Source organism: Calidris pugnax, unplaced genomic scaffold (genome assembly GCF_001431845.1).
Source record: "Calidris pugnax isolate Ruff unplaced genomic scaffold, ASM143184v1 scaffold95, whole genome shotgun sequence".
Lineage (NCBI taxonomy): Eukaryota > Metazoa > Chordata > Aves > Charadriiformes > Scolopacidae > Calidris > Calidris pugnax.
This window is the reverse complement of record NW_015090885.1, coordinates 10,166,110-10,238,032: the sequence shown is the minus strand read 5'-3', so window position 1 is coordinate 10,238,032 and position 71,923 is coordinate 10,166,110. Positions and strand designations below refer to the sequence as shown.

Genomic DNA, 71,923 nt, shown 5'->3' with positions numbered 1-71,923 from the left:
TCCCCAGCAGCTGGTATGTCCATCAACCTTCAGACATCGCTGGTGGAAAGGACTGCTAAACAATGTTGTTTTTCTATAGGGATGGACAGCAGGCTCCTCTAAGGTCGGAGCAGTGAGCCACATGGAATGCACAACCAGGACACTCTGTCTCTGTACTGGTGGTCCTGCAGCAGCAGCTGCTCCTCACCCAAAGCACTTATTGAAGCCAGCAGCCTGGCTTCTGCGTGTGCCTCTGGGCCCCCACCATGGTCATGGGTTCTCAGAGGTGGGACAGCACTCTGTAAGGCAACTTTTCCTGTGTCTGTGAAGTGATCAGGAACTGAAGGGCATTAGGAATGGCTGGAAGAAGTGAATAGTTCAGCACAGATTACTGAAATTGGGGACATGGTGGCCTGTTCGTAGGTAAAGGACTGTGACAGTGAGAAGACGCTCAATTCTACCCATCCTTGGAGGGGAGGTTAAAACATAATGGGTTTCCCTGGGCTAAAAGTAAGAAAAAAACTTCTGAGTGCTGAAAGATGGTGAATATTTGGAACAGATCTCCTGTGGACCCAGTGGCATTTCAGCTGCTAGTGGTTGTCAAAGAGTGTGTGGGGTACGAGTCTGTCAAATATGACACAGATATGATGGGAGCTCCCCTTCTTGTGGGGCAGCGGGTCAGGCTGCCTCTTAATTCTCTTCCCTGTCCTGCTTTCTATGCATGGAAGCACAAGCCAGAGGGACCAAAAAGGCTGGGATTTGTGCATGCTGGTCTTCCAAAAAGCTGACAACAAAAACACAGAGTAGAAGTTGGGTTGTGGTTTTGACATATGTAGGAAGGGAGAAAATCCAAAGGAAGTTAGCAATCCTTTATGACTGAAAAGGATAAGAGTCAAGAATTACTTGTTGAAAAGAAGATATTAAATTATATTTTAAATAATATCTTACACAGTTATATCATCTTTACAGTTGTGTGTTGTGGAATTGGTTGCTTTTTTTTTTTTTTGTAGTATTCTTTTAGCCATTTGGGGGTAAGCTCTTTCGTTAATGGAAATGACTGTCTGCATTTCTTTTAGAACCTTGTCTGTGCCTTAGTTTATCTTGCCAGAGGAAACTGGCAGATATTAATTCTTGGGTTTTTTCTTGTCTATATGATAATTCAGACAAGATTTTAACAATTTCAGTACAATAACCCCCTCTCAGGAAAGCTTTCATTGCACTAAAACATACTCTGAAGTGCTAATCTCTGAACCTTCCAGAGTTCATTATTTGGACAGATAAAAATTGAGTTTAAAGTGACCTATAAGGTCTTCTTACCGAGATGTAACCTAGTTAAAATGTTCTCAAATTGAGTTATGCAGACTGCATACCATGTATTGATTAAAAAAATCTTAATGGAGTCATATAATAAGACTCTTGACATGGTTGTTTTTTTTCTCTCTCCTTGATGGAGTCAGTTTTTAACAGAAAATTCAGCATTTTGCTTTGTAAAGCTGTCACCAGCTTGATCGCTTCTCAGTCAGATAAAGCTTTGACCTCTGGGCCACTTCTTTGTTTGAGGAAACACAACTGCAGAATTAACTAGTCCTGTGCCACTTATGAATGAGTTTCTCATACTAAGGCTGCTTTTGATTGTCTCCTGAAAGACTGGTGGTGTGGCCTTAATTCAAGATGCATCCTTTACATTTTTAAAACAGAAATTTTTGTGTTGCTTTCAAATGTCCTTTTTGCCATGGTTTATAATTCTTGATTCAGTTCTTTTTCAAACTAGAATGAAATCAAACAAAGGAGCAGTTGAGTATATTGAGGAGACACCTTCAGCTATGACCCATGCTTTCTGGAAGATGGGCAAGGAGTTAGGCAAATTAAAGTCAAGAGCTTCTCTGTCCTGTTGGATAAGGAGGAGAGCCCCAGCTTTACCACTGCCTTGTCTGGTCCCCTCTATGCCTTTGCTCTGTAAAATCTTTGTGGATTTGGGACTTCTACTGCCATAGCGTACTGTAGGCCTTTGTGTCCCTGGGCAGCTGTCATGGTTTAACCCCAGCTAGCAACTAAGCGTTACACAGATGCCCACTCACTCCCCCATGGCAAGATGGGGGAGAGAATCAAAAGAATAAAAGTGAGAGAACTCGTGGTTTGAGATAAAGGCAGTTTAATAAGTAAAGCAAAAGCTGCATGCACGAACAAAGCAAAAGAAGTAATTAATTCACTGCTTCCCATCAGCAGGCAGGTGTTCAGCCATCTCCAGGAAAGCTGGGCTCTATCACATGTAATGGTTACTTGGGAAGGCAAAATACCATCACTCCAAATGCCACCACCTTCTTTCTTCTTCCACCAGCTTTCTACACTGAGCATGACATCGTATGGTATGGAATATCCCTTTGGTCAGTTGGGGTCAGCTGTCCCAGCCTTGTCTCCTCCCAACTTTTTGTCCACTCCTAGCTTATTTGCTGGCAGCATGAGGAGCAGAAAAGGCCTTGACTGCTTAGCAACCAACCAAAACCATCAGTGTTTTAGTGTCACTATTCTCATTCCAAGTCCAAAACACAGCTCTATGCCACCAACCAGTAAGACAGTCAATTCTATCCCAGCTGAAACCATGACAGCTGTTCAGTGACCTCTACTGGAGGAGCAAGAAGAACTCTGATGCCTCAGCACCAATTAATTGCCAAAATATGTGGTAAAAGAGAAACAAAGGGGAAGTGAAGTCTGTACTCCTCTGAAAGGACAGTGTTTTAAGTCTTACTGTGGACCTTAGAGAGGAATTTGAATGTGCCCAAGAATGATGAGTCTTTGAAATCTATATCTGACCTCCTCCAGTGGATTCTTTTTTTAAGAAGGTAGTTTCAATAGTGATATTAGTTTTCTGATGCTCTGTGGCTCATCTACAAAACCGGCTCATCTGTGCTGATTGAGGAAGAAGGGAATAGGTTGTTTGAGTTTATTTTTTTAAATGTTGAAAATCTCATAAAAAAGCTTTTTTGCTAAGCAGATCATAGTGACTTAATTGAGACAACAACTTGGTTTCAGTAAAAATAAAATATTAAAATTCAGTTGTCCCTTTTTTTAAGATATTTTGCAGCAAATCTGAAGTTGACAGTATTTGTTCAATTCATTGTAATGATTAGAAATGCTTCATCCATTCAGAAGCCTTCACGATACCTCTAGGGACTGCTAAGCTTTAATACAAGCTGTTTTTCTCTTTATCTCTGATTTTTCTCTCACATGATTTCCCCTTTTCTTTTCTCTAAATATCTAGTTTTTGTTGCTATAGCGTTATTTTTTTGACTTGAAAAGGTAACAGCAAAGCAATGGTGTTTCAAATCTATTATCTGAATTTCTAGTGTCCAATTCTTACATAGAACTAAGCTATTTCTTGCTAAAATTATGTTGCAGGTTTGCTGCTGAACAAGCTTAATCAATCAATAGTTCCTGTTTGATAGAGTAAATAAATGATGTTGTGGTATGTGATAATCTCTGAGTTTTCCCATCACCTAACAGAAGGCTCAAACCGAGGTGGGAGTGTGGAAATGGAAGAATTGACAGGCCCAGACAAATGAACAATTAAGTTGGTGTACTGAGGTCTGTGGCGAGGCAATAGAATAAGGTAGAATACGTGCCTGGAATATCAAAACCTTACATGCTAGTTTAAAGTGTCCCAGGAGAGCTGCTGGACAGATATCGTATGAAAAGCGAGCAATACTCTCATTACAGCAGATTAAGTTTCTTATCAGTGACTTAAAACTTGAAAATGTGGGAAAACGAGCCCAGAACTGTCTGAAAACAGGAACAGATGCATATATTGCTAATGAAAAAATTTGTTTATTTTCAGGAAAGGCATTTTGAAGCAACCTCCGGTCAAAGTGGAAGAGGCCTGACATCTTGCGAGGAGCAAAGTGTGGGAGTTTTCAGCAGGAGGTCCTTTGATCCTGAGTTGCAGCCTGGCTGGTGGTGCTGATAAGTCGTACAAGTTTTACAAGTCACAGATTTCAAATGTCACCATTATCTAGCCGTATCTGCAGTGTCATGAGTGGCAAAATGGCCATGAGAAGTGGATATACGCAAGCTATCTCTCACCTCTGTTTCACAGCCATACTGTAAAATTTTTGCATCTATTAGTTCTTATTTAAGAAATTTCTCACTTCAGGAAAAAGCAGATACATATAGTAGACTGCTCTGCACCTCCTGTTTGGACAGAAGAGTTGCATCAGCAAATGCCTGAACAGCTGTCAAAGTACTGCTAAAGAAATGGACCCCTGTGAGGATCTGATTTCATTTTTGGGGTAAGTTAACATGTTTGCTTTGGGATGACTTTTTTCTCTTCTGGATTTATTTCTCCCCTTAATGCCAATAAACTACAAACTGGTTGATAGAAAAGAAACTGGATTGTGGGTCGTAAATAGGACTTTTGACTAAATACCAGTTGTAGGATCTATGCTGCTGCTGAGTGAGCCAGAAAGCACATCTTGACTGTATGATTTTATTTCTATTTTCATAGAAGCAGCAGTTAAAAAAAAATCATTATCACTTGCGTCTGAGCTGATTGTGTTTGATTTGGAAGTCACTGGGATGCAATAAACAGGAAACCCCAGGGTGCCATTTTACTAAGACAGTTTTCAGAGAGGAACCACAGTTTCTGCTGCAAAGCACTGTTGATTTACATGGATTTTCTTGTCACATGTTTTGGCAAAATGTATCAGCTTGTGCTTCTTAGCATCAACAAATAATACTTGACTTGCAAACGAGCTCCTTGGCAAGTACCCAGTCACAGGAGGCTTGGAGACTTGACAGAATAAAAAAGACTTTCATTTCACCAAATTGTGAACTGGCGCTATCCCTGCTGTGGTCATCTGCAGCTGCTCTCCAATCTTTGCTCTTGATTCTCTGATATTGAAGCTATTCAGCCTGTTAGCTTTTTCCAATTTCCAACCAATGAAAATTAAACATTTATTTTTTCAATTTCCCTGTAAATGCCTTAAAGGGTTCTCAAGCTCATTTGTGCTCTCGTGTTTGAAATTCATCTCTTCTACCATGTGACATTGGTATCTTTTCCCTGACTATGTAGGCCTTTCAAAATGTTCACCTTTTAGAGAGAGAGAAAAAAAAAAAAAAAAGCAGCTTACTTTGTATTTTTCCTGTACAGCCTTCTTGTTCATAATGAGCTTAAATATAAGGAACATAAAACCATCTGGAAATAAAATTATGCGCTAGGTTCACTAAAAAAAGTAATTACATTATAATCAAACTGTCACTTTATGAAATAGTGGGAGATGAAATACACCATAAGCTGACAAAAGAAGAGGACGGCTTGCTCTTTTAAATATCATCCATGGCACAAAGCAGGGAAGAAAGTCTGAATTACATACAGTGTAACCAGTAAAGCTCTGGGAGCCAGGCAGGGGGTGCACAGCACTAGGACGAGTGAGACAGATATGCTTTCTCCTGGTGGAATGGGGGAACCTTCAGGTGTATGCAGCCCAACACAAGTGCAGGCTGCTGCTGTCGGTAGACTGACAGCCCACGGGTGCTTGGATTAGGAAATATGCTGGATTTATGCGTTCTGTTTCGCACTCTGTTCTGGTTTTGCCCCACCAAGCTGTCAGTCTGCATTCAGCAAAGGCTGACTAGCATCTCGGGTTAAACGTGCAAGTGAACTCAGAAAATCTGAATGTATAAAGGGGTGTCATTGTTCATGTCTTGCTGTTCCTTGTGGCCCCTTCAACATGCATTGCCTGAGCAGGAATGGAAATGGCTTGGTTTGAGGGGAAATTCATGGTCCTGTGTAGCCACGGAGTAGATGGCAGCATTCAGGTGGGAGAGGTTTTAGTTCTTCATGCCTTTGTCATGTGACCTGTAGATGAATAAAGTCCGTTTTCCCTAATTTCTTTGAGATTTCAGTCCATTCCATACTTTCCCTACTTTGTCAACAGTGGATCCTTTACTCAGGCAGTCCTGGCAGTCACCCTTGCTCTGATGCTTGAGAGCAGCCTGGTGGCAAGTGGTGGTCATGAATTGGGACAAGGAGAGGGAGAAGAGCTGCTAATGTAACTTTGGATGCCAGCCTTGCCTTTCCAGCAGGGGCCAGGGAAGGAGCAGGTGGGTGGCTACAAGTTTATTCTCATGGATGGACCAAAGCTTGTGGAAGACTGGCACCCAGGAGAAACACTCTTGCTGCCAATAATGCATCTAATGAAGGAGAAATTAGTTTTCATATAGGGGCTTTATTCTGGTAACTGAAAAAAAGCTTCAGAAATATGAACGAATAGAACTTCATGGTTTTGTAGTCCAATTTTGTTTCTATTCTAGAAGTAGAAATGGTGACATACCAGGAGGTCCATGCTGTGGAAGTGGCACAGCTGATACCTTTATTCAGTGTCTTGCTTTTCTCTTTTCATGCTATGAATACAGTGACAGAGCAGCACAGCATGCTGTGCTGGCCGTGCACGGTGTAATTTTCTATGTGCAGTGGATAAGACCCACTTTGTGTATTCATGCCACATATCTATCTGGCAGGGTACTGTGAGCCTCAGGAAAACAGAAGCTGGGGGAGCCTGCTGGAGACTTCCCAACACCACAGCTTGCTTTTTCAAATTTAAATCTCTAATTTGTTTAAGTACAATTAATTTTATTTTTCTAAGAAAGAGATTTCAGTTCCAAGAACATGAACGTGAAATGAAGCTTCATCAAAAAGTAGTAATAATAAAACCTTGTCCAAATGCCTATGTAACTGTGTACTCTGTTTTGACAGAAATATCTTTTGACTGAAACAGCTTTTAACAGTAGCTCTCTCCCCAGACAAAAGTAACAATTTTAAAGCTACTGTTTTTAACTTCTGCCACCAAATCTCAGCACAAGCAACCGCACCCATGGACTGCCAACAGTGGACTACTGATGATCTGTAAGTTGTGTATGGAAGGCCTTGTGGGCTTAAATTTAGCATTAACCTCATTTCATGTTATGCTGCTATGGCTGGCAATAGACTTGGTTAAAATGCCACAGTTTTCTTCTCACTAAATTCATGCTCCTATAGCCACCTTTATCATGCAAAAAATGTAAAATGTCTTGAATTGCAAAAAAAACCCCAAAACTCAAATCAAAGCAAAAAAAAAATTCTCATGACAGAAGATGCAAGTAAGGTTTTCTTGGCTTTCATTGTGCAGGTACTTTCATGAGGCCATTGTGGCCTGTTTGGTGTAACAAGGTTATTTGAAATAGAAACTGCTCCAATCCCAGTGTCTTGGGTAGTCTCACTTTCCACATTGTTGTTCTGCTGCAAGGACAAGGGCAGGGATACTGCTTCATCTCCATGCTCATCTTGCTGCACATAGCAAGACTCACTCTCAAAGTCCCGAAGACACAGCAGATCCTTGGGTGGAATTTGTGCTCCCTAGTGGATTTGAACCTTTAGAAAGGAGGAGGAGAAGTAGCATGCACCACTTGTATTCACTTCCTTTGGGACCCACTGCCTGGTTGGTTCTTTCTGGCTATCTCAAATTGACCTTGAGTTGCAACAGATGCTGGAAAAAGGGCTTCTTTTTTTTTTTTTTTTTTTTTTTATACTTACTCTCTGCTTTTGACTGAGCCTAAACTGATCATTGCTAGAGTCCCATAAACGGCTACATCTTTTTGCAATTAAATCCCCTTTGCCCTGTGAAGATCATAGCAATGCAATAATTTAGCTCAGATAGATGTGACACCGTAAGCCTAGATACTCTGTTTCACCTGTCTGCAGCAGCTGCTGCCTAGTAGCCTAAACACTATGCACGACAAAGAAGAAAATGTAAATTTTACCTTCAATGCGATAAGTTTGGGGTTTTTTGGTAAGTGAATTCAGGAGATGTATAAAGACAAAATGACCCAGCTGGGCCTGGAGCAATATTCTCAGGATGTATCACAGTTATAGATGATAGGAGATGACATAGCTGAAAATAAGGGTGGCAAAATGGCACTACTAGGTTAATGATGCTGCATGTATCTAGGGAGTCTACACACAAGTTATGAATTCTGGCTTGACTCAATGATCTTTTTAGGTCTTCACAATTTTTTAGTATTGCTTCTCTGCAGGGGCCAGGACACAAAGTTTCTGGCATGGCTTGACACTGAGGTATAAACCCAAAATGTACTAACAGGGCAGGATTATTTTCTAGTCGCTAGACACAACTTTTGTTGGAAGTGCTATAGTTCCTTCAACTGTCATCAAAGGTCTACGCTTTTCCCTAGTTACCAGGCCTGCGTGCACTAATTTTTTTGAAAGCTGAAACTCACATCCTCATTTCTGAAATGGCTAAGCATCTCCATTTCTTCAAAACATGTTGCTCTCCCTTTCTCTGTCCACCCCAATGCCGAGATGCCATACTTTATGGGGAGTATGACTCCGAAATTGTTTTATTGTTCATTCTCCTTACAAGAACCCATATGAAGAGTGGTGACTCAAGTAGCTTCTTTCTGTTTTTTTCTTCTTCAAGCATGCTGAGACTGAGGGAAATTAATATCACACTTCTTCGAAACCTGTCCTTGTGGCTGACGCAAACCCTCCCAAAAGCATGTCAAAACAACTTGCTTAAGCGTGGCAATTCACTAAAAAGTAATGATGTTGGAAAACAGGACAAAATAATATGAAGACTTGTAGGAAAAGAGGTTTGGCTGTCTGTAGTCTCAAGATTTTAAATAGAATATCAGCTCAGAGGTGTATGATAAGTTCTGATTGTAGAGAAATCATAGAAGGAGCTTTTAGGAACCAATCTCTGATGAATTTAAAAAACCCACCTATGCAGTGTCTTTTCTCTGTCTGAAAGAAAGAAGCCTTCCATGTGATCATTGCTCTTCAAACAAAGGCAGCAAAGTTTGTTGACCTGGATGAAAAAAATCACTGGTCTTAATACAATACTGGAATGAAATATACTCTAAAATCCAACTTGTATGAGCCTAAGACAGTTGGTTCAAATGAAAAGCTACTGATCTACTTGCTTATTTTTCTGCTGTAATTTATCCTCATCTTTATAAAACATATTATTACATTTTCTTTTACTCTGTAGACGAAAGCTGGAATTGCTAATAGTCAGGATTTTTGCTGTCTCATTAGAAAATGCTCATGGCTTCATTAAAAACAATGTGAAGTCTTTACTATCCTGACCTGACTTAAAATGGATGTGTAGTGCAAAACAAGCACAATGGGAAGAGCTCATCCATTCTCACTTAATGTATTTGATGAAGAAGGACTCCCCTCCCCTATTATAATACTTAATAATAGGTTCAGCTAGGAAGTGGAGGCTTTAAAAAATCCAGCTTTTTTTTCTTCATGGCTCCAAACTTCCTTGGTCCTATTGGCTGGCATTGGCACAGAGTTCTTTGTAATGTAAATTCCATCTTGCCTTAGAAATAAGTAGAGACCTGACCTCAACAACATTTAGCCTAATTTCTTATTTTGTTAGCCTGGAGTTCAGCGCATGTCTTCAGCTCTATTCAGAAGCCAGTGCTTATCCCGTCCTTACCATTATTCTGATGCAAACTGAAGTTTGCTGTCTCCGCAGCCATACCTGACCAAGGTGTGGGCATCTGCCTTTAGTTATCTGTATCAATGCAAAGGCAAGAAATAGGCTCAAAATCTGAGACGTATATGTTACAGCTATGTGGGTTTGTGGTGGTTTTTCTTTTAGATTTCCTCTCCTTCCAGTACTATTAATTTAGTCGATGAACCTCACTGTGCAGTCTTTCCAAACTAACAGCTTACCTCCATGCATGATATCTGCTTGTTACAAGCACAATTTGCCCCTGCATACCCCACCAGATCATTTCATGCACAACTATTCCAGAAGGGAAATTGTGATAAATAGAAAGTCAGAGAATATTCAGAAATCAAAAATAAACAGAGCTTACCCAGAGGCACAGAGTCCCAAGGGATATTTATATGTACGGAACATAAATCTAGTAAGTTGTACCCGCTAAGGCACATGGATGTCAAGGCTGAGGAGGAGTGACTTGCTGGACCATTAATAACATAAGCAAATTACACCCAGACATGAAACTGCAAATAGAGTCAGAGCTCTGCCCTTAAAAAGGTTTTGCATATTAACACCATAACTTTGAAATTAATTTTTCCTCCTTTAGTATTCTCATATATATTGCAAGTAAAGTTGCCATGATACCCATTGAACTATCGTTCATGTCAATGCTCTTCGGCAGTCATGCTGTGAAGAGGTTGATGAAAAAAGAGAGGTCATTTTATGTGACGCTGGTGTACCAGATGAGTGTTGCTCTGATCGTGTCCAAAGGAAAAGTGTGTGGCTTGATTTTATGGAAGCTGCCAGCAGACCTTATTGAAAAAAATACAGTATTCTGAAAGATAGCCTCATCTTTCTCATGATCTACCTAATTAAAAAGCTAATTGAAAATCAGCTCAGAATGAGCTTTCTCCCTGCAGACATGATCTTTGCTCAGGCTTCAAGTGATGCTTTTGAAGTATCAAAACATGTAGACAGTTGTCGTGGACAGAGTCTGAAAGCAGACAGCACCCATTTTAAGCCTCTCCAGGATGCATTTGAGAATGAAAGCCTGGACTGATTCAGCCTTTATTTGTCCTACAGACAACTGGGAAACTTAGAGCAGTTTATGGGCTTTCCATCACTGAGACAGATCTGAGAGTCATTGGCATGGAAATTAAATTTCAGGTTACAATAATGAGGAATATATCATGAAGACATGATAAGCACCCAGTAAAATGCATGAGCTTTTTAATGGGCCTCTGTAGGAAAGATACTGTCTGAGGCGAGCTATAATGTCCTTCAGGCTCTGCACCACTGAAGGTTTATGTAGCTGCCCAAGAGAGATTAGATGGTAGAGCCACCAAGTATTTTTATGAAAAACCAGTGACAGAAGATAACCAGTAATGGAAGCACAGTGTTACTGCTGTTGCACACATTCTCTAACAGCTCAGGTGAAAACCAACCGAAGCTAGATTGGGCTGCTTCCTGAAAATCTCCTCAAGCTAGCAGCCTGAAGTCCCCCAATATTTCCCATTAGCAACGTAGCTTTTCATTCCCAGCTGCACCTATGTGCAGGTGAGAGCCTGTTTCAGAGCTGAATAAGTGATTGGGTGTAGGGTGTGGTTGACCAAAATATCCTTCTCTCTTAAAATGTATTGTCTGTCCAGTAGGGCCATGTATTTTTTCTCCCTCACCTGTTAATCTCACAAATTGCTTTATTTGTATTAACCCCAAAATGATGCTGCCATTGTTATGCATATTGTTAATTTCCTGGTCCGCTAAAGCCAGTCGAGAGCTTTCAGACGGGTCTGTGTCCCCAGCTGTAGACATCAGACTCACTCTGTGGCTCCTCTTGCCTCTTTCCAGCCTGGCCTGACATATCCTCAGAGACCAGGTGATGCAGCAACACTGCAGCCTCTCCCTCCCTTTGGTTCAGGCTCTGAGCCCTCCGTGATTGACCCCACTTCAGGCAGGAGGCTGGGCTGGAGACCTCCGGGGTCTCCTCCAGGCTATGTTGTCCTGTGGCTCTGTGTCAGACCCCACAGGCAGTTGGCTTGAAGCCAGGTTGGCTTTGAAATTGGCTTTTTTGCTTGCCATAGTTTTAGCACGCTGACTTTCTGGGATATCACTGGCCAGAATAACCAGCTCTATCGGGCTCGGTAGGTAAGCTGGAGCGATCCTGTCCTGAAGGAAAGTAGAGGGGAAAGAGGAACTCGGATTTGTCTGTGGGGAGCTGAAGGATGAAGAGGTGAAGCCGGTTGCCCAGGTACACACAGCTTGCGGGAGCTGAGAACAGAGTTGGAGTATTTGGAGTCTGAAAAGTATCTCTGTGTTGCTTTTCATAGCTGCACAGAAAACCAGATGTATTTTTTTCAGGAATACCAGCTGCCTTGGCTTGCTTGTGGCAGGACAAACTGTTTTCTGAAGCATGTAAGATAAGATCATGATTTGCAGATGAACTTAATGACTGAGCTTGTTATTTGTTAGTTACCTTATTTAACATTTTTTAGAGGTACCGTCATAATGTCTATGGAGCGGACAGATGCGTAACAGGCAATCTGACTTATGCAAATTAGAAGTGGGGAAATGGGCTTAGGTAATGGGGATGTCATAAATATTTCTGAGCTATGAAGTGGTGTGTTATCAGAAAGGTCAGGAGCAGGATGCAATGATTGCTCACAACCTCGTATTCATCATGAGGCCCCTCTCTGGATCCCTTTGTGTTGGTCCTTTTGTACCTTTGAAAAATACCTTTGAAAATATCTGATAAGCAGATAGCTGGAAATGGAGTCTAGAGAGGGTCATACCATGAGTTAAATTAACTCTACCAGAGGTGGATAATTCCGGTGCTAATTCTTCCCTGTGTATTAGTGTTAAAGCATCAGATACGGTGTATATTCAGATGCATTTCTCCAAAGGGAAATGAGGCCAATGAGTGATTGTTGCATCATATAATCAAATAATTGTTTTTCAGCCTGCTGTAGATTACTATTGGTGGCAAGAATTGCCAGGAGGCACTCATACAGGGAAAGGATCAGTGTGTGCCTAAGAGCCACCACAACAAAACCAAGCTCTTACCCCAGAGCGGGGTATAAATGGAGCAAGCGTGAGGGGAGACCATGCCAGCAGCCTGGCAATAACTCAAAGCTGCCTTAACATTGGAGCTCTCTTTGCTGGATTTTTGGGTTAGCTTTCCTGGGCTGCTGCTCTGAGACCACACTCCGCCTCTCTCAGAAAGCCTGCGGGGAGGGTTGCGTTCCCTTCACCTACGAGCTGCGTGTTCAGGTTTGCTATCATGAACGTGGGAAAGGCGATGGCTGTAAGAACCCATTTGTTAAAGGAGTAATTCTCACTTTAGTTGTCCCTGTACGCAAGGAATTCAGATAGGGGAGGCAGAGGGCAGAGATTCTGGCCGCAGTTCACAAGAAAGAAGGTGGGTCAGTAGAGCGCGTGGGTACGTATGCTTACACACATTTGTGTCTCGGGAATGTGTCCGGCATCTCAGTGCATTCCATTTGGATGCCCATAACTCCTATCACAGATATCCAGTGCTGGATGGTTATCAGACAAGTATCTTAGGTTAAATATGCATTTCTAATGTTTATGCCACCAACAGAGAGTGTAGAACTGTGGAAAAAATACAATGGTTACACACATTTAGAAATGGAAAAGGTATATGGTGATTAACGGGCAATCACGTATCTTTTGCTGCAGTGTGCTAATTAGTAAAATCTTTGTTAGCCTCTGGAAATCCTTAGATGTAACAATATCTGTTCATTTCTTCTGAATTTTCCTTGGCTGACTTTTCCCAATTATTTGACAGTGGGGAGTACTCAGGGAACATCAACTTAATCAAGTAAGTTAAAACAGCATGTGGATGGGCAGACATACAAATAGTTCTGTATTTAAGAAATCATTTTTCAGATAAAATTATTGAATTAATTAACTGTAATTGCTGAATAACTTTGTTGCATTTATGTTTTACAGTTTATCTTGCTCCGTTAAATTTCATCATAGTCAGTAAGTGGTCTCCCAGGTTTCAGTGAGGGGTATAACATCGGTAATTATTAACTTTGTCTCCATGGGAACAAAATCACTTCAGGAACATTGAAGTTTATTTTAGGGTTAAGAAAGGTAACAGTATTCAGCTCTACAGGGATCATCTTGTTCCGTGTCAGTTATTAAACAATTAGGAAAGTGTGGACCGTCTTTGAAAGGAGCTCTTCTTTGAGCTTCTAGACAAAAAGCTGATTATGAAGATCTGCTGCCTAACATTTAGCAGCTGATTCATTGTCAGTGATGGATTTTAGGCTATGGAGATGTTATTTATAAGTTTCAAATAACAGGAAAGAGTCCCATTCCAGGAAAGTTTCTATTTGTGATTTTTGTCATTACCTTATTGGTGATGGCTTGCTATTGACTATGATTTATCGTACGTAGATGTTGATGGTATGGAGGATGTGAAATAGAGTACCCTTCTGTGAAGTTCTGGTTCAACAAACCTGTCACTTCACATTTCTCAGTTCTGTTTTGCTATAAACTGTGATGCAGCTTTCACAGTCAGTCTGACTTGTCTGACTAATAGAATGTTTAGCATAAGAGTTGTAGCATATGCACAATTTTCATCTGAACCAGATGGAGAAACCATCCAGAGGAGTATAGTATGTACAATCCTATTGTGCTTGGTTGTTGCAGACACAGAGTGCTTAAAAAAGCACATCAAAACAAAACCAAAATTGAAAATCTGCTATTGTATTAGAGTCTTTGTGTAAGGCTAATGGCTGTGTGTGGACACAAATCTCTTGAACAGGATGGTTGGTTGCAGTCTGGAAGGCAACAGGACTCTCCATCACAAGGGCAAGTATCAGGATTGTATCTATTGTTAGGGATTATCTTAAACTACATACAAAGCACCTAATTGATGAAGAGACAGTGAGCATTTCTGCATCTGCAGGATCTATTTCTACTGTTTCCAAGTGTCCCACCTATGCAGAACCTGGTCAATTCTGCAGCAGGAACTACCTGGAGAGTCCCTGGGACAGCCAGATCCCCATCTAGGATGCTCCTCAGCACACTGAAACATGGAGATAGCTCTACCCATAGCAGGGATCTACCTGGGGGAATCTACCGTTTTCCAAATTCCCTCCTGAACAACTCCTGAGAACGTTAGTCACATGTTTTGCTGTGATGGTGACTAGGAATTCAGTCACACCATGCTTCACATCCATCTTTTTTCTTATAACTCCACTGATTCTTCTGTGCAGAGACTAACCAGGCATCTGCTAAAATCCTCAAACCCAAGGAATTAGGGACATAAATGCACTGGATGTACCAACAGGCACATACTTGATTACACTACAATTATGATTATAGAACAAACTTGAGTTTCTTCCTCACATCTCACAAATAAATTAAATGTAATAGCTCTTGCCACACAACACACATAACTAATTTACAAGGTGTATTTCCATACTTGCTGGTGCCTCAGGAAATGGTACATGCTTGCCTCCAAGCTCACACATCAGGAACTCCTTATTTTCTGTCATCACTAACTGAAATAAGTTATTTACTTCACCAAACTGAAGCTCAGTATATCTACACGCAAAATATTGTTGCCTGCTCAAAGCACTGCTCTCATACCCTCTGTAAATTGAAAAGACAGCTTCTTCGTAAGCTGTGGGTTGAATTTCAATATGAATTAAATAAAAGCAGCAATATTTTCCAGGATATTAGCTTATAAATGTAACACTAGCTACTTCACCTTTCATTTCTTGTTACTTGTGACACTTAAACTTCTGTAACATTAGCAGTTGTTTATAGCAGTTAGGTTGGTGAATAAAAACAAGATTAATACAGCTTTTTCTGATAAGAAAATATAGGAGGAAATTATTGGAAATGTCTTGACAGCTAAAGCATCCAACTTAAGATGCTTCATAAAATGTTAGTAATCATCTGCAACTTCATGTGGCAGAGAAGTAAAAAGCCAAGCTAATGTTAAGCAGCCTTTGGCAAACATAAATGGATATGTAGAAGACACACAATTCAAATTGACATTTTCTACAAACAAAGGCAACTCTACACTGTTCAATAATTGAAAAATCCCTGTGGCATGAACATACATAATGATGGGCAGCAAAAATACTTCATCTTCCTTGCAGTGCTTGTTGTGGGTTTCATGACTGGAGCATGCTGAATTATTCATTGGAAACAGTTCTTGTGGATGTGTCTCCTTTTTACATTCAGAAGTCAAGAAATGCTGTGGTTCAGTTTGAAGAGGCTGTGATATGACACTCACTGGGTCATCTTTAGTGCCCAGATACACAGGGGGATGACAGAATCAAACGGTCCCTTTGTATACTCACAACTGTAGCTTTTAAAAATTCAATTTTCTCCCTAATTTTATGTAGTCAGTAGTATATAATGAAATTAGGTGCCACACAACTTTCTTTTCATCCGATGTGCTGCTCAGTTTGCTACATGAACTTGTTGCGCCCTAGTTTCATACCATATCTGGACACACATCTTTGCTCACGGATCTTCACACACATTTAGTCGTGTGAGTACACAAAAAGGACCGAATGCAAGCTGTGAAGCCTCACCGTCATAGTGTTTTCCCAGCTAGACTCCTAACCAGTTCAAGGCTTTCTTTGATAACCTGAAAGACAGACAAATATTTCTGGCAAGCGTACATGAAACTTGTTTTCGAGTAACCAGTCCCTGCCAAGCCTTTCCAACTAGTCATTAAGAATTTTGTTTTAGCAGGCCACAAACTTTTTTGCTCAGGTCAACAGCTTTGGAGCACAAGTTGTGTTGTAGAAACTTCCTTTAAAAATATTGGCAGTGTTTTGCTGGGCATCCCTGTCACCAATTGCACAAATAGTCTCCAAAGTGACGAGTCATCCAAAAAAGTAGCTCCTGGTGACTGCTATCATCTTTAATGAAATGCAACTAGATTGTGGTCATCTCATATATAGACAGCACATTCAGTCAGTCAGTGTTGCTGCAGGGAAGAGGAGGGAGTCTCATACATTTGGTTATGATGCCAGTAAAGGGATCAAGTATGTTCATCTCTACCATTTTAATTTGTAAATAAATGGGCTACAAAAACCAGACTCTTGCTTTCAGTAGAGTCTTGTAAATGACAAGCAAACCACTGACTTGAGAGAGAGAAACCTACCCACTGGGTTTTAATAATTCTAGTGTGTAACTATTTTTTTTCCTAGAAAAACATTTCTAAAAGTGTTTAAAAACTTCTACTGTTAACTTTACTGGTCTCTCTCTGCAGTATGTCTTTTTTAAATTAAAAATGCTTATTTACTTTGGCACGTTATTGAAAAAAGGATTTTTCATTTAGTATACGCTAGAGTGTCTTGAAAACTGTGTGCCAAATTGCATCCATCTGCAATGTACCTGAGTTTCCAGGTTTCCAGAAGAGTTTTTGTGTTATTCTCATGTGGAGTCAATGAAGCTGTGGGGTTTTTTTAATTCTTTGGAGGTGGAGAGGGAGAATTCTCAATTTCTCCCAATACTTTTTTTTTTTTTTTTTAAATTTGGTAGGCCTTTTGAGCATTGTTTTGCATTATAAGCAATAAAGTTTCATAGTTCAGAAGGGGAAGGAAAGGTAAGCACTAATAAATGTACATGCTATAAATTTGAATGACAACTATAAAAAATATTTGTATTCTCTAGAGGTGGAGAAGAGCAAGTGCTAGAGAAAAATCCCCAATCCCAGGTATCTCTTTTTAAGCCCTAAACATTCAAATATGTTCCTTCCAGGTTGTATATTCCCTACTGGTCGTGCAATTTTCTATGCTCAGTTTTACAGTGCATTAAGTATGTTGTGTCATATTATTTTCCTTGAGCCAAAAATTGCAGATAGCTGTTCATGTATACATTTGTCAGTGAAGCTGGCATGTACAAGATGTAAGGATTCAAAAGAGAAAATGAAATAAAGCATAGGTAAAGAAAAGAGACTTCAGCACTTGGGAAGCATAAGAAGAAAAACTTTTTTTTTTTTTTTTAAATGTCGTTAAATTTTAACAAAAGATTCATGAGAAGTTTCAAATGAATGTTTGAATAGTTCAAGCAAATTAAAGATGACCGAAGTAATTGAGAAATTCAGCTTTTAGTTTAATCTGACAAATGAAAATATTTGTAATAGAATGTTACTTTTCAATATGTGAAAAAGGAAATTACCAAATACCCCTTCAAGCTCCAGCTTCTTCTAATTTTTAAAACTATCTTAAACGTAGAGTTTTCCTTATATGAAGCAAAATTAGTTCTTATTTTTTTTTCCTCCATTTGTGGGTGAAATGGGTGAACAAGGGAATCATTGTTTTCCAGACTTCATAAGCTTTCAAAAAAATGGGCTGGCCCAGCTTCAGTTCCAACACCTCATAGACCAAACCCAACTAGAGCATGACTTCAGTCATGGTGGAGCAAACTTACAGCTCCTCACTTGTGCTGGAGACACTTTGCCACTGTGAGATGAACCGCCAACGCCCAGCTATGAAAGACTGATGACTGACATATTTTTGGTTTCCTCATCTCACCATCCCTGCAGCTCCCTCTGTCGTAAACGCTGTGACCAAGGGGTTTGGGGTGGCTCCTTGCCAGGTCTCCTTTCAGAGCAGCTTATTCTTGAGGTTTTCTTGTCTCAGGACTTTCTGCTCTCAGCATCCGGCTCTCAGATGCCTGGGGCTTTCCCTGTGCTTAGAGCATCACTGCTGGCGTGGAGGGAGGCCCTGAGGCCAGCTTCCTGGAGTCAAACAACACAAAAAAAAACCCAACAGGAAACCCCAAGAGAGGCATCTGGTACCTGAAAGCAGTGGTGTGGTACCCTGCTGTATCAATCAGTCCCCCATGTACCTCCTAAATCTTTTGTTCAATGGCAAGAAATCAAAGGTAAATAAGCAAGTAGCTTAGTCCACGTATACTTGTGAGCATAGCAGCTGAAGCTGCCTCATAGGGGACCATAAATCCAATAGCCAGCTCCATTTAAAAGAGAAAAAATAGTAAGGTCCATTTGAAATAGCACTGTGTGCCAATACCAATGACTCTATATACGTCAGGAATGGCTTTTGAACACCATAAATCAATCCTTTAGATTGCCAGAAGGAGAGGAAGATTGGTCAGAAGATGTCAAGAGATACCAGGCTGCAATAATTCATAAAGGCACCTGCCTCGCATTCACAGGTGGAACATTTCCAGAGATAAATATCAGGACAATGGAGTCCTTATCTAGGCTTTATTGTTGAAGAGGAAATCTTAAAGGACTGATTTTTTATTTTTTTGTCCCCAAGAAGCAGTAAGAGAGAGATCCCGCCTCTAGCGCTGCAAACAGTCTGCTGTGAAGGCATGCGTTTGTGTTCAGTGCTTCAGTCCATGCTTTTGAAAAGTGAGTTTAGTTGCTATGGAGAGGGAAGTTTCCTCTCCCCACACCACCACCTCTCCTTCCCCCCAAGAAATGTGGATAAGCAGGGAACAACGTGGCTCTCCACCCTACCCTTGCAGCATGTTTCAGCACTGTTTCTAGGCAGTAAAGGTATTAATTCTCATCTTTGTCATTTTACCGAGAAGCAGAATATGTTGGAAGCTGTGGTTGCAGATCCCAAGGTGAGGACACAGGGCAGGAGATTGCCAAGTCTAAATTCTGGACCAAGACATCTCCAAAGAGCTTCAGTTGAAGCCATGGAAAACAAAATGCAATAAATTGGCCGGGTTTTTCATCGCATAGTAAAACCTGCTGAAATCTTCACATGGTAAACCCAGGTTCTGGTGGAGTAAAATGCCACATTTTTGAAAACAGGACTTGAAACGTACTTAGTCCAATCCAGAGGTAAATTAAAGTAACCTTTCGGTGACTTAGATTTGGCCAATGTGAAATAAGTTTTTTGGAGACAGGAGCACCCCTTATAGAAAGGGACATATTATTGAATTCTCATTGTACAGGAAATACTATTGATCCTTGCAAGCATTCCCAGAGAAATGTCATGAACTGAAGCAGGCCCTCGAGACTGTATTTACTCTGACCAATCTACAAAAATGGTTCATTCAGGGTTAGGATAAAAGCATGTTATTTCTTTTCTTCTGCTTTCTTGTAGGGTAAATGAAAAATTCTTTACTTCAAAGCTGTCAGTCTAATGACTCTCACCAGAATTAATACAGCTTTTATGGAAAATAGGATTTTGTTTAATTGCACCATAAGGAAAAGGGGGAAATAAAGGGAAAAATGTGACTGTAAAATGATACCTTCACAGTTATAAATATAACATGTAACATTTCTAAAGAAGAGGGGAAATAAAAGAAAAAAGTGCATGCAATTTTTTCTGACAATAAGATTAATACACCTGATTAAATTTTTGAAAGAGACAGTTACGAATTTTTGAGTGAGGCTTCAGTGTTTTCTTTAAACAAATGTTATATAAAAAAAAATCCTTACAGGAAACATCTCAGAAAACAACATTTTGATTGTTTTTTCCTCTGATTAGGGGAAAATTGAACTCCAGGAAAGTGGTTGTAACTGCAGCACTCCTGCTGCGGAAGAATGCAGAGTATCTGAGACACGTTTTGGTCAGACTTTGAATTTACTCATTATTCAGATTCTTTACATATAGATGAGTATTACTTCTAGTCCTAAAATTCTGACTTCTTGCCACAGCCTGATTTTTAACCAGTTGTCCTTTGGAGAGATGAGTCTATTTAAAGACTTTGAAGCAGAAGGTGATAGTAATAAACAGGTTTTATATAGCTTTACAAGTTTCATACGTACAAAGTATACATGGAATAAGAAAATGAAGGCAACACCTTTATTTTTCCAGCACTATTGCAAATAAAATGATTGTTTATCAATAAATACATAATGCGCTTTACAACCGCATTATAAACAGTGGGAGCTGATTGAATTTCAATTATGCAGACTGACGATATTGCACCATCCATTACATAAATCAAACCTAGGCATAGGCCTGTAAGCTTTTGCTGCTTCGCTGATTTTTATTGCTGTACAAAATGATAACTGGAAACCATATAGAACAAGGCAAATTAAGAATCTATTGGGGAGAAAATGCAATTGGAAATGAACATCCTCCTGGAAGCTACATTCATGAGCCAAATGCCTTGTGAGATTTTTATCTTCCATGCACAATGTGCTGATATTCCTGTGCATATATGGTTAAATTAATTTTCCCTTATCAGCATAAAAATGTAGCTGGCCAAAATAGATTAGAGCTGCATAATATGTTGGATCACATTTTATTTAGGTGGAGAAGAGGAAAATATTTAATTTCAGTCTGGAATGGTATTGAGCAGAATAAATGATTGAGTTCAAACAAAGAGATCGTGCTTCCTGGGGTTTTTTTCCTTTGTTGCGTGAATGAAATGATCTGTAAATTCATGACAAGATGATAATTTTCTCAGTTGCAGAACAGTGAAAAGAAAATAAAATTATTTCTCTGTGGTCAAGCAGAAACTTCTGATCCCACAGAAGGATAGTCTCACTCTTTGAAGGATTATTCAGTTTCTTGGGGTTCAGTCAGTCTGGTTTTGTGCAGTTTGAAACTGAGGTGGGATGAGGCAATCTGTGTCGTGCAGGATTGTCTTGTAAATTAACTTACCTTTTAAACAACTGCAAAATGCCCATGTCTGTTAATAAAATCCACAGAGGATGAGCATTTGGCTTCAAACCAGCCCAATCAAGGTGTACTATTAACCTGCCATTTGCTAGTAGGATTACATTTCCCTTTTTTAGCAGTAGTTTCAGTTCACCTCTAACTACTCTGAGTAAGTGGGGTCAGGGCCACCAGCCCAGAGGTGCTGTGTTTGTCCCTCTGCTAAACACACACAGCAGCCCCTGGGGCACAGAGGACACTGTCCCCTGTACACAGCCCCACTGAAACATAAAATGGAAGATGATTTCATTGAGAGTTAGAAAAACAAAAAAAAAAAGTAGGAGAAGGGTAGTATTTTTGTTTGTTTGTTCTTTTTCTAACTCTGTTGTTTTACCTCTCCTTGCCATGCAAGTGTTTCTTGAAGTTGGTCGTTTTTTACTTTCTTTTTTTTCTTCAACCACAATGCTATGGAGAATTATTCAGCCTTCAGCTATTTTTTATGAAAACTTTTGAAGAAGACATCTAGTGTGCGGCTTAGCTTCATCTTTCAATGACAAAATCTCCTTCAAAAAAGATAGGCAAATATCTGTAGAGGAAGGAGATTTATTTTGATGGCTATTTCTAGTTTCAGCCATAAAGATATTTTTTAATCCAAAATTCAAACTGGTAATCATTTAACCTTAAGACAAAATTTAATTGCCTTTTTTTTTAATTCCTTATTTTTATGTTTAATATTTTTTATATTACACTGTACTTCTACAATTTACCAGATTTAATTCATACCTGTTTCTACTCAGTCTTTAATATTAGGATGGAAAATAGCTTGTTCAAACTCTATTTAATAAGACAGTTTTATCATGAAAACACCTTGAATAATTCCTATGTTACTGTTCGTTATGCAGTAGTTCATGGAGTACTGTGGGTGAATGTAGGCTCCTGAAGAAATACATATTCTGCTACATACATAACGGAAAATAGACGCATTTTCTCCAAATGCTGCAATGCCATCTCCATGCAAGACCACCAAAACAGTGGTAAAATATCTTCGCTGTCATGAAAGGGCTGCCTGAGTCGGTATTCGGTGAGATGAATGTTAAACGGCTTTGTGAATAGAAATGATTCCTTCAGAATGTGGAATTTTGGGGAAACTATAGAGGGACTAGATATAATTTCTCTAGAAATTGTTATACTAGACTGTGTTTATTAAACAACAGACGTATTTGGCTTAATAAAATAAGTAAGCTAAGAATAACAAAACTGAGATTTATTCACTGTAATTTTGTTTTTAGAAATTTTGTGTATCATAGTTTAAACTGTTCATAGCTTCTTATACTGCGTACCAGGAGTCATGTGTGCCCAGCAGTGTGCCTAGCGCTTGGGTTTTTTTACAGTTGTATCAACTAGTTTTGTGAAAGACGTTCCCTTTCCTTATAGATCTCGCTTTTATCTGAGGACCACCATGTTTCTAAGAAACAGTTGCACCTTCTTAATTGAGGCATATCCTGTTTGGGCAACCAGCTTAAATGAGAGAACATTGAAATAAACAGTAAATAATAATTCACTAGGTATCTATCATATGATTTTACCAGTAATATCAATGTCTTTGGGTAAATTTAATTAATTTAGAATAAATTTTATTCTAGTTGAAATAATTGTCAAAATAAATTATTCAGTTTGAGTTCTTCATGGTACAGATCAGATGTTTTACACAGTCAACACTTACATTAGCAGAATTCTAGATGTCAGTTTCAATGCATAATCACTATATTTTAGAGAGGACAAATAAGGAAGAAGAATCTTCAAGGCACCAAACATCCAGTATATAAAAGTAGAGTTCATTTTACAAATTAATTAATGGAAAAAATTAGAAATAACTCCCCCTCCATCCCTGGCCTACCCTCAAGTGGAGAGTGGATGTGGCAGCTATTGTGGTAAAATATTCCTTGGGCTGTCTATGTTGGAGGAAATGAAAAACCATTAAATGGATAATAGAATAAAAGTGCAATGAGATGTTCAGAGAATCCATCAATAAAAGGATGGCAAGCAATTGCTAAAGACAGCCCTTTCTAAATGTAGCTTTATTGCCAGAGGATGGAAAATTGAGAGAGAATTTGCAAACAATTGAATTTATGGTAATGGCATATAAGTGTATTGTACCACCACAGCAAAGCACAGAGCAAATATAAAAGACAAAATACACCAACGTCCCATGAAAGCCCTTGTGTTTTGCCTATTATCTTTTGGTACTGGAAACTGTAATATTCTGATATTAAAATCAAGTACATTGCAAAATGCATTAGGAGGCAGTGACTAGGTGATATTCTGCTGTGTGTCTGCTTTAAGGTGAATTGTTGGACTAAAAGCAATTCAGGATGTGAGCAACGAGGAGCTTGCTCCTGTGTACTCAAGGTAGCTTTGTTCCTTACCTTTGGTGATAGCTGGACCTGATACTGTGCTCTTACCTTGGCAGTTTGTGGGTAAATTACCTGGGGATAATTTGAATCAATTCGAATTTTAAACCTGTTTGAAAATGCACTATCACTAGGTCTATTGAACCAGCAGAGGTGACCGCTAAATGACAGGCAGGAAAAAAATAATTAACTGATGGGCTTAGAGATAGAGCCTCCCAATAAGCAGATAAACTGGAAAGGGGAAAAACAACTTCTGCTGCAGGTCACAGATATCTCCTCTGGACAAAGCCCCAGACAAAGGCTAATGGTGCTAAAACCTTGTGGTTGAAAAACCACAGGCACCAGGAAACCATAAGCTTTGAGGCAGCCTGCACTCAGCGGGCAGGGCAGCATTGAGGGAGAGATGGAGAAGGCTTTCCTGTAAGACACACTTTGACTTTTCTGTGCGAAGAAATTGCTGGCACGTTTTCAAAGAGGTCATTTATGTGTGGGTTTTCTTTTGTTGGCTTTTTTACTCCATGTCCCCACCTCGTGGTGCCAGCAGCTCGCTTCAGCAGATGTGCTTTTCCTGGTGACCAGGGGGGCTCCAGGTGTCCCAGCTCCTGCCCCTGTATAACCACACCACTGCTGTAGTGCTGGCTGGGCCAGGGAAACACCCCGGCTTTAGAGCCAGTCTGGGAAGTTGCTCCAAGGGAGGTTTAGGATGGGTATTAGGAAAATTTTTGTCAACAAAAGTTATCAAACATTGGAACAGGCTGCCCGGGGAAGTGGTTGAATCACCATCCCTGGAGGTATTTTGAAGACATGTAGATGTGATGTTTAGGGACACGGTTTAGTGGTGGTTTTGGCAGTGTTAGGTTAATGGTAGAACTTGATGATCTTAAAGGTCCCTTCCAACCTGGGGGATTCTGTGATTGTTTTGTTTTTTCAGTCTGTAGTCCCTGCTACCCCCAAGCAGAGTCAGCGAGAGGGTGTTGATGGGCTTTAGTAGGATAGGAGCGGGCATTCAACCCTTTTTTTCCCCACTTTGACACACCTTACTACCTATAGAAGTAGCAAGGCAGGAGGTGAGGAGAGGTGCCCTGCCACTGCCTCTCTGTTTCCAGCCAGGCTCATGGCTGGTGGTGGCACCAGGCTGTGGGTGGGCTGCAGTGCTGCCAGCCCGCATCCGCTCTCGCTCCCCCTGCCTTTGGCCTTCAGGTGGATGGTCTTTCCTTGGTGACCCAACAGCAGGCAGGATGTGTTTGGGTGTCTGTGTGGTTAGGGCAACGTGTACTGGTGGGGTCACCTGACTGACTGCCTTGAGAGTCTGGAGATAACTCTCTGCAGAGCGCTGAGGGGACAGAGGGTTTGCTAGATTTATCTTCTGTAGATTTTGGGGTTGAGAATAGCGCTAGGAATCAGAACAAATGTGAATTAAATAACCCAGGCCACTATGTGTCATTCAGGAGCATCTGCTCTCCCTGAGATGGGCATAAACAGAGCTGAGCCTAGGTTCTATTAAGCTGATTTGTCTGTAAGTCCTCTGCAAAGACTGAACCTGCAAACAAGCTTTCCATACTAAAAAGTCCTAGTTTAGAGGAACAGAAGAGCAAAACCATCTTTGTAAAGAACCAATAATAATAAAAAATCCAATTTCTGTTAATTACTTCCCAGGCCACAATAACAAACACCAAGGATGGAAGATGGAAAGTTTTGAAAATGGTAAGGGGTTGCTATAAGGTAACCAGCAGTGAAATACTTGCTGGCTTTCAAAGCCGTATGGGACAAGGAGAGCCCAAAGAAATTAACTGGAGAAATGAAGATAAACTGAGACAGCCCATCTCAGCCTGGCCCTGTGGAGACAGAGCTTGGAGAGAGCCACTAGTGTGAACAAAAATGTGAAAGCAGCCAGCTGATAGCCCTGCTGAAGGGGTGGGACACGCTACTGTTTTAAAGAGAAAGCCTTGAATGCTAATGGCTTGGACTGTGGCACAGCCTTGTGTGTCTCTCCCTGAAAACATTTGCTAAAAATCTAATTAACATGTATTACAGTGTTGCTGTTATTAATGATTCTACCTTTCCTGAAGTGAAATATTTCTGGTTTATGGGAGTTTTTTTGTTTTACGCTGTTTCACCTGAAGCATAACAATTGCTGTATCTCTGGAAAGCCCATAAATGACAGAGGCACTGCAATGTGAGTTCTATTGAAAGATTTAAGCCTATCATTCCAAGAAGTGTTGTTGTCTTGGCAGCAAACAAGGATTTAAATACCTTTGAGAGTTTTGCCTTTAATTGTGGAGGAATGGCATCACTAGCTGCAAAAAAAATGCAACCCTCCGCAATGCTCGTCTTACTCATTAACATCTCGTTGAGGCACTGATTACAAAGATGAGGGCTGCCATGGTAGGGGAGGAGCACAAGGAGAGCCACATGGGTTCAGGTGAGCCTAGCCTCAGGAGGTCTCTGGGACCTCCAGATCTTTTTTATTATTATTATTTGAGTAATTTGAGTACTTTTTGAGTAATTTATTTGAGCTTTGTGGTGTGGTTACATGATGTTACAGGCAGTGGCTGTCTGTACCTTAGCTGAGAGGTGGAAAGGTTCAAGGCTAGTCACAAACCTGATAAAGCTGGGGAACAACTGCAGGGATGTTGAGGACTGAGATGGAGTGTGGCCATGTTCCTTCATGGGGCACAATGATTGGGGTCATGTTCTTTCCCCCACCTTTGTCTTAGGCATCCAGGAGTTTGATGTATCTGGTGCTGGTGTCCCAGGAACAGGCCTGTAAGTATAACAGTGCATGGGGAGCAGGGGGGAAGTATTTTGGTTTCAGCCTGAGCAGCTCAAGAGCTGTAGTCTGTTTTTCTGTACTGCTAGAGCTCTTGAGTCAAAGTGTATATACTCGGGGGGAAAAAAAATTTAAAAATTTTCCATTTTCCCAGATTACTTTTTATATTAGGAAAAGATTGGATAGCCCCACTTATGTTTTTTGGAAAACCACAATAGAAAATAGCATGGATAAAATCTTCACAACTGTGCCGCTTCTCTAATTATGAATGCTTTAAATCTTGTTTGTCAGAAAGCTGTGCTGGACTTTGCAAGCACTGATATGCAGCCACGGCTGCTGCTTTCTCCCCAGGAGCCACCTCTCCCACCAATCACTACCAGCACACTGGTGCTTTGACGAGCTCTGCAAAGGCTGGCTGCTTGAAATCACCAGCTAGTCATAACGAGTGCTCAGCAGGCTGTCCTTGCCCCTTCTGCCTCCTCCTAGTCCCCAAAGAGGAATCCTAATTTACTCAGCTGTCTTTAAGCACGGGTCTGATTCAGTACTCTGTCATCCCCAACTTTCTTGATTTAAATAGAACAGCTGAAAAGTAGCAAATGCAACACTGCACCTGGTGGGGTCCAGCCCTGTAGAAATGCCTGTCTAAAGGCTGGAGTTGGGCTCTCCTTTTATTTAAATTAAATAAGTTCTTTACAGATGGAACTGTGTGCTTCCTTGTCAATCACTGCCTTCTGCCAAGTGCTCAGCTTTCATTCCAAGTCTGGTCACCATCAGCCCTGCCTTCAATTTATTCTGTATAAATTGAGATGCTGTAATTGGACTTCTCCAAGTCTGCACAGCCTTGTCCTAAAGTACCCCAAGTGTGTTATCCAGGCTTCGATTTCTCTTCTGACAGGCTACAGGCATCCTGCTTGTTTGTTTATTAGTCAGCTTCTTATCTCAGCTGTAATCTTAAAAAAAACCCATCATTTCAGTTGCACAGCTCTAGTAATTAGGCTTCCTGCTTTTCTGGTCTGGCTGGTGCTACCTTAGCCTTTATAAAGAGAGCAGAAAGAAGAGGTGTAAGAAGGAAAATGTTCCCACCGATAGCAATCAATAATACAAGGTAGGAGCCCTGGTCATACGTGTCAGATGCTGAATCCTGTGAAGCTGGGGTGTTGAGCAGACCGAAAAGGTGCTAACAGAAGGCCAGGGACCAAAAAAAGGAATAAGATAAGATAGATTACCTTTTCCCAAAAACTACCTTCTGCCTTTTTCCATTGTCACTCCCTATCAATTACATATTCATTGGGAAGATGAGTTTGACTTGAGGTTGCAGATATACATCTGAACCTTCATCAAATGACAACATGCGCCTAACAGGCTGCTGAAGTACAAATATTCTGATTTTTCACCTGCAATAATACCTGAAGTTAGAAAAAGATTGGGGATTTATAAATGCCATTTATCCCCTAGAGAAGGGAGCCTGACTTGAATGCATTTGAAGGCACTGCAAATTAGAAATGTTTTAATCATGTATTCCCACTGGTGAGCACACATAACAGCAACAAATATTTATCCAGATGGATGAAGGCAAGAATCAGTTTCAGCCTGAAGCTGTCACTGCTCCTAGCCAGTCACACATCTCACCGGTGGGTCTGACTGACATGCTGCCTTCCTTGCCGAGAGCATCGGGATGTCTCCAGCTGCTTGCCAGCCCTTCCTCCTCCTCACTGGGTTGCTCCCAGTCACTCGTCAGGCTGTGCCAAGGACATCGGCCACCGGAGCCGGTCCATCTGCCGGCCTTTCACAGGGGAACCATTTGGGGCTCTTTTTCTGGAGGTCAGCAGTTCTGCCAGTGTCTTGTACAATGTGGTGCACTACAGGAGCCTGACAAAAGGTTAAATCAGACACTTGTCTGGCACCATTTTAATTACTCAATAGGACAGCGCGGGGTACTGCCTGCCAGTGCGGCTGCTCGTTTAGCCACCCTCAAATGTTGTTCAGGCAGGAAGGAGTTTTAATAAATTATTGCTGAGCAAGGAGCATGAATATAGTCCTCTGTCATACAACAGGGCATTTTAAAACCGATTTCAGTCTTTCTGGGTCACAGTTCAGCTTCTTTCCTTTGAACTCCTGTAGGGGAATTCAATCTGTGCTCATTGTTAAGGATTTGGGTTTTTTTTCCCCCTTGGCAGAGCCTTGAATGCCTTCGTTTTTCAAACAGAGAGTCTGATCCCTTAACTCGGATGAGGAAGCTGCCTCACAGGCATGACACGGATCAGCAGGGGAAACTGGCCTTTATATGGAGGGTCTGAGATCCAAAAAACATGACTGGCATACTTACCTTCTGGCCTCTTGACAAGTAACTGGTTTCTGTAGTGAGACGAACTCTATCCAGTATCATTTTAAGGCTAAATCCAGAATCGTTAAAAACGCAATGGGGTATTACAGAAGGGTTTTCAGAGGATGATGATCGTACTGGCAGCAAAGCTGCATCAGGGCTAAGTTGTCAAAGCAATGTTTTGGTGGCTGCTTTCCAGCTGCAAAAATAGTGTTAAGCTTTTTCAGGCCCAGAAGACTGGGTGCTTAAAATTGACTGAGAGTTACGTAGTTATGGATTAATCTATACAGCCACAAAATGTTTCCTTCAACTGGTTCTTCATGCAAAGAGCAGGGACCGTGAGGGTGCCTGTTGAGCTCTTGTTTGACGGTCACAAGAGCCAGCCTTGCTCCCCGCTACAAAGCCAGAGAGGTAGCCTTGGCCTGCAAACTAGTAGCTTTAAAAAACAGAAAAAACACAAAAGAACAAACAGCACCCTCCTGCACCCTCCACCAAACCAAACAAATCAGAGCCCTCTCCGTTACTGACCCCTCTATAACTTATCTCGGGAAGGACTGGCAGGGTGTGGGGTGTGAAATGCCTGAAAGCCAAGGGGTGTGGGACAAGCCCTGGTGTTGCTGGCCAGAGGGGATGGCTGTCCCCACGTGGCAGCAGGACCTGTGCCAAGTGGGCTCTGGTGGCAGCAGCTTGTTCCTGGTGCCCTGGCAGGCAGGGCAGCAGCCCTGCTCCTTAGCCTATCTCTGACTTTACTGCTTTGCACATGAAATTAATAAGATTTGTCATAAAAAGTATGCACATTGACCATCTGTGTTAATAATTGACTTAACAAGGATCTAACCGCTTCTAGCCCATCCCAGAGAAGTTAATTGAGGGGATTGTGTTTATAATCTGCCTTGAGAGTCCTAATCTTCTGTTCCGGCGCTGCCAAGCCACGGATTGATTGATTGATTTTGGTCTCTTGGAGCAAAATAACAACCTCCTGAGGCAGACTTTGGCAGTTTCCCAAAGAGAAAGTACACAGCATGGGGAACCAGGAAAAAAAAAATATAGGCTTCTTCATGGTGTTTAAATATGAATTGCTAAATCCTGCTTCCTAGAAAATGCAAGGCAGTAAACATTGAGCTCTTAGGTATGCTTCGGGTCCTATGAAAAAGCTGTTGTTTTCAGCAGGAAACTTGTATCTTTTTGTATAGATGACTGATGGTGAAGTTTTTTCTGAAAATTGGTGTGAAGGGTCTAAATAACAAAACAGGAAGTCATCCTTGTCTTTTGAGGAGTGGTGGGTGAGGTCTTACAGACGTAACCCTCTCCTAGGTCTGAGGACCTCCTTGCCAGAGTCTCCTACTCGAGCTACTGTGTGAGGAGCAGGTCAGGGGGTGGCAAAACACGATTCTGGTGGAAGAAGTAGTCAGTCGTAGAGAAAGACTGCTGGAAATTGCCATTGCAACTGAAAAATGGAAAAATTGCAGGAAAACGCACTAGAGAGCCTGTCAGGAGATATAATTCTTCATTTTGTGCCAAAGACAGATTAATTGCACCTAAATTATTTTTTTATTAATATTTTTTATAGATAGCAAATATACTTGCTCAGTTCAATATTTTGTCCATTTTGATATAGCAGATTATTTCTCTGAAAAAATCCTAGCTATTTCCTGTGGGTAACTAGTGAAGTAGGTGTTGATCCCATAAAGCTGTTCATGTACTTCTGTTAAGGAAAAGTGGGAAATCCTCCTTATGTTTCAAAGAAATAAAATTATTGCACCCAGTGTATTCAAATACAGGCAGCGTCCACATTGGTATAATAGAAGATTTTTTCCTGCTTCTTCCCCTTTTTGTTTCATATATGGGTTGTTAAGTGTTTCTACTGTTCAAACCACTGAACTATATATGAATTTTCTTTGAACTTACATTTCTTTCATTATCCAACCTGCCCTCTTCAGCTTCCTGGGAACCAGAGCCAATGCAAAGCAGGAAGCCTGCCAGAGAAGTCCAATATCTGAGGGTGATATGAGATTACAGCCCAAATCTAATAAGGATAGATTAGTTTTATTTCCCATTTAGCCACGAGCATTGCTGGTAGAACAAGATACTAAATCAGACTTCTAAAATTGTACCTGTACTCTGAGCAGCTGGTCAGCCGTACCGATCCCCAGCCCTGGTACTTTCTCTTGCCTCCTGAGAGACCACAGCCAAGACTTCCCAGAAGCACTGCAAGCCAAATGCATCTCTGGTGTATTCAGGTAAATCACTGAAATGAGCCTGAAATGATTTTGATCCAGCCCTCCTGCAAACAGATCTATGGTGCTTCTAAACTTGTTTGGGTTTTTTTTTGTGCAACTCTGCGGTGGGCTTTTTTTTTGCTTCTTGACAAGCTCTGTGCTGTACGGCAGCATCTGTTAGAGAAATACACCATGTGAGTCAGTGTAATTTTAAAGGGAGAAAGGATGAGTGGTAATGGCTGCGGCTGCCTTAGTTTGCATGATGTTTGCTGCTTTGGCGGCTGTGCAGCTGAGCAGGGGGCAGGGGAGGGAAGTGTCCTCTGGAGAGTCTGATTCACAACAAGCCAACTTGGTTCAGATCTGTAATGAGAGATTTTTTTCCTTATTTGCAATTAAAATGTCAAATAACGTTAGAAGTATTTGATTTGTGCTCAGTCACAGTGCTATTCTCCAGCTTACTGACTTTAAGGAAAGTCTTGCAAGATGCTTCTTTTTTTTAATCCAATTACGGTAACAGACTGAAATTAATTTACTGAGTCATTGATTTTCCAAGGGGCAGAAGGTGGCTTCAGCCTTTTGGGAAACAAGACTTCAGGAACACAGGTGGCTTCCCTTATCTACACAGTGGTGTTCTTTTGGGAGTACACAGTCTGGAAGCTCCCAGGTGCCACCCATTGACTTGGGCAGTGCTCTGGTAAGGCCCTTAAACCCACTGAGCTGTTGCATATTCATTTTGAAAATGGAGGCAATCATGCAAAATAGAAGTGAACTGCTCTGGTAGAGGTCTCAAATGATTTCATTGCCATTAGCAGCATTGCTAAACTTAATCAGCTGTGGAGCAGTTAAAGCATAACCTCATTTCAGGCAGGAGGGAGAGCGGTGTTCAGTTGAGTGGTGCCGATGGATTGGTAGGTCAGGAGGATGTTCCCGGGAGCGGGTCGGTCACACATCAGTGACTGGGATGGAAATACTATCTAGGAGAAGGGGTCAAACTGGGAGGAGGTGACTGCCAGCCTACTCTTGGTTCGCAACCATAACTCCGGGCCAAATGACACTTGGGAATGGTTTTCATTACATGATCCCCCCTCCCTATACTTTGGACAATAAACATGAGATCGTGGACTCTTTTAAATCCCTGCTAGTTGGGATACTGTGTTTCACTGAAACAAGGAGAAGCAGTGCAAGCCCTTCCTAGTATTGTTTCAGGAGGTGACAGATTCAGCTAGAAACTAAACATCTATTTTACATGGCCAGTGACCCTTACAAACCAATCAAAAACTCAAAATCTTTCATAATTTTAGTGGTGGTTGAAACTTTAGGAACTCATATTGAATGCTGAAAAAATTATTATCTGTTGAAAACTATCTTAATTCCCCATCCTTCTCTTCAGCTACTTGGCCAAGAGTGCCCTGGAAGGAGATCTGTGTGCAGAGCACGTTGCCACACTAGCAAGTACTTGCAGGATCCTTAGGGTAGGTTCACATTATGCCTTCGAGCATGGAGTGAACCAAAAGGATCCACATCTGAAGTAACTAAATGTTACTCTGCTTATGGCCTGGAAAATATAATGCAGAAATATGCCAGAAGTTTTCTATTCTCCATTTTACCTTCTAGCTACTCCTGAGCTGTAATCATCCCATCCAACTGCAGACTGTTAACTCTATTGAGATACCCAGATTTAGGAATGCACTTGCCCTATGCTGCCCTCATATAAGGTGCATTCAGCTCTGAATTTGCCTTCTGGAGGTAACACACACACCCCTCTCTCCAGGACGTGGCTGAGGTGTCCTGCTCTGTGAGGCTCCAGGCTAAAGCACCTTGGAACTCCAGACACAGGCTCCACCAAGGTATAGTTTCTTCTCTACAGAGTAAGGCTCAACATGAAAAACAACCTCTGCTTTGCTTTTCTCATTTGTACTTCACCACCTTCTCTGAAGAGACACAGCATTAAGGTGTAGTGGACGATTTAATAGATGATGGATGTGATGGGAGAGATATCTCACTTTCCCGTGGCTGCTTCTGACATGCTGATAGCATGAAAGGTATTTATAGGGCTACAAAGTCACCGTGTACAAACAAACTCATTAACGTCTGATGTTCTCAAAGTATTCTGTCAAAAAAATATCCAAGTTATGGATCTCAATGTCAGTGCAACTTGGCCTTTTATTGCTGTAAGTTATTTGATTTTTTTATAATAAAAAGGCAGTTGCTGCCCTCAAATTGCCACTGCTACTGTATCTGAAGTTAACTTTCACACCTTTAATCTTTTCTATTTGATGTATTTCTTTAGAGGGGAACACTAACCAGTCTGCTATGTTGAGCTCTGGCCAGGTGGCTGTGTGTCTGCAAGATGGTATTTGCATACAATAATATGGAGGAATTTAATTTAATAGGGAACAAAAATCCATTAGAGATGGTCTGCACAGTAAAATGAGCTGTACAACCCATCTAGGTTAACAGCACTTCTTTGGATGTGAACATAAGCTTTTCCTTTCTAATCAAGTGGTCTATTGCTTGTCTTGATAACTCCTTCTTTCATGCAGACCTCAAGATAAAGCCCCACAAGCTGCATTTATGAAAAGCCCTTTCTCAAGCAGAGTATTTACACAATGCTGAGTTCAACAGCTTACAATGACAGACCATCATTGATCAGAAGTGGCATCAGATGGGAGCAGAGGACCACACAGGGACCTCTGGCTGGAATGCAGAGGTGAGGGAGCTGATTCTCTTCGATTTATCCCCAAACATACGCATCTTTCAGATGGAAAAATTGTGGTTGAGAGGGAAGTGTGTACACCTTGCCATACTGCTTTAGCACTTTGGCTGAAATCAGGGCTGCACTATGTCAAACACAGCATGCTGCACATGTAGCCATGAGGGAGGAGGAAGAGAGTAAAGTAGGGGGTGAGACACCTTTCCCCTCTGCTCCTCATGCAGAGGAGACAATGCTGCAAGCAGATGAGAAGCAGGAGAGCTAAGGATGGGAAGGGAGACGGAGGAAGCAAAGGGTGGCTGAAAAAGCCCAGTGGGGATCCCACCGCCCCCTCAGTGCCCTGTCCCCTGCCACACTGCACTCCCAGCCCCTGCCACCCACCTCCCTGAGATGCCGGGGCCAAAGTTGCCTGCTGGCTGCAGAGTCATTAGTATGGTTTTCAAAGGAGTTCAAAACACAATGACAAAGTGGGAGTTTCTGTGCCAAGCAAACCTGAAAGGTTAGTTTACTCTTTAATGTAATCCCTTCTTCAAAGTCTCCATCTCTTTTTCACTGGCGAGCAGCACTTTCTTTAAGCAATGTTTAGAGGACACCAGTCTGCAAGGGTAATCATCCTCGCCTCTGGCAGGAAGAGCTCGCTCACTAGCATTTCTGAAAAGGCTCTCTTTGTGAATAATTGAATTTGTCTCTGGAGTTCAAGATTTCTTTTTCTGTGGGACTGACTGCAGTTCTGCTTTTTCCTTTGGTGCAGCTTACTGTAATTGAGGCAGAGGAATTGTATTGCAGCCCAGGGTTTTGTGAGCATGGCGCGTAATAGGGGTGATTGCCGCAGAAAGAGTCATTTGTAGTGTTCAAAAATGCCTCCTCCAGTGGCGAACAGATCTGCAGAAAATAATTAGATGAACCCCCACTGCCACCCAAGGGGAAAAAAATTAATGTCACATGAGGTAGGCGAGGCATTCTTGAGCAGGGGGCAGAGCCCCACTAGGGCTCCAGCCTGGGTGATGCTCAGAGTCCACCGGCTCCTGACAGTGCCCGGGACACTGGGTAGGACCGGTCAGGCCAGCTGCTTGTCCAGCCCAAAAGGGAATGTTGCAGTTCACATATCTCCTGAAAACATATGTGTCTTGCTTCTTTTCCTTTAAAACCTCCCAGCCTTGCAGTGGTTTGTGGGACTCTCTGGAAAGGGACGTGTAGCATGATGGAAAACCCTGTGCATCCCAACTCCGAGAGAAACACCCCTACAGCTGCTACAACAAGAAAAAGCCCATTACAGATGTGTCCTCTCTCCTGCTGAGGGCATGTGTCACTACCTCCTCTTATCCCTGCCATCCTGGAGTGTAACATTCCACCACAGCACCTACCAAGCTGACAGTGAGTAACTTTTTGGGAAGGGGGTGGCAGGGGAGGAATCTCTTGTAATAATCTGCGCTGCTGTGAGCAGGACCTCGTGTCCAGCTCCAGGGAAGAGTAGGCTGAGATAAGTGGCACGTCTCAGAAGTGGTTTTTGATGCCCTATGCAGAGGCAGGGCTTAGCTGTTCACACACATCAATGTCAGCAGGAGGGCGAATGACATTTTTTTCAGACTTTGGGCTTAAGGTAGGAATTGGAGCAAAACATAGCTCTGAAGTGAACAAAAAATCCATTGAGCTGGCAGGTTTCTTTTTTGTCTGTCTTTCATCAGTAAGCACAGCAACAACGCTGGGTGGCTGCATTCAGCCAACACAATGCCACATGGCAGCAGTATATTTTGAAGATTATTTTGGGGGGTGGGAAACACAGAGATATAGAGATCTAGTTACTCAAACAAGCTACTCAGGGATTTCTGTGGCTATTGAATATATCACACAGCACTTGGGCTGTCTTGGTGAATTGCGATGGATGTTTCAGATCAATAAAGAGGCTCATTTGAGATATTTTGTGTAATGTGAAAAAAAAATATACATTCTCTCATGGTACAAAGCTTCCCCAAGCGGATCAGCAGGAGAAGCTAAGGTAACTGCACTCATGAATGAAAGCCCAAATTCTAGACTGAAGTCCGATTTTCTTGAACTTCAGCCTTTGCAGATAATCTCCAGGTTCTTTGTGGTCTCTTCTCTGAACTGGAAATGGGAACGTATACCTTTAATATTTTTACTCCCTTCTGTGGCTGTCAATTACATTGGCTTGAATATTCTGTTCATTCTCAACTTCAGGACCCCTTGATCCTCTGAGACAGGCATTTCTCTTTCAGGCTTCTGAATGACAAGCAGATATTTCAACCCCAGAGAGTATTCCCTTAGCAGTACCTCAGGCATCCTGTGCATTTCACATGACTTTTTAGTGAGTTTCCTGAGGTAAGGGAGCAAGGCAAACAAAAAAGGAGACGTGCAGCAGCACTTATCCTCCAAGATGTGTCTGGAGGCCTGACTGTAGCCTGGCCAGCATGACCACCTGTTCCAGATGGAGACTTTAGCTTACTTAAATGCACTACCAAAAGACTCCACGTGCACGAATTAGGGAAGTGGTAGAGAAGTCTGGTGGTGCATAAAATAGGGAAATGACCATTGAGGTCTTTCTTTTTTACCTTGAACTCTGTGCCTTCATTGGAGCTATGGCTAGCAAAAGTCAATAGTTGGGGAAGAAACGGAAAACAGTTGGGAAAAAAATTGCAGGCAGTGGCTGGCAGCATCCATGGGCCTTGCCTGAGCTGCAGAGAGGGGGGTCGCAAAATAAAGGGGCCGACAAAGGCCCCCAGGCCCTCTAGGAATCCTTTCATGAAAAAAATGTCAGGACCTGGATCAACCAAAGACAGAGCAGTCACTCAAGGGAGACCACTGCTGGTGGAGGGAGGTGTCCATTTAAGGGACCATGTCACCCGGCCACTCACATTCTCTGCTCCGGTGGATGGACTGTAATCAGCTTTCCCCGGAGTCAAAGAGCAGGATGTCCTCAGGCCCTCAGGGAGGGAGCTACTGGGGCAACCACACTCCTGCCCAGCTGGGCTTTCAAAGTCCCATCCCATCCCAGGAAGAGCCAGTAGGTAACATACACTCATATTGTGTATGTGAGGGGTCCTGCTCTGCTCTTTTAGTTTTGGGGAAAGAACTGTGAACAGCAAGAACTCAAATTTGTCATCTCTGAAAATCTGCCAGCAGCAGGTCCAATTTGCATAAGACCTGTCTGCAATGAGATGCTTTGCTGACAGGTGTATGCCTAGTTTATGGAAATGCAATATGTTTCAAGGGCAGTTCAAAAGGATTTGCAGGTGACCTTCAATAAAGATGGGTCACAGGACTGGCTGGAGCCACATGCCAACACCAAAGCTACCAGCTGAACAGAGTGAGGTATGGAGGTTAACTACACCAAGTGATGTTGTCATGTGGGATACTGTGGTTCTTCATCCTGCAGAAAATAATTAATGGTCTGCTTCTCAGAAAAAAATATGTAAAAAGTTAATCTAGAAAACTCTCAATTCATTGCATTTTCATTTAGGGGAACTAGTTTTGTTACCTTGCTGTTTTCTTAAAAGATAGTGAATGTGGAGATTCTGGAAATAGTGTATTTGAGCTATTTTGGAATAACATGTGAAGGAAATGAAGCAGGGGGAAAAAAAAGTCATCTTTTTTGTATGCTATGTACCAGGTATTCAATTTCAGACACCTGACAAGTTTTCAAGAGAGTTTAACCCAGTAAAGTGCTTTCTCTGAGCTTATCTGAAAAGTCAAAAGCAAAAAAAAAAGAATAGTTTTGAACATGGGCTTGCAGTACGGGTAGTGTTTTCAACATAAAGGTTTCACAAGAGGTACTAATTTTATTGCTCCGGAAGGAAACTGAGGCTTTTGCATTTAATGAAGCATTTCTTTGAAGTCACGCTGAAATGATGATCGTGACTGTGTTTCACATCTGCTTGTCTGCACAGGGTAGAACATTTTGACTTCCTTTTCTGAGACACTGCCAGGAGCAGGCCAAGAGAGCTACGTATTTACCAAAACTTCATGAAGCAAAGATGGAAAAAAGGTGGCTCCTCTCCCTCTTTTGTTTGCTCTCGGCGCCCAGCATTACAGGTAAGGGTGTCAGCCAGATGCCTTGAGTCAGTTTGTGGTGGAGGGTGGTGAGGAGCAGGGTGGCATGTACAGACGGAGGTTGGGGTGTCTCACTAGGGCAAGCTGTAGCTACAGTTAATGATTTTTTGTTTCCTGAAAACTTTCTAATAATCATAGTTATAATGTGCAGCTAGTAAGGAGAAAATGGCTTGTGCTGACTAGCAGATGAGTTTATTCAAAATGACTAACCTGTTTTCACCAGAATAATCACTGAGATGAGCACACTTGTATTTATGGCAACATGGGCCCATCCCCAATGGGCAAAGAGCAAAAAGGTATCTCTCTTTCACACACACATACCTGTGTATGAAGAGAAAGGAAGAGCTGAAACACTTAAAGGCAAGGAAAAATTGTACAGCTGCAACCCCTTAAATAGATTCTTACCTTCTTCTTTCCCACCCAGTACTACATGCTGCATTAAAATCTTGAGGAACAAGTTTGTCATTAGGAGTAACACTTTCAGAAAAGTTGAGTAAGGAGAACCGCATCCCCATCAGATGGAATAAGAGGGAGTTTAAACCAAAAATGAATTGAGAAAAACCAAGAAAAAGCCTGATGCTCACAACCCCCCTCCCCAACAGGCTGACCATGCCGAATGCAGGAGTACTTAGTAGGAAGAAGAATTTTGTAGGATACACCTTTTCTCTGGTTAAGAAAGGGAAAAAAAAAAAAAAAAAATCATGTATTTGACTGGCATGGTAAGATGAGTCTCAAGACCTGGCATAGGCTATTCCTATTTTCTATACCACTGGGGCAAACTGGATTTTAAAAGGAAGGAAAGTATTTCATATGTGTATTCATAGATGATAAAAGTTCTCGGATGCAAAGAAAGAACTAGAGGCCTTAAGACATGCACATGCAGGAAGTAATACTATTTAGGAAAAAATAGGACTTGTTTTTTTTCCCCTGAGGATAAAATCCTCACTGACTTCACTCAAGGGTATAAGTGAACACCACCATGCTTTTTGTGGAGATCAGACATCTAAATGTCTTGGAGTTATTCTATTAAATTTCAAATGGAGCACAAATATGGGCTAATGGACAGCATTTGATTTAGAAAAATAAAGTTGTCATAAAATGAGATTAATTATATTGAGATGCTAAGAAAAAGTTAAGAATACTTTTGCATGAAAGAGTTTCAGTTAAAATAACCTAACTAATAAACTTAGGTTACCTAAAATAACCTAGGCTACTAATAAACAGCACAAATTAAAATGTTGCTTCTACATATGAATTGTATTCATACTAATATAAAATACTCGAGTAATACTTAGTAATACTAAGTAATACTTAGTGGGCATTCTTTACATGGCCCTTTGACCTAATACAGCATCAGTATGAATGTGAGGGGTAAGTTGCTAGGTGTTCCTTGCCTGCTAGTCTGATCACAAGATAGCTAATTGCTTTTTATTTTTACTGATGTAAAACTTGCAGTGAAATCAGTGAGCATTTGCTATAATAAGCTCCTTGGACTGACAAAAATAGTTTTCGGTAATTTTTCTCACAGCACTTCTCATTCAGGCTTTTTTTTATTTATCCTCTTACGTCACGCCATCACTTGGAAGTCAATTAAAAGATGAACGGAGCATGAACAGCAATAAAACACAGAGATTAACACTGGCCATGGCCATTCAGTACCTTTGTTCTCCATCCTAATCTCTATGTGATGTTTTGATGCACAGGGAGGATAAAATGCAATGAAGATGGGAGGTGATAGGTCCGTAACTAAGAACATTTTTGCAAATTCATTTTTTCCATGTGCCTTTTGAAAAAGGTCCTTTTTGTGTATGGCTCTGTGGGAGTGACGGTCTATTTGTCTCACTACGACTCCCCCGCCCTTAAATTCTTCGTCTCCTTGAGTTTGTCAGTGCCCTGCATACAGGAGTTTGGGGGCTGCGAGACTCTTGTTCATAGGAGGGAGAAAGGGAGAGAAATAAATTTTACTATAGCAGCAGCAAAGCCAAGTAGTAAAGGTTCATGTTGAAAGCCCCTTCACTTCATCGGTCCATTACTGCTTTATACGGCACTCTGAGGACTACCAACATGTTTTATGAAATTAATTGAGGAAGAAACCACACTTACAGGGCTCTGACACTGAAATGGGCATTCGTTTAGGCCATGCAGGAGCCGTTTAATAACGTGGAGGTAAAAGAACAGCTTTCTCTGTTGAAGCAGCCAAGGCAGTGTCAGTGGGCGGGGGGAACGGTGTGGGGCAGAATTAGCCAGCAGCCATAAAACTCATTTGTTCTTGCAAATAGAGCTAGGGGATAAGTGGGCCCAGCTTCTGCTTTATTTATATCATTTGAAAGATTTCCATTTTCACAGAGGCCCTCAGAGATCCCATTTCTCTCCCATGAGCGTGATGGGAGCTCCCCACCCTCTTCCAGACGAGTGTCTCTTTTCTCTGCTGGTTCTCTATCTGCAGGTTGTACTGGTGGAGGTCTGCTGTAAAGTTCCTCACTGGAAAGCCTGTTGGCACAGTTGTCCAGTCTTTGTGGTTGACTTGTGGTTAAGGCACCAAAGCATGTCAAAGATGGCTTTGGAGAAAGCTTTGTTTAAACATTACTTGCACTGAAAATAGTCCTGTTTTTGTTTTCAAGGCCAGGCTCCGGACGTCGTTAAACAAACAGAAGTGGTCCACGCTTTGCCGGGTACTGATGTGACCCTGACTTGTACCTTCCCAAAACCACACACCGCCCACATTATACAGACACAGTGGTCCAAGACTGATGACAACCAGCTGAACAAAATAGCTGTTTATCACCCTGCTTATGGCACCCATTACTTCGAAATTCCTGGAGCTTCCTACAGCTTTTCGGTGTCCTTCAGCACGAGAAATTGCTGTGACTGGAATGCTGCAGAGGCTTTCTGTTCCCCCAATCCAAACGCCACATTTGAGTGCAATCAGTGGACTCTGTATCTGAAAAATGTTACCCTCTCCCTTAACGGGAAGTACGAGTGCAGTTTTGCTACTTACCCGTATGGGACAAAGGCTGCAACTATTCAACTTGTTGTCAAGGCAGAAGGTAAGTGAGATGAATGAATGAATGAGATGTTGCTTCTTCATAACAGGGACAAGGGAAGGGGTGTGCAATATCAGGTTAAATGGCCATTTCTTAGTCAGTAATGGTGACTTGTTCAGGGTCTGCAATGCTGCCACAGAATGCCACTGTCTATATGGTTTCCTATTTACCAGGCTCTCTTTGGCTGTTGTTATCCAGCTTCTGATAGCAAACCTTATTTGTTTGGAGGAATATATAGTTACATAGCAAGGAAAAAAGGTGGTGAGATGGACAGTTTCCACATTTTTGCTTTGGAGCAGCTTGATGCAGAGGAGGTTGGGCGAGCAGCTCGGGATATGGTGTGGCCGAGGATGCTGGATCTCCAAACCCCACTGTGCTGCTGCTGTGGGAGTACAGCACCGGGCACATGAAAGAGCCAAAAAAGCAACCTTGTCTGGTCGAGGCTGAGGGCTGGCATCTGCAGGGTGTGCTGGATGTTACCTCAATGGAGAGATCTGTGTCCTCATTGTCAAAAACAAACCGGAAAAAAGTGGGGGATTGCTTAGGACAAACACAGGAACAGAGACTTGGCAGCTTCTGTCAGCCAAAAGGAAGCTGAAAAGCAGCATGACTGCTCTTGGTAAGTGAGCCTCAGGGGAGAATGTGAATTCCAGGGAGGGTATTTAAATTATCCTGGCAAAGGAACAAATGGGTTTAAATAGGATGTGAAAGGATTTGACTACAAATTAAACAATGGTGGCAACCATTAATGTAGCAACTTTGGGAACAGCTGTTTAATGCCAGCAGTGAGGGCAAAAGTCCAAACTGCCATGAAGATGGATCTGGGCGGGGATGTTGGGCAAGCTGGGCAATCTTCTTGTTATGCACATGGGGGACTGGATTTCATGACCCCAGGTTTCTGTTAACAAGCCAAGAAGGATTAAATTAAATGCGACAAACCTGGCACAGTTTCAGTCTGGAGCTGCAAGGCCAGCTTACTCAGCCTGCTTGTGGTCAGGGCTTGTAGATGCAGCTCATGTTCAAGGGTTAGAAGGAGGGTCGGTGCAGGTGATGTAAGGGGTAGCAGAGGGCAGCAGAGCAGTGGGGCAGCAGCATCCGTGGGCACAGTGCTGCCACCACCTCTTTGGCCTGCATCCTGAGGCCAGACCGTTGATAGGGGACATGGGTCCTCAGGCTGGATCCCAGTGGTCCTGCAGCAGAAGGAGCCTTGACTCCATGGGGTGAGGGACAGGGCACGGCTCCTCAGCAGCCACAGCAGTGGCCTTCCTCTGAAGCAGGTTGGCAGCTCTGGAGGAACACAACTCCAGTTCCTGTGCAAGCCTCATACACAGAGATGTTTAACCCGAGCTGCTCCCTCACTCCCTGAGGGCCCCTGCATGGCAGCAGCTCCAAGTGTTTAGTGCTGTTATCCAAGTGTTTCAGTGCTGTTATCCCACTCGTATCTCAGGAGCGGTGCAGGGGTACCTTCCTGCCCTGATGAACTTGTAAAGGCAAAATTAGATCCAGCATCTCTGCGTGTCCCATAGAGGGTGGGTGTTTTGAACAGCGCATGCTGGATAATTGTGTCAAGGACGAAGCTGGCACTTTGCCTGCTGTACGGGGTTGTCCTGTGGGAATTTGGGATTTTTCCTGCACTTCACAGGGGCAGATGGGATGGATGAAGCAGAAGGGTAGAAACAGTGCTGGTAACTGCATGAAACCCTCCCATACTTCTGCTCTTCATGGGATTTTTCTCCGTCTCTTCCTTAATATAGTAATATTGCTAATCAGGCATTGCTCCTTTTCTCTTTCTAGTGCCCTTGGTTGATGCTAGCATGTTCAATGCCATTATTGCTGTCTACGTGTTAAACGTGGGCAGCTCTTGTTCATATCAGCATCATTGTGGCTTTTTTCAGCAACTGCATGATGTAGCAAGCTGTGCTACTAAAGAGAGAAAGCTGTGTTACTAAGAGAACTAAAAAGTTCAGTTTGCGACATACCTCTGGCAGACTTGTATTTTAAGGTAACCGAATCTTTTGCAGTGAACCACTTCCACTCCAAAGAAGGCCTTAATCCAGCCTACAAGTGTGATGGAGAAGGGTACTAGTCGTTAATGAAATACAGCTCCCAACTACGTCAAAGTGAAGTGAATCCAGATGGGTTCCACTTGCAGATACTGCAAAAAGTCCACAGAGCAGAAGACCTTCATAGTACTAACAAACACAGAGCACCTTAGCCAACAGACTGTTAACGGAGATGAGAATCAAAAACGGGGGCAAAATAAGCAGCTGGGACACCTAACTGTGGGAACAGGCAGAGGCTGTTTGCAGACAGAGTTCCTGGGCGACTGCTCATCTCTGTACTTCTCTTATGCTTCAAGGTACTTTTGCATGGTAGCTTGTCCCAGCAAAGTTTCCTGTGCAGTTTTCTTCCTGGGGAAGCTACAGATTTGCTTCTTTTGCCCTTTCTTTATCCTTCCCCCAATATCCAGCCCCTTTAGGGCTTGTGCACTCTGTGTCCCACTGCGATGACTGGTACTTCACTCTGGTGGGGAGTGGACATGAGCTGCTCTGCCGCTGGGTCTCCTGGGCACCACTCTGTGTGTTGCCTTTCTTCACATCCCTGTGGCACAGGCTGTGTGCTGGCATCAGAAAGTCCCTACTACCAAATAACCTAACAGTCTGGGACTGCTAGGTGTTCTCCCTCTCCTTAAGATAAAAAAATGAATAAAATATAAATCCAGGGCTTGTGCCTGCCTACACTGGTCTGAGGGTCGGAGAGATCAGGGCTCACCAAGGCAGTCGTGGCATCTCCTGCCCATCACCATTGCTCTTCCTATTTAATTGCACTCACACACTCAGCCCCTGTGTTTGGACCACACCTGTGATCTGTTCGGGGCATTGCTCTGCCCTTCCACAGAGGGACTGGAGCCCTGGACTGGGAATGGGTGGGGTAGGAGATGCTTAAATAATTTTTTAAAGAGATGATGAAGAGTGACAAGTTCTCAGCTTCCCATAGTGTGCAGGTTGGAGAATAAAAAAAGGAGTACTTATACTGAAAAATAGGGTTAATCCTAACCTGCCTGACATGCTGAACACCTTGCTTAAAAGAAGGTCTGTGGATATCTTCAGAGAAGTGGAAATACAAGTGCACAAACTTGATGTGAAGGTTTATTGCCACGGGGGAAAAAAAAAAAAAAGTAAAAGAATAATTGAAACTTCAATCAAATTTTCTCAGCTCCAAAAGGAGACATCTTGATTCCGTAGTTAAGCAAATTTTTTCATGAATTTCCCAATATCTCAGGTAAAGCCACAAATTAGAGTCACAAAACTGCATCCAGAATCAGATGCAAGGGCTTTCACTGAACAAATGTGTCTGTGGGTAATGGTTGAAAATTACAGTTCCTTTCTAATCAAAAAAGTGCCTGTTCCTTGAACAGAAGATGAGACAGCATTGGTTTTTTAAAGCACAATGAACACAATGTTTCTGATTTTCCTTCTTGGCCTTTTTTTGTTGTTGTTTTTGTTGCTGTTGCAATGACAAAAGAGGAGCAGCATTACGTGAAGGAAGTGCGGTTAAACCAGACTTTAGAAATTCCATGCCTCGAGGACCTGACCTCAGAAAATTTGTCCAATTATCCTTTGAAATGGCTAGTGGTAAGTATTTTTCATCTCGGGTATAAATTTCAGAGGGAACTACAGGGTATTTTTGCAGATTGAAATAGAAATGTTAGGCTTTACTATGTCCTGCAGAATTTACTAAACAAAAGGTATCAGTCGGGTTGGACTGTGATAATAAAGGGAAAAAGTACAAACATGGGTTTGCAACATACACACCACAAACAATAGCTGTTAAAGAAACAAAGAGGGAAAATTCCATCTCAATTGCTTCTCATTTTTCAGGAGTACATGTAGAGCAGGTCTGTGCAAAGTGGCAAAGAACTTAGCAAATGTAACAGAGCTAAAATATTCCTTGTGTTGGATTTCTCAGGGATTTTTGCTGTAGTGAAGCTTTAGTGTCTCTGAAAAATATACAATTACTGTGTATTTTATGCTGTGTATCTCACAGTAGTGAGATATCAGGCTGCTTTAAAATAGAAAAAATAAAAAACAACGGCTGACTGTAATGTTTTTGGTTTTGTTAACCTTTCTGTCACAGAGGCAGAAGACACGCAAACCCAGTTATCTAGCTAACCACATAAAAACTATTTTTAAGCAATTTGCTGTCAGATATAAAGCTCGTTATATTTTTGTATTGCATCTCACTTTCTGGATAGATATTTACATGATTGTTTTAATGTAACCTTTTAGCATTAATTTCAGTATGTAGAGCCAGCAGCACCCTTGAGCTTTGTCTGTTAATTTTTATCTGTTGTTGCTGGGGAGAAGGTTTTCTTAAAGGTGCTTTTTAGTCATTTGTCCCAGCTCATTATCTATTTAGACCTCCTCTTTGCAGTGCATTCTTATATTAAAATCCTTAAAATGCTTGCAGGGAACATCCTTTTCCTTACTGTGTTTTAGTGTTACTAGTAGACTCTAAAAAGCAGCAGAGGAAGGGGAAAAAAACCCTCAAAGGTCAGCACAATGACATATGTGGGTCACCATGCATCATCCAGAGAACAGCTTACAAATATGTTCCGAAGGACAGATGTCCAGGACATGCCGGCTGCACCTCTGTCTAAGGGTGCCTGGCACACAGGCATAAAGAGAAGACTTCTAGCTATTATTATCAGGTTCTTAGTATTTAAAATCTAAAACAGCAAGGATTTTCTCGGAATTTCAGGTGTATTTAGTATGTATGGGATGTTCAGCATAACTTAAAGATTGCTGCAGTGAGAAAGCAGCTCTGCTGCCCTCTCTGCAGGCTACAGAGACCAAGACTCACAAACACAGCTATTTGCTCCATAGTTTATTGGTAAAGTGATGAGTGCTATTGGTTTTGAAGTTCTGAGAGAATATATTTTAGAAAAATAAGCGTTGTAAAGTATCCACCTACTACTATGCAATGCTAGAGGTGCAAGAGAAATTTTTCATAGTGGGACCAGATCTGGTTTACAAAATATTGGAGGGTGTGTGCAAGGGGAAGGGTGACTGGTCTTCACAAATTCTATGGGTTGCTCTTTTCACAGGTGGAAAAGGGCAGGAAAGAGGAACTTGTGACCAAGGAGCCTTCCAGCCCTGCAGTGTACAGGAACAGCAGTGCCCTGGACAGGCAAAGAGTCCACCTGGGTTTGAATAACTCTCTAAAGATTTTCCCCACCAAAATCATGGACGATGGCAGGGTGTTTTCCTGCCATGTGGTGTACCACCCAGAAAGAGTCCGGAAGAGCAGCACCACCGTGAGAGTATTCGGTAAGGGGCTTATGCCAACTGACCACTTAGTTGCACTTGGAAAGGTAACATTCCTGTCTCATTCTGAAGGCAATAGCTTTTTAAATTCACTGGGGCTTTTAATATATATATATATATTTACATTGTTATTTTTTTCAGCTGCAATGAGTCAAAATGTTTGTAAATAACCCCATAGTTCTTAGGAAGAATTTAAGGCCATTCCTTTGATTTCTGGCATGAAAAATAGTAGCTCCATTGTGCATACATCAACACTGTTGGCACGTACATTGCCGCTATCTCACCCCAATGTGTAATCATATGTTGGCACTTAGCAGTTTACAGGTAAGCACCTCGGTCATCAAGATCTCCTTGCCCATTACAAAATGACCATTCAGCCTGTGGTTAGGAAATCATGGCCGCAATTTAGCTAAAACATTTTGGAACTACCATTGTTGCAAGGACACACCCCCAAAGGCATGTGATATTTTACCCCTTGGGGGTCTCAAATGGGTCAGGAATGGGAGGGCACAGGTACCACAGATGTGTGGGCTGGTGTTTCATGCTGGAAGCCTTCCCCATCTTTAGTTACTTGCTCTGCTCCCTTTCTGGTGGCTTAGGAATTGCTTTACAATTGTTGAGGGACAACTGAATCAGACCAGCTGCTGCCCACTGAAAACTGGGCTGTGTTTTCTGCTTATAGAGCAGTGAGTCTGGTAAGCACATATTTCCAGTGCTCCTGCAACGAATGGGTGTCAAACAGTGGGTCTGTTGACAGTCCCACTGTCTTTGTTTGTCCCACTGTAGTTGCTTGCTTGAGGAAGCCCGTGGCTCAGGGCTGGCATGGCTGATGCTCTGAATGCAAAGAAAGATCCAACAAGGAGCAGCTGAAAAAAAAAGAAAGAAAAAAAAAAATAGAGACAAAACCTGTGTCTGAGAGCTGTTGGTCACTGACGCAAGAGAAATAAAAATAGAAGTTAATGATCTGAAATTTCCTCTTGCGTTTGCATGATTCAGACATGGGTCTTACTTTTAAAAATCAACGTTTGTCAAACAGCTACAGTGTTACCTGGCTAATCGTTCAAGTATACTGGCAGACTTGAACTCTCCCTCTCCTCCACCCCTGCTGATGTTCTCACCCTGGTTTGTGTATCTGTTAGCCTAAGAGGTTGCTTTATTTGGCTTATTCTTTGAATTACTGCGTCATACGTGGCTGTCTGTGCGTGCACCCACATCAGCCTATTAGTGCAACAGGGGAGAGCGGCAAACAAGAGAAAGCAACCGTGGCCCTTGGTGTTGAGCAGCCTGTGATGCTCCCAGAAAGTGCCAGCTGGCTTGGGACCGGGGTGCTGTGCCATCAGCCTCTCTCCCAGGTGTCCTGTGGGCAGGGGTAGGTGGAGGGGCTCCCTAAGAACAGGTTTGTGGTGAGTACTGAGGAAGATCTCTCAGACCTCAGGCCAATAGCGTCCAGATCTTGGAGCAAGTGCCTTTGTTTTGCTCTTAACCCTTTCACATCTGATATTTTGTGGGTAAAATAACTGTTTTGCATGCTGTCTCACTCTCTTCTGTTACCATTGGCTGAAGTCACACTGCTCATGATTGCATCATACCAGTTTTTCTCCATTTACCTCTCTTGTGCTACAGCAGGAGGGGAGACCAAGAGCAAATGGTCCAGAGCCACCCCTGTGTCAGCCCACACCCCCATGTACTGGCAGGGAACAGGCAGAGACGGTGGCCAGAACAATCCAGCAATCTCCAGCTGACATCTGGGGACAGACAAACAGCCACTTCAGATGACAGTACCCCTCTTGTTTCTTGTGCCAAAGCTGACCAAGAAATGAATACTTATGTCCTAGCAGGTAGACCAAGCCTCAGATGGCCAGGGCAGGATCTAAAGCATGGTAATAAGCGCATACAATATCAATAGCATATTATACTACTTATATCTGTCCTCCCGGCCATTAGAAAGGATGTAGGTAGAGATCCAAAGCCAAGTGAAACCTGGAGAGATTTTCTCATCTCAGCAAGCCAGCAACGCTGCTGTCACCAAAACACTTGTGCAACTGAACACCATGGGCTGGGTGGCATGAAAGAATGGCAAGGGAGGGCAGCAGCTAGTGCACCATGGTGCTGTAATGGGCAGGAGGGGAGGAAGGGGAAAGACCCTTGTGCAGGATCCCTCTGACAAATGCTTCCGGGCTGAACCCCGTGGAGGCAGCCCAAGTCTGAGGGGCAGCAGTGGCACTTCCCCACAGACAGTTGAGGTGGCCTGAGTCTGAGAGCGGGGCAGGAGAGGATGGGGAAGGCATGAACAAGTCTTTCAATGAAGTTGAGAGTCTTGATAGATGAAATAAAAACAGAGAGAGCTTTTTTTAAGAGGGTACTTTTGGACCTAAATGCTTCAAAATATCTCTTTCCTAGAACAGCGTTCTTTTAGATACATGTTTCTGAGAAAAAGTATGGCCTTTTCACATCTAACTTTGCCAAATATTGATTTCTCCTTTTTGTAAGAGAAAAAGCTCAGCAGCAGAAACTACTATACTAAATATTGAGTTTCTGCTAGACCCAAAACATTGGTAAATATCCTAGCAAGACAAATGAATGTCAAACTGTTAACAGGGGCTGCGATGTTAAATGGAAAAGATCTATTAGATCCTTCAGAGCTGTGCTTGACAGCTGCCTGCCAGAACAGTTACCCAACAAACATCCAGTACAGATATGGAAAAGCATACCTGTTATCATCAAAAAGCAAAAGGAAGAGCAGGCACTAGACTGGGTGTTATTTAGTCTCTCAGCCAACTTTCCGCTGAGATTAGAGGATCTAGTTAACCGATTTTTTTTTCTTACATCTGAAAAAGTGTGGTTGTCTTCTACCAGCCCCACTACCATCTGTACAGTTTTGGCAAGGCAGAAACAAAGATCGAATCTTCAGACATCCATTTTCTGATAGGAAGAATTTACCAAAACAAAACAGAAAAAAAAACAAAACCAAAAAACAAACCCAAAGGAAATTCCACCCAAAAAGTACTGCAAGTCCAGAAAAACGTAAGTTCATGATAATTAAATATAGGTCACTCCCAGGCATAATCCATCAGTAACACTAGGGAGAAATATGGAAATTAAAAGAAGGTAGGAGAGTCCTTCGTGGATTTGTCATATAAAACAACCAGGAAACTTGAGCAGTTAACTCAGAAGGGAATGTAATGAACTGAAGTGACACTATATCAGTTAACAGAGTGATAAAAAAAGAAAATAAAATCATCTTAATTGTAGAGAATAAAGTGGGGTTTAGGTTGGAAAGAGAAAGAACGATGGATCTCCTAAGTAATCCAAGGGCTGCACTTGTTTCCAGTCCGGTTTAAGGCTCAAAAAGGACCAAAAGCACAATTTATCCAAGGCTTTTGAGATTTGCTATATATTAGCACAGTTTTAACAGCCCTTACTTAACAAGTCAGTTAATATTACTGCAAATGAGTGATCCCAATGGCTAATTTAGAAATGCCAATGTAGAGAGGCTTACGGTAGCTTTTATCTGTACAGTCAGCTGCGCTTAGAACCAAAATGCTGTGAAAACAAATGAAAACACTTTTTCCATTTCTTGTGCATGTGGTCACCAGAGACCTGCTGTTCTGATGAGAAGGTGACCTCTGGGCTTCCCAGCAAGGCAGGAAGTGCCTGTGGTGTGACACTGTCACATGTCTGCCCAGGTGACAGCATGTGGATAGCTGGGACTCCAAATCAATCAACGTTTGTGGAGATAGCTAAAGCCTTTGCAGATGACTTTGACTGGCAAACACATGGAGGAACAAACAACTGGGGAGTGTTTTATTCCGGCAGGCCCTAGAATGGTGGCTCTGCTATCAGAACCATGACTGATGGTTTCAGCTCGCTTCTCCAGCAAAGCCACCCAAGAGTAGTATAGATAGATAGGCAGGGAAATACATCACAGATCTTGTGGTAGTAACTGCTGATATATGCTTGTAAACCACTTCCTTGACTTCACATCGTATCTGTGCGAGCTTTTATCGTGCTAGGTGTGTAGGCGGATGTAGGATTTCATTTCTTCTCCTTTTACAAAACAAGGCTGTTAAATCTCATTAGAAGCTGTTACTGTGACCTTCAGTATCCATTTCGCTAATACATTTCTGTTTGCTTTCCAGCCTACCCTGAGATCTCCATTAGCCTGCGGAAGGGCTCAGCTGGCACCTCGCAGAAGGTGAGCAATTTTGGAGCAAAGAGTAATGCCCATGACCATCACCGTGCCACCACAGCAGGGCCAGGCAGGCTGAGCTGAATCAGACGTAGGCGGGACCTCCAACCTGACCGAACTCACAGGGTGATGAGCGAGTCAACGAGTTAATGTCAGCCATTCGTCCCCTTTCTTATGAGCAATTCCCACCCCTGCAGCAGTGAGCTGCTTCAGTGAGCACAAACTGGAGCTAGCTACAGGCTTCTCCGTGGGGCGAGCAAAATCTGATTTTGCATTAGCCCCAGAGAAAGCTCCGTGACAGGGTCGAGAGGCGGTGAGGAGGAATCAGTGGTGTCACAGGGGGTTGCAATGCTCCCTTTCCCATCCCACACTCTGGCTACTGCCCAGCAGCCTCAAGCTGCCCTCTCCTCACTGCATAAAATGCCTCTCCAAAGAAGGCCACTGGCTACCTGGGATGCTGCTCCAGGGGGTAGGCAGTGGCAGTCCCCACCTGCACACAGACCCCTGGGGACAGGGAAGAGCAGGTGCTGTGCTCAGGGCACTGACATGGTCTAGTGTGTAGATGGAAAGGAGATGATTTTGTCAGGCAAAAACTGGTGTGCCTCAATAAGAACTCAGCTGGAGCAATTAGATGCCGATGGAGGGGCTGGACCTAAGTCTGAGGGCCCCTACTTATAGCTGAGCAGTTACATGTGTGTTCTGGGACCTTTATTTTATCACCTGCTTGGCAATGGCCAAACCTGAAGGGAAAATCTGCTGTACTGCATTGTCTGTACTTAGCATAACACATATTTATGGCCCATATGACTGACTAGCAAGCTATGATGCTTTGCTTCCTGTTGCATCCATCCAGGTTGAAGCTTTTGATCTGTGAGCATCCCAAGCAAAGAAAGTTTTCCTTGGAAAGAGTGCTTGTGGGCAGACAAAACCTTGTATTAACCATACCCACCTGTTGTCAGGCAAGCCATGAGTCAGCTGGTTCTGCAAAACCAGTATGATTTTCCTGGTGACCTATTTCCAGGTGTGGTGTTAGACACTGCAGGCTTTTGTCCGCACTGTCCTGCTGAGCAGAGCAAAGAGTGCTGCTATCTTCTGACCGGGCAACAAAAACTCTTCCAAGAGCCTCTGTCCATTGTTCACCCCCAAACAAACACAGACCCCTTTCCTTCTCTTTTCCACCTTTTCTTGCAGGACTTGTGTTTCTTCATAGGAAGCATTTGTAAACATATTATGAACTAATAGTTCATAATATGTTTACAAATATTCCAGCATTTGTAAACATATTATGAACTAATAGTGTCTGAAAAATTAGGGAACAATGAAGAGAAAAAAGAGGAATGCCATTACAAGTTTAGAGATTATTTACCATGGCAAGGAAAGAGTTTCAGCTCAGTAGTTACAGTCTTCACACTGAATGATTGACTTCTGCTGGCTACAGTACATCAAGCTTGTTTTCAACTAAATGTGTGAACCACTTTCTTCAAAAGTGGGAGTGAGAGGGATTGGTGCTGCATGAGTAGCACATGCTTTTTTTCCTTTTTTTTTTCCCCCTTTGTTTAACTGGGCAAGGCAATTTATCTTAGTGCCATAAACTGCTAATGGAATGGAATGGAATGGGGAACATCCAGGCAGCATGAGGATGAGACCTCCCATCCTGCTGATGCCCAACCCTTCAACCAGTCTTGATTTTGAGGTCCTTCCCATCTATTGCTTGATGAGAAATTAACTTGAGCACAAACACAGATTTTTTTGAGCAATTGGCATACAGCCAGGACTACTGCATCTAAGCATGCAGTGCCTTGTGACTTCTGGAAACCTCTTGCATACTGTGCCTTCTTCAAAGGTAGCAAATTTGGTATATTCAATACATCATTGTGCTAGGCAGTCTTTTTGGGGGTTTGCCTCCTTATCTGCCTGATGAAGGAAGGACTTACACGGCTATCAGGAGGTGTCTCACTCTCCACACACACACCCCAATGCCAGTGTTTCTCCATGTGGGTGTTTGTCACTGAGGCACTGGTGGGAGGGAGGCTGGGGTATCACCCTGTATCTCTCTGGCCACAACACAGGACCAGAGGGTGTTGGAGCTCTATTACCCCCCAGCTGTCCCAGGGTGATGGGGGTATCCCTGGGTTCTCATTCAATGGTGTTTGCAACCAGAAAAATGGCAGAGGGAAAGAAAAGCAATAAAGAGGAAGTGAGTGAGTAAATAAGCTCTGTCTGTAAGGGAGTTTGGAAGCCAGGAGCAAGGTGAAAAACGCCAGAGGCTAACTACTGTTTTTTACTGTCTCACAGCCTAATGTGAGCTGCATCGTGAGGAAAGCATTTCCCAAGCCAAGCCTCCAGTGGTACGTGGACAGAGTGAGCCTGATGGAGCAGCCTGGAGGTAATGCCCTTAATAGGACAATGGCACAGCTGTAGGAGTGGTTACCAAGAAAAGCAGTGGTTTCTCACCTGCTTCTGCCATGGGAAGCTTGTGGGTGTCCGTCAGGGTGAAGAGGAGGATCAGACCTCCTCAAAGCAAACAGCTGGTGAAGTACCATGACCATATCCCCCTGCAACTGCCACTGATGGGCACAATGGCTTGAAATAACCCCACTGCTCTTGCCATCTTTGATAACATCTCAGCAAAGAAACCTGCAGCCATATAAGCTTGCTTTTCAGTACCAATATTTTGCACAGCTCTGCTTTATAGTTTGGAATGTAATGAGAGGGTCTTGCAGATTTTTATTTTTTTTTCTTTCCCCAAGATATTCCTGTTGAACAAGATGACTTGCAAGATAGTGAAGGTTTCTATCATCTGAGATCAACGCTGCTGTTGCAAGGGAGCCACCAGACACATAAGACGTTCTCGTGTGCATGTCTGTTTTCCTTCCTCAGGAATGAAACATGGAATATTTCATCAGAAGAAATATTTGTTTCCTTCGGTAGGTTTTTCATAGATAGGACGCATCTGAAACATAAAATGTAAAGAACAGCAAACACATGTATTCTCTATTACTTAAAATACAAAAGAATTGCCAAAAGTATGGGAGCTTTACTGTATAAGTTCATCACACAGCTTGAACTTTCGGGGAGGTTTTTTAGCTCATCTTTTCTCAAGCCTCTAAATGAGCGAAGAAACTCCTGCACAAATATAAGATGCTTGCTGTTTATTTAGGCAGTATCTTGCTGCAATTTCTATACCCAAAAATACACTAGCTTAGCCACATGGCACCAGCGAGCTATCATAATCATGTGTTTCTTACTGAGCACTCCTGGCAGAAAGTCTGCATGTGTGCAATGCAGCTCTCTGGAAAATCAAACCCTTAGAGGCAGGGCTGTGCTGTACATCTTCAGTGAAACTTGCAAAAGGCCCCTAAAACAGTTGAATCATTTTGGACAATGGAGAGACTCCCCTGTACGATAAGAATTAGTGACACAATTAAGGAAGCGTGGAGAAATACTATCTCAAGTAGCTGGTGAAAGCAGGAAAAGTGGCAGTGCAGAGGTTTGTGGCATTTCTGAAGATGCAGGGTGGTTGGTGAAAAGGGCAGACTGACTTCCTTTAGCATCCTCTTGTGTATGCCTCCTCTTCAGGTGCAAACGCTTAGTTACACCTTTTTCTTTTTTTTTTTTACTGTGTATGCTCCTTGCTGCACAGATAATACAACTGAACTGCTGGCCCCTTAGCAGTCTCCGCGGGTACATCACGTACCATGGTGAGTACTTGAAGCTCTGCTGTGTCCACTTGTGGCTGTGGATACCTTTATTGGTATGTTTTTCCACAAAGAAAGAACTGCATCAAAAGCCAGAGCTCAATCCTCTGGAAATATTGCTTTGAAGGGAAGGGAGATAAATGATCGTTTTTCTCCAAAAGGACTCATTTCACCCAATTTGCAGTTTTGTAGAAATATATTCAAATCAGAGAGCCGTCAATTAAAGCAGTCTACATTCTTGCCTGCAGGCTATGCTAACGTTGAGATAGATCCACTCTGTATAAAAATGTTAATGTATTTAGATGTGACAGAAAGAAAAGAATTAAATTAATTCTCAGCTATATTCTGTGAAGGTGCCATACTAATGCACAGTATGACACAAACCCCAAACTAAATTTTCAGCTTTTATAACAAAAGCCTAACTACTTCTAAGAACTGCTTTAATCTTTTTTTTTTTCTTTCTTCACAGACAATAAGTCTAATGAAGCCTCATCCAAAGCTTTTACAACCATAGCATCAGAAGGTAGGATAAATTAGAGAACGAAATAACTTGGGTTAGGTTAAAAGTGAATCTGTAAATTCCCAAAGCTGTTGGAGAAATAGTTTGGCAAACTTGTTTCTGGATGGGTAGTAAGGTACCCATTTTTCCAGCTATGACTTCAGAGAAAATACAATAAACAGATATTTTGGTGACATAATCTATCATAATTAAGCCCAAGCATAATTAAACTCCAGCCTTGAGGGGCACTTAATGTTATTTCTGATGCTTCAGCTGGCATTTGAATATAGCTCTTTCAACACTGAACTGATAATTAAAAATAACAGCCCTAGTAATGGTTCTTCTGCTTAAGTACACAGCCAAGATCCTCAACACTTTTGCCTAATTAAAGAACTGATGGGATTTTCCTTCATTTGTGTAAATTTGGTAAATCTGCACTCTGCCCCTGCAAGTTTGTCTTACTATCAGCTTATTGCAGACAGATAAATGGTTCCCTCCACACCTCATTGGAAGCCCTTTGGAGACACGTCTCCCGGGGCAGCTTGTTCTGCTCCCCACGGGAGACAGCTGCACTTCAGGGGTGGGTTACTTGAGTGTGTCAGAGAAACACTGTGGACAAACGGCTTGGAAAGAAGTGTGGTTTACTATGTCAGCTTGCTTCTGTGAGTGAGAGTTTTGGCAGGCCCTGGGGGTTCAGGCAATGCCCTGCTGGGCACCAGAAAGCCATGGCAGGTACGAGGGGTCCCTGAGAGAGAGACTTTCTCCTCCGCTGGCCGCTGCAAGGTGATCTCTCAAAGCAGCCCCTGAAGCTGGCATCAGGTCACCACCCTGCTTCACCTTGCATGCTCTGCAGAAACGTACTGGGAGCTGGGCACACCCCAAGGTGCTCTGCCAACCTGGTTTTTAGACCTGCTGCATCTTTGGTAAAGAGTCCTTCTATGTAACGAAATCCCTGTTAGCACAAGCAAGGCTAAGATGAAATTCAAATGGAAGACACGCAAAACTGTCAAAGGAGCTACAAATACTTGCAAAGGAAAGCAGCTGGAGAGCTGATGGCTAGCCACGTATGGTAAGATCCTGTCTGCAGAGGGTTGCTCCCCACTCAGTGCCCTCCCAACAAGCCTGACCAGGCAGAGGTACCTTCTGGCTGCCTTCCCAGATATGTCCTACTAATGAGGGGTGTGTGAGCTTTCATAGATCACCTCCTTCATGAAGCCCTTTGGGAATATTTAAACCTTCTTCTTAACCTACACAGGGGGTACTTTGCCTCATCTCCTGGGGAAAAAAGAAAAAAGTGAGACTCTTATTCAGGTTATAAATGCTACTTGACCAGGATGGTGTCTCTGCTGTGCTTGGCTGGCTGGTTAATAGTCCTTTCATTACAAGAAATAACTCCCTCTCCTCTTCTTAGAGGACTTGGTGGGCACTTTTCAGTGCAAAGTATCCCTGAAATTCTCTGTCAGAGTTGCAATCTCTGAAGTGCCTCATGGATGGAGCTATGCAGGTGCCACCACTGGGTCATACATGTTGTTTCAACATGTGTGCTAATAAGATGCGTCTGTCTGTATGGGATAAAACCATGTAGCTCACTTCTGCTTTTTAAGCTGAGGTGCCCAGGTCTCCAAACCCTTTCCCCCAAAACCTCTGTTTCCCTAAGGATTTCACAGCAGAGTTACCTCTGGTCCTCCATGCTTCTCACTGGACCACTTGGCTGAGTTGTGCATTGAAAGATTATTTGGAAATTAAGTGTGATGCACTCCCTCACTCTTAAACCTCTGAATCACCCACTTTTTAAAAGCAGAATAAACACCTATGTCTCACTGAGTAAAAGTGTTCGCTCTTATTTGTTATAGACCTTGGAAATGCAGCACTTCCATCAGCTGTCATGACTACCTCAGGTAAGGGGGGAAAAAAAAGCGCCTTCTTTATTACTCAGTCAATACATATAGGATTTCTGCTTGACCATTGCTTAAATGCCATATACACAGAGCCAGAGGCGTGCCAGGGAAAGGTCAGTGTGCTCTGGTACTGATGGTACCTATGTGCTGCTGGACAGGCATTTGTGAACTACGAAGTTACCCAAGAAGAGATCTGACACAAATCCTGCCAAAGCTGTCATGTTAGGACAGCATCTAAGATGACATGCTGCATATCACATATTATTCTTATGTCTTTTTATAAAATGAAATAAAAGCCCTTATGCAACTATGAATAAATTTGTCCTATTGTAACAAAGATATGCACGTGATAGAAAACCACCACTTTTCCCTGATCCAATAGTAACGTATCATTCCCATTTATTAATGATATAAGATAAATAACACTGCTTTACCAGAGCATGCATATGGATAACTATATAAAACTATCTATCTTCAGCAACTGAGAGGGAAACCTGCAAGAGTAGGTGATCTCCTGGGCTTATGTGGCTGCAGCACATTGTTGGGACCGTTTCTGGCAAGGCCCTAGCTGGGCAGGGGAGCACCACCACAAGTGCATAATCCACCCCACAGCAGTTAAAGTGATCCCTGTGTATAGGGGGATAGATAAATAGCCCACATGAAAGGGTCAGCATTAATACTGTTATCCCTTCTGATAGCCCCCTGAACTTGTGGGTTGCGTTTTTAGCGTTTAACGATAACTCCGACAGCAGGATTCCTGCTGTAGAGTCTGCGTTTACCCTACAGCTACTGCAAGCTCTTTGATCCAGGTTGTTCGATGATTTATTGATATTATTTTTAAAAGATCCTGTTGACTAAATATGATACCGTATAATTTGTTTGTCTTTAGAGCACCAGTCGATGTCTTTGGCTTCTCTAGATTTCACAAGTCAAGCAAGCTCAGCTCCTGCTTCCACAACACAAGGTAATTAATGCAGCCAAAATGTTTTCTCTATTGCTTCAAGAACATAGGAGAAAGATACATAAACACAGTAACTCCCTTGCATTTTTTGTAGCAAGCACTTTAATGTCCACTGAAGCCCTTTTCCTAGCGCATTAAACACTAGGAGGTGCACAATTCAAAAATAAATATATGAGAAAGTACTGTCTTGATTTCATCTTTTTTAATGCTCCATTCAGGATATATGCATTAATTTTAGGAAGTGAATAGACATCGAGTATGTGTTTTTACAATACTTATTCCTTGCATCTCTTCAGTTAAATATCATACAAAAATAGAATTACATTAGAGCTAGAAAATAGTGCAGCCTAAACATCGGAGCACAGGAGTAGGAATACAAAGCACCGATAAACAAAATATTTACAGCAGATGACTCAACTCAGTGATTTCTTCCCTGGGCTGGTGATACGGAGGCCAGTGGAGGGCAGGATGACTCACTCGGAAGAATTTAAGCTCTTTTCCCCAGGGAGAGGTACGTGCAGCAGCGGCTGGCACGCACCCAACAGCCCAGCAGCCTGAACCCAGAGCAGGAGAAGCTGTGAACCTCCTGCCTTCTGAACCCAAAAGCAAGGGCTGATGCCTGCCAGTCTCAGCAGAGTGCATTTCTCGTAGCACAGCCTACCCGCAAACATGTTTTTTCTTTAAAGTCTCCTTCCATTTTGAAGCCCGGCTGTTGATGCCTGCAGGGCTGGCTGGTTGGACGCAGCAGACAGCAGGGTGCTGGGGCTGCCCTCGCCAGCAGCAAGGTGGGCACTGGGTGCCACCCAGGCTGAATAAATGTGGGCATGGCACATGCTCCTGTTTCAGAGACAAAAATGCCCAGGTGAAACAGCCCGTCAGCAGGGGGAAGAGGCGATGTGGCAAGTTGCTGACAAATGCCATCTTCCCCTCCACAGCAGCACCAAAGCTTTGCCTCAGAAGAGATCCACCACTGGGGCAGCAGAAAGCATGAGTGGATTTGCCCCACAGTATTTGCGGCAGCCTTGCTCTCCCAAACAAAAAAAAAAAATCACTTGCAACCAACTAACTTTCACAAGTTTGTGGGGCATTGAATGTCTTCCTTAAACTGTGTAGTTCAATCCCCCAACCTTCCCTTAAAGTAACCTACATTACATGATAGCAGCATTTACCCAGAGATGCACGACTACCATGGTGGCCAGCACGGGGGCTAATATTGTAAGAAGATGCTGAGCACATGGCTTCATCCTGCCCCAACAGAGTGCTGTCTGACAGCTGAATCACTCAGTGTAAAGCCCTGGGGCATGAAGAGGCTGGATCGAGATATGCCAGGGCAGGAATACAGATTGCAGGAGCACTGAAATTAAAGTTTGCTGCTTCTCAGGCTGTGTTCCCCATCCCTAAAGTAGAGACACTTGCCTAGCCCAGCTGACAGCAGGCAGCAGAGCGCTTGTCCATGTGGACTGAAAGCCCTTCTGTCTCAACAAACAATTTCACAACAAAGGCTATAAATACACAGTGTAAACAGAGGATTCTCCTCGTTGGATTATATATCTTCACTGTTTGAGGAGGTACGAGGTCAAAGTCATAGTATAAGCTGAGCCATTTCTCTTCTGTAAGTAGCCCAGGAAACATTGCCTTTTAGCCAATGCCTCTGATGTGTGGCAGTTGTGGGTGCCAGCCATGGGGTAGTGCTTCTCCTCTCTGGCTCACTGCTGGTTCCCACACCGGTGCCACCATCAGTTCCTTGAGCAGACTCTTTGGGCTGCAGCCGAGTCAGAACTTCAAGTCCAAGTCTCCTGTTGTATGAAGAGATTTGGTTCAGTGCCTGTTGTTTTGCAAGTTTTTAATGAAAATCCAAGAGAGTTGATAGAAGGGAAGGGAGCACAGATATAGGCAGGAGAAGGAGGGGAGACAAAGCCAAGGCTGTTAAAACTGCAGCCTTGTCTTTGCTTAGCTTCCATGATAGCTCCACCTCTGAACTCGGAGATGCTTAGGCTTCGAGTGCTGGGTTACAGCTGCATTTCACCTTCTCAGGTTTGCTCAGATGGCTTAATGGTACTTCTCCAATGAGACAGGTGTTGGGAAAGATAGACTCTTTTTAGTAAATGTGAAATAGTCCTCTTGGGAAAATAGAGGTCTACTTGTTAACCACCATCTGTCTGTATTTGAATATCAGCTTGTTTAGCTCCAGAATACCTAGCACTTCAAAAACATATTAAAGGAAAATGTTAAATAAGTTGGTATTTGGCACCAGGCATCCCAAGTGTGACTCCTATACACTAACTTGTTCAAAACTTTTCCCTGCTAGTTGGGAAAACAGTTTTGTCTCATTGGAGCTGGTGAAACCCTGTCTAAATTCTGATTTATGTACATTTGTTCACCGCTCTCTATTGGTTTCAGGTCAAAGCAAGCCAGAGAACTCAGTACTACTGCGTTGTAGCTGACACTCAGCTGAAATCCAAAACCACATGCTTAAATGCCTCATATGTTTTCTCAAAGTGTATTTATCCATCTCAACAAATGTCTCTTTAGTTTCTCGCTTGTGACAGACTTTAAAAACTGACACAGAATTTTGTGGTGCTTGTCAGAGGGAAGCCAGCATCTCGGGTGGTAGGTTACAAGTCTTTGACTTCTTCAGTCAGGAAACACGGGAAGAAAGAGGAAAAAAAATAAAGAACAAGTGATGGGGCCCTCTACAGATGTTTTTACAAGCTTGTGTGTTTTTTGACAGGAGTGCTGTTTTCTACCAGAGAGACCAAAAGCTATGCCAGCACTACAGCAGTCAGGGGGAGTTTGACAACAGCATGTGAGTAGATGGTACATCTCTTTCGCTTCATAGGACTGTGGCAGGGGAGTTATGTAGCTAAATACAGGTGCTGCCAAGTGCAAATATGGCACCAACTTAGGGAGTATTGGGTTGCAAGTCTCCAGTGATCTGGAGTATCTTGTAAAAAGCACAGCAGCAGGTACTCGGCTCTACATGGTCCTCAATTTCTGATGCCTTTGCCAGGTGCATTAGCTCTGTGCTGCTTATTTTGAGCTACTAGTTGATAGCAATTATATTGCCATGCAAAAATTGTTACTAATGATGGAAAAGTTGTGTCGAAGCAGAGGCCAAAAATCAGGTGGTGTAATCTGTAGCACCTTTTCAGTACTTCACAGAATCGATTTCCCTGCTGAGTTGCACTGAGTTAGAAGATAGAGACTTGAGCCTTCCAAACCATCGAGGAAACCATTTGAGTATCCTGGTTTTATTAGACGTATTTAATTTAATAATATTAAAATTGAGAGAGTTGCTAGGCAAATGTAGTGAGTACTGAGGGTAGTTTATAGATGAAATAAATTACTAGAGAAGCTAAATAAAATCACAGAACAGCAATGAAATCATGAGATAATGTGGGACAATAAAAGCTGGCTAATAGAACGTTGAAAGGCAGCCTCATTAAAGATCAATAAATCAACAAAAAAAACCCTAGGGGTGGGCATTTTTGCACATACCTTTCTCTTTAGAAAATCTCCACTCAGCAGCAGAAAGCCAGAAGTGACTTTCTTTTTTAACATCTTGGTTTGTCTTTGTGCTTTCAGAACAGGCAGGACCTGTCAAAGCACGTTTTGCATGTGTATGGCCGTCCTCTTTTGGCTGAAGCACAAACGCAGCAGCCGCTTTCCGTTTTCCAAATACGTTTTTGGCAGCACTCCGGGGCTTATTTACCCGCACACAACCCACAACCACGCATTTAGACTGAAACCTTGTGACAACGTCTAATGCTTCGCCATCCTGCTCTTGCACAGCTTGGGGGTTGACATTTTTGCTAAAAGCGTGCTGAATGACACTGCCATTTGCAGGAGGTGCCGTGCGTTGCTCCACTCATCATCTTCTCTACAGCCGTGCCCGCCCGACCACCAGCCGGGGCAGGACCTTCAAAGGTCCTTGGTCCAGCAGCTGTAGTTGAGGGCGATTTCAGAGCACCCAGCTCGCTGAGAGGTACCAATGTGTTTCCCTGTGCCTTCCCGGGGCCACCAGGCTGGCACGACAGGGATTACCATTATCAGTTCAATTCTCTGAGGCTCTGACACAAGCCATTATGTAGATAATAACAGGTAGTGCTTGTCAGCATGTTGTACAGAGCACAGTGTTATGGGATCTCTAAATGTATGTCTTTTTTTTTTAATATAACTTTTTAAAATGCCAGATCTACCCTGTTTATCCCCATAAAATTAAACACCTTGCAAACAAGGAGAAAAGAAGAACTGAATTGAATTCATGTCCAAAACTCTCAGTGAATTTTTAGAGTGCCCTAGAATTGGGTTGAATTTGGTAGGGCTTTTTAATACTTACATACATACATACACACAGACACATACATGCTTGAGTGCTCAATTTCAATCAGAACCAGCATTTCACGAGAAAGAGATTTTTCCTGGCTCTGCCCAGTTACTCATTCATATAATTTAAACAATGGGGGTTTTTTCTTGGATTTATAAATCAGCAATTATACTAGAGACTTAGAGGTATCTCTGTTATTTCATTTGTTGTTTGCATCAGAGAAAAGCAAAGGATATAAAATAGCCACACTTAAGCCTAATGAAGTAATCGCATGAAGGGCTTGTAAGATAATTGAAGGATATTATTTCTTTTTGTACAGATTTGAATGATTCCACCACCGAATCCCCTCAAAGCCTCAGGAATGCCACGCGCTCCTCTGAGAATACAACCCTGGTGCATCGTAAGTGCCTTGGCAGCTCTGGAGATGCTTGCCATTGTTTAGTCGCGTATTTTAGCTATTATTTCGGAAGACTCAAACAAGGAGACAGCTAGAAATAACAGGAATGTATCCTTAGGCAGCACTCATCTTAAACATAGGTAGTTTAGCTGTATTAGGAAAGGCAGAATACCTGTCTACAAGCAGGCAAAAGATGATTTTTGTGGTTCAGGCACAATACTTGACAGAGGAGACTGAGCTTTCACTCAGTCACGACAGAGGTAGACTCTTTTTGTTGCTGCTAGGCCACTTAATATCTTTAGCTTTTTCATTACTGTCAAAGAGGTAAAAACTTAGCATTTCCCAGACAACTGTGCAGCTCAATACTGGCTTGCTGGAACATCTTAATAGGTGTTTTCTAATAGTCCTTGTTTCTTTCTTTCTTCTAATATTTTTTAATTTGATAAAAGCACACTTTTTGTCTAACATGGGGTTGTAAGCCAAAAATGTAGCTGTCTTGCCAAGTGCATTTTGACACCTTAATTCTGGAATTTGATTTCCAGTCTTCAGCAGGGCAAATAACGGTGGCTTCAAAACACAACCTTCATTTTAAAAAGTCCCAAATAAATTACTAAAAATGTTTTGTACCTGTATCTTTTTAGGTAACCTGTCCTTCAGCATCACAGACCAGCCAATATCAGTTACCAGAGGGAACGTTTTCTTTACTACCAGCAGTCTGCTCAATAGTACTGGTGAGACATTATCGTACAAATCCTCTTCTTTCAGCATACCATTGAAGTAAGCAAGAAAAGCAGGGAAGTGTGAAACCTGCAGCATTACATTTGACCAGGGGAGTTCAAAAAAGGGAAAAGAGATTAAAAGAGGGCTGCTGTGTCCCCATTCCGTGGTTTGTTGCAGGTTTTTGGCATTCCTGCCTTCTCCCTGCACCCACAAGCAATGCCCCAGGGCATGTTTTCTCTTCCAGGAGCAAAATTTGGCTGGTCACACTTCTGTCCCCATGGGCCACCCACAGCTCAAGCAGCATGGTGGACTTGGCACCTGGTCCACCACACCCACACAGTCCACCAGTGGCTGTGGAGCTGGCCGCCACTGTGGCTAAGACCCAGGCTGGGAGATGTATCAGTATGACCAAGCTTGCAAAGGGTCTTGACGCCAGCACAACAGGAGGTGACACTGGTGTCGCACAGTGACTCTTGCGCTCCAGCCCTCTCTAGCACCCAGCCCACTGCCGCACCCTCTGTGGCAGCTGGAGGAGGACCATGCTCCTCTTCTGCTTCCTCCCCATAGCCAGGAACCCAAGGGCACCTCTTTCAGCCACCAGCACCCCCAAGGGTGGCTGCGCAAGAGGGGGCAGTGGGGGCATCCTGGCACTGTGGTAGGGAGAGGCAGCTGGGGTGAGGTGGGAATGCTGTGCCACCAGCAAGAGGCCACCCCGAAAGGTGACTGGACTCCTGGCCAGATGTTTTGGCAGGGTTTGGTGTCAGAGATGTGAAAAATAAGTTGGTGGGTAGGAGGGCTGGGATGGGCAGCTGTGTCCAGCTGTACCATGATGTGCTTCCTCTTCTCAGAGAAGCTCGCAGGGCAACAGAGAAAAACAATGGTTTTTGGATGAAACACTTGCCAGGTGGCTGTATCTGAATGTTCCCATCCTATAAGCCAATGGGTGGCTGACATCAGCCCACAAACCCAGTCAGAACAAAAGTGAGTTAAGTCCACAAATTAGAGCTGCAGTGCTGAGAGTCTGGGATCCTCAGCCTGGGAACCTGGCAGTTGGGTGTTGGTTTGGGGGTGTTGTCACCATACTCTGCCCAGGAGAAGCAGTGACCCACAGGCAGCAAGCAGATTTCCCTCCTCCTTGAGGACATTCAGCTGATCTCTGTCTTGTGTGTTCCTTCCAGGTGGCACGAAGAACACAAAAGCCAGTCGCTTCCCTTGGCCGACAGTGGTAGCCGTCCTGCTCCTCTTCTGCAGTTTACTAATAGCTTTAGGCATCAGGAAATGGTGTCAGTACCAGAAAGAGATGTAAGTACAGGGACGGGACCTGCGGAGGTGGGAGGGGTGGCACAGGGGACAGCACAAACTAACCCAGCTGTTTGGATTTCTGCATTTTCATCTGAGACTACCCATAGCACACAAGACCTTTAAATACATGGATTACTAATACTGTTTTTTCATACAGAGACGAAATGTGGGGTTTTCTCAGTCTTTTCATCTATTCCATGGGTTATCTATAAAATAAATTTTAAAAAATAAGAGCTGTGGTGCAGCTTCACGGTGTGAGGGAAGAATACAAGTCAATTTTTTTTCCCCAGAGCCCCTCACTTCTATTAGCCCTCCCTGCCAGCTGCTTTTACTCTCTCATTTTGCATGGTTACTTGAGGACAAGTTTTAATGAAATTGTACTTCTAAGGCAGCTTTATTTGAGTTGCAAATAATATATGTAAAAGTAGGCTACCTGAAACTTAATCCCAGTCAAAGAAGCATTGAGTTTGTAATTATTACCAAAGTTTAATTCCCTACTAAAGCACTCGGAGATCTACTGATGTAGTATCCAAGTATCTAATAGCTAATTATTTTTAATCTTACAAACATTACTAAAATGTTTGAAAAATCAAGGTGACAATGAATCATTTGTGGTTCTAGAAAACCCTTTAAAAACATGACTGCAAGTCCGTATATCGAAGCGAAAAAATGGGATTTATTTTTTTCACTGTTTTGGGCCAGGACCTTTCTTTATCGTGGCCTATAAATTGCCAAAAAACTCGTTATGAGTCTTTAAATACATCTTCAGAGAGCAGTGTGAGCAAAAGATCTCTGCAGGGGTTTTGAATGGTTCACCAGGACAATGATCTGCTCTTTTAAAGCACGAATAAAACAAAATTGTGAGGTGGGAGCTGAGAAAGCCAAGTAAGTACCAGGAGGTGCGCTGAAGCTATAGAACAGAAACAGGGAAGTCACAGTATGTAAGAGCAAATGTCAGGTGCTCTTGTAATGATTTACTGTCCTTCTGCCTCCTTCTGTGAACATTTTACAACAGTCTTTTATATGGCTTTTGTGTGATATAGCGTATTTTTTTCTCTTCTGTTTCAGTATGAACAGACCTCCATCTTTCAAGCCACCACCACCCCCGATAAAGTACGCCTCCATGGTGGAGTCTGATGGGACCCCCCCGTCCTGCCACGAACTGGAGAACCTGTAACAGCTTACACCCCTTGTGCAGCGCGCAGAAGACTGACACCGTTAAAAGGCTCTGTGTTTGAAACCGTGATTACAGAAGTTTGGTGTTAATGACCCATATTAAATTCAGAGAGCCTAAAATGACATTAATGTTGGAAGCTGAGCACTCCTGAGGACATTTACTTCATCCTGTCTGTCTCTATGTATGCATTACGCTAACACCATTGTGAGTGTCACCAGGAGATTACACGTACTTAATTTGAATGGGGTGATCAACTGGGAATTTGCTGTCTTGTTAATGGGAGCAGATTAACACATCACTCCGCCAGCCTGCCTGAAGAGTGTTGAAGCTTTTTGTTTTACTGAGTGTATAGAGAGGACTGCTCTGCCGTATGGATGCCACAATTACACGGGAAAGGTTCACTTAATGTAAGGTTTTTCATACCTGCAGGAGCCGTTCTTACAACGAATATTTTTTACTATACACATCTTGACTAATATGACCCAATATGTAATTTCCTATCACTGTGACACCAAACAAAATTTATCAGCACCTTACACAGAAGAAAATACCCTGCATCTGTCATCACCGGGGTTGCAGCACAGGATCACGGGGAGGGGCTGGTAAGATGAAAGGGCACAGTGTGGGCCTGGTGGATGTGTTCATGAAGAAAATTCAGTTGCCGTTGGCGAAGTCACGGGAACAAGTCAACTTTGGATTCATGTACAAACCGCCTGAGGACCAGAGACTTAAGGACTGAAGTGAATAAAGACCCTAAAGATAATGGAAAATGCCAGTCCTTTTGGAAGCGCCTTTGAAACAATAATTACTGCTTAGGCAGGTCAGCAGCTGTGTGGTCACTAATACAAGGCACGAGAGCTGCAGCAGGAGCACGGCTTTTGGCAGCAGTGTGGTCTTATTTTACCTTCAGCCAGCCAAGAAACTGTCCCTCCACGCTTGTTTGAAAATGTATTGTTACCACAACGGTATTTCTGTAATTAGTGGAAATCAACTAAAATTCAATCATGTCAAGCTTAAAATTGGTATTCTGATTTAGGAATGGGATTTGCTTTACTTATTGCTAAACACTGGTCGATGGGTATCAGGGTTCAGAGCACTCTATTTCCTAGGAGTTTGCATGAATGAAGGACTTACTGGAAAGAAGAATCGGTCAGACCCTTTTAAAGTATTCTGTTGTATTATTTACCTTTTAGCAACAAGCAGTTCTAAATCCATCACTAAGGGAACACCTGTGCTGAACAGAAAACACTCGTTCCTACAAAACTATACAGACTTTACATGCGTGGAAGGCTCAATATTAATTTGAGCGTTTCTTGTCCGTATGGGTTTGCAGAAGCAAAGTAGTTTAACTTTTGTCATGCTATCAGTCACTGCAAAAGAAGGCAGCTTGTGTTCTTAAAAAAAGAAATTATAAAAAAAAAAAGCTAGATAGCATATTGTAAGGGACGCGGAGAGCCAGGAGTTCTTTCCTTGTCATTAGATGAGGATGACTGTCCATAGCATACCTGTCAAAGAGGAGTTATTTTATCAGCTGAGATATTTTAACCCCCTCGGTTGCCTCCAGGTGAGAGATGTTCTCTCTGGCACGTTTTGTGGTGTGCCTTGAGAAGCTCTCAGCCCTGGTGTGATTTCCAACGCAACGACAGCAACCAGGAGCTTTGTCCCGCTCCCTGACCCGTCCGTCCCCCGCGGATGCTGCTGCTTCCACAAACCTGGATCACTGTAAGGATCTCCAATGTAAGGATCTCCAGCTTCTCCCGGAGGGAGGGGGAGGCTCTTCCTCAGCCCCCCCCATCCCAGCGGGGGGAGCAGGTGCGGGCGCCGCAGCCGCATTCCCCCTGTTCACCAGCAGGTGGCGCTGCAGCACCGCAGCCGGCGGCCACCGGTCCCGTCCCGCCCGTCGCCCCCTCCGGTACCGCCGGGGTCGGGGGCGTGCGGGGGTGAAGCGACGGGCCCTGCCAGCCCCCGGCTTTCCAAACCCCTCTCAAGCCATTGTTTTATTGGCACCAACCGCCCCGGTAACGTGGGCTTACATCTTTCATCTTGGACTTGGGTTCCGGAAGAATTTTGGCCGAATTCTGGAAGATTTGGCCAAAGGGAAGTGTGGCTGGAGCTGCCTGGTGGAAAAGGACTTGGGGGTTCTAATTGACAAGCGGCTGAATATGAGCCGGCAGTGTGCCCAGGTGGCCAAGAAAGCCAATGGCATCCTGGCTTGTATTAGAAATAGTGTGACCAGCAGAAGTAGGGAGGTGATTGTGCCCCTGTACTCAGCACTGGTGAGGCCACACCTCGAGTATTGTGTCCAGTTCTGGGCACCTCAATACAAGAGAGATCTGGAGGTGCTGGAGCGAGTGCAGAGGAGGGCAACAAAACTAGTGAAGGACCTGGAGAACAAATCATATGAAGAGTGGCTAAAGGAGCTGGGACTGTTTAGTAAGAGGAAGAGGAGGCTGAGGGGAGACCTCATCACTCTCTACAACTACTTGAAAGGACACTGTAGAGAGGTTGGGGCTGGTCTCTTCTCCCGGGTAATTAGCGATAGAACAAGAGGGAATGGATTCAAGCTCCAACAGGGTAGGTTTAGACTGGACATTGGGAAGAAATTCTTCACAGAAAGAGTGGTCAGACACTGGAATAGGCTCCCCAGGGAGGTGGTTGAGTTGCCATCCTTGGATGAGTTCAAGAATCGTTTAGATATGGTGTTGAGGGATATGGTGTAGGAGAGAACTTTGTAGAGTAGGGTAGATGGTTGGACTCGATGATCCCAAGGGTCTTTTCCAACCTAGATGGTTCTATGATTCTATGATTAAATTTTAAATTATCAGATGCTTGAAGATGGCTATGGGAGTGTCAGCTGAAAGCTTTTCTGTAAGAGGAAGGTGTTTAATCTTGCTGTGTGGGTACAGAAAAGATTTTTTTAAGAGAAGCTTGAGCCCTCTGTTGCTAAATGGAAATACGTGACACACTGAAAGCTGTGAGGCAGAGCCGAGTCAGAATCAGAGGTCACCTATAACGCTGTGTAATGTAATGCTGTGAAATTAGCTGGGGCTGCTGTGTATGGTCTTTAATATGTGCCTTACGCCACTGTGAAAGCAACAGGCTGGAAAGCCAAGCAGCAAGGTGGTTTTATGTGCAAGTGGTTTTCATCTGCTGCTGAGGAGACAGCAAATGTTGACGGGGCGGAAGGATAAAAGCAAGAAATTTGTTTTCAGTTCCTAACGTGCCTTGTGAAGTCCGTGGTAGGGCCCGGGGGCTGCAGTGGACAGAGTGACTTTTCCCAGTCCTGCAGTCTGTACTGCTGCCAGTTGCGTGCCTGCGATGCTGGGCCTGGCTAACCAGGGCAGGGCAGTGATTGCCAGCCCCAAGGCCATGGGGTGTGTGGAGCAGGCGGGCATCCTCAGCCTCTGACAGTGGAGGGGACAGCTGTGAGCTTAGAGGACGCCCTGGTCCTGGCATTCCTGACAGCCGTCCCACCAAGCCTTAAACCCTGTGCCTCACTCTGAATCAGGCCTCTTTTTTAAACAGTATCGAGGCGGCTTTTCCTACAAGGCACCTTTTGGTCCTGTAAGTTAATTAAGCTTGGCTTGCTTGTTTGAGAAGCACCCCTAGAGTTTGCACGGTGTGCTGGAGCCATTGTGGTGCCTGGGAGCAGGCTGTGGGAGAGCACAGGCTGCCTGGCCACCCCAGAGCTGGACTCAAGAGTTGTTGGTCATAGGCTTTGCTGCCTGGGATTTCCTGGAGAAAAAGCCCATCTTAATACGGAGCCACAGAGTTTTCTCTTTCAGGGAGATATTTTCCCCGTTGCAGCTGTGCTGGAAGCCTCGTGAAGTGCTCCGGCTTCATTTTCATGTATGTGTTTGTTTTAACAAGCTGTGTGCAGAAATCATACCCGCTAACCAGAACGGGGTATTTAGTTACCTCACGTAGTCTTTGCTGGATTTAAAGCCATCACTTATCAGAGCAGGCAAACATTAGAAAGATCTGTGTACACTAAAACTGCAGAAGCAGTATATGAAGGAGAAGTTTTGTATTATTTATTGTTCATGTTAGTAGATAATTCCTCCTGATTCTGCAATTAACTTTGAGCAATAAGCCATCAGAAAGCTTCTAAAAAGCTCTGCAGAGGGATAATGATTACTTAATCCTGTCTAAGGAGATTTTAATGGAAATAATATGAAATTATGTTATATTTAAAATGATTCCTTAAGGACAAGACAAAGCTGAGGGAAGTCCCCAGCAAAGATTATTTGATTTCAGGGAACATCAGATTATGTCCTTAAAACTCCTCTTCCATCTCTTTTCTAGCGTATTATGTTTTATCTCTGTCCTTTCAAACTCTCCCCTACCAGGTTGCCAGGGTAAGATTTTCAGCCAGTGGAAAAAAATGTATCTGTTTGCCCCTTGGTTCCTTTCCAAACAGGAGGACTTCCAAATTAACTCTGGCATCCTACACAGCTTGAAACACCCTCATGTGGTGTAAATGAAGTATTGAATAGCTCACTGTTGTCAAACAGGCGGCTCATAGATGCCAGGGCTTGGCTTAAATAAATGAGCAAACAAAGGGGAGAGAGAGAAGCTGGTAATATATTGATATGAACCCAGACTGAGGCTGTGAGCCGGGGACAGAAAAAAGGGGGGGGAAGTCAATATCACAAAGGGTGTATTATATGATAGACATCTAAGTGTTTGCAAGGGACTTAGGAAATGCAAAAAGTGCTGTGATAGTCACGGTGTTCTTCTGTCTTGATGTAAAATGGGAAATGAACACCACTATCTGGTCTACTGCACTTGAAGAAGCGGCGTTTTAAATGCAATGATGTCTGCAGAGCTTTGTGATTGAGTGTGTCTGATAGTTTTAAATGTTAAATAATTCCATTACAGTCAGGGTAAAAATGGTAATGAACAGCTTGGAAGAGTCTGAGTATACTTACATGAAATGTTGAGCGATTAGCTTCTCTCTGTGAGAGTGAATCCTGCGGTTCTCATCAGTAGCAAAGTGACCTTTAAAATATGCAGATGACACAGAAGCCATTTCAATAATTTATTTAATCTATTGTCTGCTGATAAATTGCATGTAAGGATTTGGAATTTACATGGCACAGTAGATTTTGGACTGAAACGGAAGATTTTGAAAACATTAACAGAAAGCTTTGTAACAGTAGCAATGCCTCCTGTTGAATAATGGGACGTGTTTTCAGGGTAGTCAAGCCGGTGAAGAGAAGGAGGCTAAGCTCCCTGTAGCACTTGATGTTATCAACTTGTTTTCAGTTGCTTTAAAGCACTTTGAAAAGTTCTTTGTTCTGGCTTTCTATTCTGTATATGGCAACATAACCACGTGCTAAAATTGAAATAAAACACATTTGTGTGCTTGGAATTGGCCAACAGCAAAATTCATATGCCCCTTCGCGCTTAAAGAGCACTAGACTGACCCGCACAGCTAATCTTTTCACTATGTCTTTGAAAATAGGAGGGTTAAGGGTATGGGAATGGAATTTGAGCTGCTGGATTGTCTGGGCTGGCCATGACATTGGCTTGTACTCTGCACCGAGGCACAAGGGAATAGCTGAGCTCTTTCAGTAAATCCACATTAGGCAAAAATATGGCTACATAATCCATAGGGAAAAATGGATAGTAAAGTTATATGAATGTGATTCATAGATGAATACTCCAGAAACGTGGAAAAATACAACAACCTACTGACCTTGATATAGAATTAAAAAAAAAAAAAGAAAAAAAAGTCAGTAGTATAATGTTTTTCCTGCCTGCTTAGGCATTCATTTTTGCAGCCACTTAAACACATGCTTAAAGTGGAACATTCGAATGGTCTCAAGTGACAAGACCTCCACAAGATCTGTGGGTTTAGTCTGCGGAAAATAAAATTGTATTATTAATGCACATTTGTTCCCTCTGGCCATCGCAATTAATGCTCTTCATTGCAGGGTTTGGTACTGATTACAGAACTAAATTACAGAGTTTTGTGGTGATGGAAAGAGGTTGAGGTTTGGGGGAACAGGCAATTTAACGCTCTTCTTTTCTACAAAAGCACGGGAAGGATTTTTGGACCATAAGAACATTCTGCTCACCGTTGCTGCTGCCAAGTATCTGTGCGTCGCATCTGACGCTCGCAGCTGAAGCCTCACCCTGCAGCGCTGAATGGATGCACCTCCTCCTCCTGTCAACACTCTGGTTCTGAGCTGTCAGCGTCCCGCGCAGTCTCAATATCCTTTGCAGCTTGGAGATCTAGAAACCATCTTCATCGCAAGAGCCGGGTTGTCCTCACGCTGCACGTCGTAGCGTGGGGATGCTGAAGACAGCTTTGAACAAGGGAGGCAGTCGCTGTGCTGTGGGAGTGCTGGAGCACCCTGGTGCTGCCACATGCTCCAGTGCTATTAAAAAGTGATGGCAAAGGTTCAGAGACTCTTGGGAGGCTGTGAAGGGAGGGGATCTGAGACCCTCCCCACTCCAGCTTCAGGGGGGATAGCTGATCTGATGGTAGAGGCTGCTGCCCAAGGCAGTGGCAGTTAGACTCCTTTCCCCACACCAGAGGACATCCTACCAGCTCCCCTTCAGACTCCGTACACACTCCATCTCCTTTATGTCATTTGAAAGGCTGAGGGAGCTGGGATTGTTCAGCCTGGAGAAGAGAAGGCTCCGGGCAGACCTTATAGCGGCCTTTCAATATCTGAAGGGAGCCTATAGAAGAGCTGGGGAGGGACTCTTTGCCAGGAAGGGTAATGATAGGACAAGGGGAAACGGTTTTAAATTGGAAGAAAAAAGATTCAGATTAGATATCAGAAAGAAATTTTTTACTAT

The 71,923-nt window shown here is 42.9% G+C and overlaps 1 protein-coding gene across 1 annotated transcript; it reads left to right on the top strand.

Moving 5' to 3' along the window:
- The first annotated feature begins 37,445 nt into the window (after window positions 1–37,445).
- Window positions 37,446–66,227, top strand: CD96 (CD96 molecule). Its single transcript, XM_014947176.1, has 15 exons — window positions 37,446–37,553; window positions 40,193–40,618; window positions 44,141–44,250; window positions 45,723–45,945; window positions 50,082–50,137; window positions 52,427–52,517; window positions 52,882–53,058; window positions 54,299–54,352; window positions 56,182–56,226; window positions 57,116–57,190; window positions 59,919–59,993; window positions 61,834–61,914; window positions 62,553–62,642; window positions 63,810–63,933; window positions 65,002–66,227. The coding sequence occupies exons 1-15, from the start codon at window positions 37,496–37,498 to the stop codon at window positions 65,108–65,110; spliced, it is 1,794 nt and encodes a 597-aa protein (XP_014802662.1). The 5' UTR covers window positions 37,446–37,495; the 3' UTR covers window positions 65,111–66,227.
- Window positions 66,228–71,923: the final 5,696 nt, after the last annotated feature.

Bases quoted from the DNA above. Each gene is read 5' to 3' on its own strand.
- CD96 (XM_014947176.1), top strand. From the start codon at position 37,496: ATGGAAAAAAGGTGGCTCCTCTCCCTCTTTTGTTTGCTCTCGGCGCCC. The intron at 52,518-52,881 runs GTAATGCCCTTA...TCTTTCCCCAAG, and splicing joins CCTGATGGAGCAGCCTGGAG to ATATTCCTGTTGAACAAGAT. The intron at 59,994-61,833 runs GTGAGTAGATGG...CTTTTTGTACAG, and splicing joins GGGGAGTTTGACAACAGCAT to ATTTGAATGATTCCACCACC.